This window comes from Diabrotica undecimpunctata, chromosome 7 (assembly GCF_040954645.1).
Source record: "Diabrotica undecimpunctata isolate CICGRU chromosome 7, icDiaUnde3, whole genome shotgun sequence".
NCBI lineage: Eukaryota > Metazoa > Arthropoda > Insecta > Coleoptera > Chrysomelidae > Diabrotica > Diabrotica undecimpunctata.
In genome coordinates this window covers 27,559,133-27,620,080 of record NC_092809.1, presented here as the reverse complement: position 1 = coordinate 27,620,080, position 60,948 = coordinate 27,559,133, and the positions used below count along the sequence as shown (strand labels likewise).

The 60,948-nt window shown below is 33.2% G+C and overlaps 3 protein-coding genes across 4 annotated transcripts; 1 reads left to right on the top strand and 2 right to left on the bottom strand.

The window, feature by feature from the left end:
* Window positions 1-421: 421 nt before the first annotated feature.
* Window positions 422-22,166, bottom strand: Cdc45 (cell division cycle protein 45). The gene is made up of 9 exons (XM_072536942.1): window positions 22,018-22,166; window positions 21,537-21,896; window positions 20,091-20,252; window positions 16,938-17,293; window positions 14,959-15,163; window positions 13,060-13,254; window positions 8,240-8,439; window positions 1,285-1,361; window positions 422-644 (listed from the first exon to the last, which is right to left on the bottom strand). Exons 1-9 carry the CDS (start codon window positions 22,066-22,068, stop codon window positions 580-582), a joined length of 1,671 nt encoding a protein of 556 aa, XP_072393043.1. The 5' UTR covers window positions 22,069-22,166; the 3' UTR covers window positions 422-579.
* Window positions 22,167-23,028: 862 nt separating this feature from the next.
* On the top strand, window positions 23,029-28,001 carry ND-23 (NADH dehydrogenase (ubiquinone) 23 kDa subunit). Of its 2 annotated transcripts, none has more exons than XM_072538756.1 (4): window positions 23,029-23,159; window positions 23,293-23,415; window positions 27,027-27,241; window positions 27,691-28,001. In XM_072538756.1, the coding sequence occupies exons 1-4, from the start codon at window positions 23,126-23,128 to the stop codon at window positions 27,949-27,951; spliced, it is 633 nt and encodes a 210-aa protein (XP_072394857.1). In that variant the 5' UTR covers window positions 23,029-23,125; the 3' UTR covers window positions 27,952-28,001. The 2 variants fall into 2 exon arrangements, with proteins under 2 accessions (XP_072394857.1, XP_072394856.1); XM_072538755.1 differs by having other exon boundaries at window positions 23,059-23,168.
* Window positions 28,002-35,432: 7,431 nt separating this feature from the next.
* CHOp24 (transmembrane p24 trafficking protein CHOp24) lies at window positions 35,433-41,009 on the bottom strand. Its single transcript, XM_072536938.1, has 3 exons — window positions 40,794-41,009; window positions 39,390-39,671; window positions 35,433-36,268 (listed from the first exon to the last, which is right to left on the bottom strand). Exons 1-3 carry the CDS (start codon window positions 40,921-40,923, stop codon window positions 36,078-36,080), a joined length of 603 nt encoding a protein of 200 aa, XP_072393039.1. The 5' UTR covers window positions 40,924-41,009; the 3' UTR covers window positions 35,433-36,077.
* Between the last annotated feature and the right edge of the window lie 19,939 nt (window positions 41,010-60,948).

Below are 60,948 nucleotides of genomic sequence, written 5' to 3'. Positions count from 1 at the left end.
CGAAATTAATGTTTTCAAATGCATTTTAAAATAAATTTTTATACTATTATGGATTAACCCAGGACGTTTATAGTCGGTACTAATTGAAGTCAACCCTTTACTGCTAAACAAACTTTAACCAAACTACAAAATAAACATTATTTTTTCAAATGGGTATGCTTTTCAATATTCTCCCTCACACTTATATTTCTGTCACTATCATGAGTATGTCATAAGTTTGATTTGATGGTACAAAATTGATCCATTTGGTAGATTTTGGGAACAGATAATAAAATAAAAGGGCCTCGCTCATGCGACTTCGCCCAACTTTAGATTAGTCCATGCTACGCCACTATATTTACTTGATGTCATCTACGGAAAAGTTTAAAAAATAAAACATTTAATATTCAACTAGTAAATTTATATATAGTTGGGCTTATAAGGGAGTTACAAAAAATAAATGCATACGAAAATTATATTTTTTCGACACTCAAATATACACAATTCGATAGTATAAAAAATATTTACAAGTAAAAATAAATAATATTTACAGCAATTCTTACAGTTTACTTTGTACTTAATAATTATATTTAAAAAGTATCAGCTTAACAGCGCTGTTAATGCGTCAAAAAATCTCGTCCTATCTTTGGCGTGTATTTCAAAATCTAAAATAAAAAAAATAGATTATTAAAATAAAATAGTTGTTATATTTTGATAAAATGGTAGACAATTTGCAAATCGTTAGATATAATATAATTTTTGTACAAAAAAATCAAAATAAAGTAAAAATTGAAAAATTAAAATCTAAAAATTAGGACCATAGCCAAACAAAGCTATTCTACTTTTTCCAATCTGTTGCTATGATTGTCTAGTTTCGAATTCCTTTTTCTATCAGATCTTTAGTCACATCATCATACCATCTATTCCTTGGGTTTCCTTTTTTCTTTTTATTTTCATTTCTGTTTTCATCGTTTCTTTAGGTGCTTTTTTTCTCTCATTCTTTCCAAATGTCCTAGCTAGCTTATTCCCGTAGCTTACTTATACAGAACTCTCCCTCATTTCCTATCAATATTTTTCTCTACGAGATTTTGGGTCGTTTCTCTGCTATACTCTGACAAGAAATTGGGGAGGGTGACTCAAATAATATCACTAAAAATCAAAATAATATCGGTTCAAAAATGCACGTTTTGATAGCTCTCGGTACATTTTACCGGGTATTATGCGGTCCTTTATAGTGAGGCAGCTGTAATAACAACGTATTCACGATATGTTTTAGCAAATTAAAATTTGATCAGTGATACTTACAGGATGTGTCAATGAAGTCACAGGATGCGTCGCATTTCACTCGTTCAGCGGCTTGTTCAAAAGCTTTTCCAAAAAAGCTTAAAAAGAAACAAAACAGTAAGTATAAAAAATATAATTATAGGTATAACGATATAATCATCTAAACTAAACTTAATTTGTTTAATACATATTTAATGGCCCATTTTATTTATACAATTTATTGCAAGGAGTTTAAAATCTTTCAGGAAAAAGCCATGCTGTAAAAATTTTATATTTTTTATTAGAATAAAAGAATCCGTCTAATTCTACTATTGACGAACATTTTGTATTTAACCTAATCTACCAATTCTGTTACAGGTATTCCTAATGGTCCACCTTAAAAGTTGATAATTGAATTTGTGCGCTTTACTGTTGTGATGGATACGACCGTTAATTGATGGAAGTTCATTTTATCTAACAACTAGCTGTACCTTGTGCGCATTGCTACGCCACAAACTAAAATAAAATTGAAGGAAAGACATTACACAAAGATTCAATTCATTTTCAGTCATTTTATCGATTTTGTTCATTTCAAAAAAATTGTGACATTGCAGCGTTTCGTTTCAATTCGATATTTATTGAAGTGCTGTGGTATACACAATATTTTTTGTTTTTTTTTGGTACGTAACAGTTCCCAGGCTCTATATAGCCTACTTACATACAGCTGCAGATGTGAGAAACATGGATTCTTTAAATTGAATAAATGCACTTGCAATCATTGTCCTTGTGCTTAAACGTGGCAACAATTCATCTTCACCTTTGAATTTTCTATTTAAAATTGTTGCCTCGATAACATTGTTCTTCATTTTCTTGACTGAGAGAGAGTCTGGTTCCGTTGCAAAGTCGTGGTGGATTTATGTTTCGAAGAAAAATGACGGGTATGCCAATTTTCAATGTAAAAACGTGCGGTGGCGTGCTTGGCAAATAAAGCGAATTCAAGAATTCAGTTGGATAGTTGGCAACTTTGTCTTGATTCACCACAGTATCGATGGACTTATACTGTTGACATTTCACCAGGTATTAAATTCTGAATGTTGATGGTATTGACATCGATGTTTTGGCTGCTAATACAGTTCTGTGCAATGTATGAGAAAACTTTTCATACCAATTCGTCTATGCTTTTTGTGATCTTACAGAAGTTTACTGGCAAGTTGATACATTGCGTAGATTCATCAATTTTCATTCGCCCGGTTTCATTCGGTTTCCAAAGACAATTTCTGTAAATAACGCCATAAAACTAATGATTTGAGACATGCATTAAGTTCATCATCGCGCGTTGAAAGTGATATAACGGCAGTGTTTGTAGAAAATCACCAGACAATAAAATGAGCGCGCCACCGAAGATCCGTGCGTTTCCCCCATGGATGTATAAACATAGATGGACCCAGCAATAAGATACCTTAAACACACACTGTTTTGAAGCTTCGGCTTCGATATTCCTGGACAAGAGGGTAAAGGGGAGTAAAACGGGTATCGATAGACTGTGATACTTCCTCAATGAGCATAAGCGTGCTTGAATTTTTACTCGCGGGGATAATTATTCAGACTTTAATAATTGGAAGTAGTAATAATGTATATAAAAACACGTTTTTATAGAAAAAATAAAATACAATTTTATTTGCTTTAAAATTAATACAATAAAATATAGTTGAGCTCAAGTTAATTTTTTATTAGGTATCAAATAATCCTACGATAAAAAAACAATTAAAAAATATACATTTGTCAAATTTAAGTACATACCTATATTTATTGATAATGTGTTAAAACATATTTTTTCAAATTTTGACAAATTTGTTTTAATTTAATATGAATAGATTCCTCGTAGTAAGGGTTTCTGCTACAAAATTATTTATTGATCATTCCAAAGCTCTTGCTGGCATTTGACATAAAATTATTTGCAAATATACCTACTTATTAAAAAGTAGGCGTGAAAATGTATAAATTATTGGAAAGCTATTTACCGAACAGAAATATTAAACTAAAAACGCTTCTTATGCGCACGGTGTTAGCATCTAAAGTAGTCCTCGTTTCATGATGAATTCCAATTTTAAAATATTTCTCAAGAACCAATTTTAAAAGTTGCATAGAGTGACCATCTATTGCATCTTCATCATACATATGGTCACCAAAATGCTCATAGATTGATTTTGGGACATTTTGTATTTTTTTATTAATCAAAATATTCATAAGGTTTTTAACTAGTCTGTTGTACCTAGATATTTATAGTTTTATTAAAAAATCTGAAATATTTTTCAGCTTCCTTACAAGTTTAAATAACCAAAAAGGATGCTTTTGAAAGGTTTTTATACTGTTTTCTCTGTTGAAGTTTAGAGTAAGTTTCATCATTAATCAATATTATTTGGAAACCTATATAGAAAAATAAATGAGTTTTATTCATTTCACTAACTTATTGTTAATTCATGAGAAATATTAAATTAAAAAGCTACTAAACAGATCTTTTTAATCAGATGATGTCTACTTACAATTTAAAAATGTCTATACTAATTTCATGAACTAATATCTTGTTCAATACATTAATGAATATGAATAAACCCAATGGTACGCCTATGAAAGACATATTTTAAAATGTAAACACACAGGCTTCCTCAGTTCCTCATCTTAAATAATGTAAACAAACAGTACTTACAAATTAAATGAGACATTGGGATGTAAATATTTCGTTTTTTTTTGCAAATGCAAAACTGTAGCACCATTATTATAATTTGTTTATTTCACTATTTACAAATATCACTTAAAATACAGCCAAAATATCGAAAAACAACTTTTCCTCATCTTGGGTAAAAAGTAAACAAACATGGACATGACATGGAACAGCATTTGAAATTTGACGTAGAGCTATAAGACAGAGAAATGTAAACATCGTTGCCATTAATAAATAGGTTTCAGTGCTTCTACATATAAAATAATTGGATGATATCTGTTATACGCTATTATTAAATGATATGCACACTATGTGCACACTTGATGTTTTAATTACAATTAAATATATTAATATAAGTAATAAATTATTATTTTGGTTTGATAGCACCTGTAGAGTATAAAATAAATATAGTAATATTTTCAGCGATACGTGAATAAGATATTTTAATAAAAAAATGTGACAACATTTGAAGGTGCTGAGAATGTGACCTAGTCAAATAATTTTGGCTTCACATTTTTATGTAAATAACTGAGTCCATCTGTGTTTATACGTCCATGGTTTCCCCTCAAATCTAGCAGTGTACGATCAAGCGTTTCCAATACTTTCTTGTGAGACATTGTACATTCGTCCCATATAATAATTTGACACGTTTGGAGTACTTTCCCCATTCGAAGTTTTTACTGATGTTGCATGTTGGTGCCTTGATAGACCCATTGGTCAGAGAAGAACACGTGCTTGGCGGAGAAAGGCGATGGATAGGGACGACTGGAGAGAAATTCTGGATGAGGCTAGGACCCCCGCAGGGTTATAAAGCCAGAATGATAATGATGATGAGGGCCATTTTCAATGGACTTACCTCCCATTTGGTTTGAAGACGACTCCGGCAATTTTTCAAAGGATTTTAAGTAGCATTATAAGAAATTATAATTTTTTTTCCAATTTTTACAGTCAATTATACAGATGACATAATTTTTTCAAAAAGCTTTGATGAATATATAAAGCATTTATCGAAGTTATTAGAAGCAATAGAAAATGAATGATTCAAACTAAAATTTTTATTCAAGATATTAGACCCACTACACAACTTATTAAAAAAGATGTGGACTTCATCTGGTCGAACGAATGTCAAGAATCTTTCTATAAAATTTAGTAATTACTTTGTTCAGAACCAATTTTGAGAATTTTTAACCCCGATTTACTGGTTGATTTATAACAGATACCAACATCAAAGGAGGTCATTTTGTTCAAATCGTTACAACTAAAAAAAGTTGTAAAAAATGCCGTTCTTTTAACTCTGATATGTACATATTAATCTTTTAAATATTTTTGGGCTTAAATGGTTTATTATAAGTAGACTTCGGCAAATATGCAAATAAAAATGTAGAAAATATGCGCATAAATATGCACGTGTTTACCCGAAAATATGCAAATATTTTACAAAATATGCATACAAATAAATAAAAAAATCGTAAAATAGTAACAATTTTATTTAAAAAAAAAGTGTACATAACTAAATATTTCCTACTATTCATTAAGATTTACATTTATTTTAAGTAACTACATCATTTTTAAGTATGAATAAACTTATTTAGAATTATGGTAACAATAAATTTCCAAGTGGTGTTCAAAATTTTCTAACAAAAACTTGTGGCTTCTGTCTGAGTACATATATTTATATATGGAAAAACTTCGTTCAACATCAACTGATGTAACGGGAGCATTTTTCAAACTAACCAAAACATTTGGTTCTAAATTAATTGTTTCCGAAATATTTCCAACTAGAACACTGACTACTTCAGAAAGAATATGGTAACCTTTATTTTTTTCCATAGTAGCTTCAATTTTTTTTAAAATATCTTTTCCAATATTACCTCTAACGTTCCGACAACATGACGCAAATTCTTTTATTAATGCTGTACTTTCGAACAATGACAGTTTTGGTGATTCTAACTGAGTAATTGTTTTTTGAACAAAACTAAAATTTGATTTTATAAATGAAAGTTCTTGTTGAAGCAAGTTACTCTAAAAAGTTTGTTTAGAATCCAAAAAAGATTGGGAACTTTCATCTGTTAACGTATCAATTATGTTCTTTATTTTAACAAAATGATCTGCATAAAAATTAGCTGCTTCTAACCATGTTCCCCATCGCGTTAAAATAGGTTGTGGTGGAAGAGGAATGTTAGGCAGCATTTCTTTATAAAGTTGAATTCTTATAGGAGATTTAAGAAATACTTTTTTGACACTGGATATCATGGTATTTACAAGAGGAAACTTTTTTCGTATTTCCTCTGTAACTCTGTTTAATCCATGCGCTACACAAGTAACATGTATTAAATCTGGGAAAAATATTTTTAAATTTTGTCCTGCTTTCACCATATAAGGAGCAGCATCCGATAAAATAAGCAGTAATTTATTAGAAGGAATAGTTGTCGGAAGAAAAAAAGTTGCTAATGTTTCTTGTATAAAACGCGAAATTGTTAAAGCATTTGTTTTCTCAAGTTGCTGGCATGAAATAAGATGAGATTTTGGTAAGGTATCTTCTTTAAGAACACCAATCAATAAATGAGCAATATACTTTTTTGAGGAATCAGTGGTTTCGTCTACAGATATGTAAAAATAATTATCTGCAATTTCTTCCTTAATAATAATTAACACCGACGAGTATAGCCCGTTCACATTATTTCTTCTTAGAGACCGATCATTTGGAACATTAAGTTTGCAATATTTTTTTAGAAACGAACTAAAATTTACATTTGCTAATTTTGAAAGCGGTATGTTTGCAGACACTAATGCGCGACACAAGTCTTCATTAAAAGTTTCTTGCTCATCTAATTTTTTTGAAGTAGATTGGAAACATTTAGCCATTGAAGTTTGATGTTTTCCTCCTATTTTTCCTTTTTTTGCAATGTGTGAAGCAGTTCTCACATGTTGGTCTATCTGAAATTTCTTCTCACATGCTATCTATAAATAAAAATAAAAACCTTTATTTTAACCCAACCTTTAAATCATAAAAATATACAAGGTGTTTTTGGTTAATCAAATAACTGGTTTGGAAAAAAAAACACTCGCTAAGTGTTTTAAATGCAGTATTAATCCACAAATTAGTTTTTGTTACTAACCATTAGTACATCATATAACTTATTTTAAAATTCAACAAAAGTTTTTTTTTGTTAATTCAATTACAATAAAAATAATTGTGTTTTAGAATAGCTGACTTCATAAAAAAAGTAAAGGTGAAAAATTTTTCTAAATACACACCATTGTATTGTACCATGGACAATTTTTTCTCACTAAAGGAAGCTATTTTTCATTTAAAAACAACCTACGAGTACTAAATTTCAAATAAATACGTTTATTGGTTTTAAAGTTATTGTTGTTATTAACTAAAAGAATTTAATTTTTTTTAATTTTAACACCCTGTATCTCGAAAAGTAAATAAGTTTGACCCCTCATTAACTATATCGTTTTGTTCAATTTTTCGAGAAGTATCTACAGTCAAACGTTGTAAGTGTCATTTGGAAACACCCTGTATGTATGAAATATTAGATATTTAATAGAAAATATTAGATACTTACAATTTTGCCACAGACTGAACAGTAGATTTTTCCCATATCCATAGACAGCTTTTTATAAGGTTTAATCCAAGTTGAAGCACTGGTTGTTTTAGGCATTATAAAATCACAATCTTCCTTTTTGTTACGCACAACGAGCGTTTACGCTTTGAATATCAAAACAAAAATTATTTACAAATCTGAGCATCAAATTAGAAATGTTTAGGTACCTAATTCAATAAACTGGGAGATTTTGGAAAATCCCTAAATTAGGAACAAAACTATTAGCCGTTTACCTGCTGTTAAGATACAATAAATTGTAGATAGATTTGGGGATTAGATCATAAAATGCAAATGAGCGAACCCTTAGCGATTATCCAATAACTGAATGCCTCAGTGACCGAGACTTTCTAAGAATGTTGAGGGCTACTTAAATTGATCTTATTTGAAATTGTAAATGTTTTGTACCTGTAGAGATTACGTACTTAGATCATTTCTTGATTAAAATGACTACAAAATTTTATACAAGAATTGAAATAAATTGGTATGTTTAAAAATTTTCAAATACAGTATAAAAATCTGAACTTTTATGCACTTTATGCAAACTTTTATACAAATATGCCAAAATATGAAATATTTGCATAAAATATGCACAATATGCAAAATATGCAATATGCATATTTGCCGAAGTCTAATTATAAGCAAAGCATTAACGGATACTTACTTCTTTGGAGAATTCTCACATAATGGCGGTATCCCTAGTAATATACAAGTTCCTGATTCTAGATTTTTAGGAGCTGACACTATAAGTGGTAGGGTACTGGCTTTCCTATTTCTGGACATGGCGACGTATGCCCTCAAAAGAAAATGCGCTAACATCAATAACACATGCTGGTGAGAAAACATGTGCCAGTTGGGGCTGCCCTACAACAGAAAATAGTATATTAAACAAAAAAAAGTTTAATAACAGAGTTAAATAAATTCGAAGCCATGATGTTCTTCTTCGACCGGGACCCTTCTTTCCACATATTTTCCCTGAATAATAAGATGGGTGACTCCATAACGTTCTGGGTGCCGCATGATATGGGCAAAATACTCCAATTTACGTATTTTTACGGTTTTCACTACTTCTGGTTGTTTTTTTTAGTAATACCTCTTCATTTGTCACTATGTCAACCCAGCTTATTCCTAGCAACCTTCGATACACCCACATTTCGAACGCTTGACGTTTATTTAATAGCGATTTAGTTAGCGTCCAGTTTTCAACTCTTATCACGGGTGCCACCAGGATTATTTTCAGGGGGGTTTCATTGCATCTGCTTTTCAGAATGTATTTGCATCTACATATACCATTAACCAATACAAAATATAGCACTATACGTGTATAGCAATTTACTATCTTTCCGGATAGGAGGGTGCAATTACACCCCCACGCACCCCGGTGCTGGCGACCATGCTCCATATAATAATGTTGAAAATATGTAACATTTTACGTGTCTTATTTTCAGGTCATTGTTAACATTCTGTTCACATAATACTTTTTTCATTCTGAAGAACACTGCTCTGGACTTTTCAATGTGGATTTTTATCTCTTTGCTCACATCCCAATCGTCATTTATATTTGAACCGATATAGTAATGTTCTCAGTTTTTTCTATTTCAGTACCATATAAATTTAGTTTTTGAAGTATTAAGTTTTAAGTCATATTCTCGCATTCTTCAGGACTATCAATTAATAATTGTAGTTCTTCTGCAGAACTCGCAAGCAACACATTATCATCCGAATACGTGAGGTCATTGATCTTAATTCTGTTCACCCTGATACTGACATCAACTCTGACAAGGGCCTCTTTAAGAATATGCTCAACATACAGATTAAAAGGCAGTAGTGACAAGATGCACCCCTGTCTAACCTCACGGAGAATTTCAATTGATTAAGAAGTACCTAGGCCAATTCTGACATTTGCTTGCTGGTAATAGTAGATTTTGTGCAATTCTTAAATCTTTTTCGTCTATTCCTAATCGTCCAAGAATTTCCATCAGTTTTCCATGGCTAACTTTATCAATTGCTTTTTCAAAGTCTATAAAACACATGTACATAGGATGATTGACATCTCTACACTTCTGAACCAGCACTTGCACGCTGAATAGTATCTTTCTTGTTCCAAGAATATTACGCAAACCAAATTGTGTATCACTGATTTTTCCTTTAAGTCTGACATAAATTCTGGAGTGAATTATCCAAAGAGAGATTTTTAAAAAGTAACTCATAAGACCGATTTTCCGTTATTCGAAACACTTTTTAGCATTTCCTTTTTTTTGGAAGCATCACAAATATAGAGTTAAGCAAATCTGTTGGTACAAAGTTTCCAACGTTATGGCGACAAGCAACTACAATTCCTATCAAAAAGAATGACTCATCTCCAAATCTTCTAAAATCATATAGACCAATTTCTCTCACTTGTTCAGTATGTAAACAATTAAAAAAGATGCTCAATAAACGTTTCTTATGGTATCTAGAAAGAAATAATATTCTTGACCCATTCCAAACAGGCTTCAGATCAAATCGAAGTACAATGGATAACTTGAACACACTATACACTGACATTGTTAATGCATTTTCGAATAAAAACTAAGTCATAGCAGTAACTTTAGATATCCAAAGTGCCTTCGACACTGTACAAAGACCTCTAATTCTCAGAAAATTAACAGAATATAATTTAACTGGTAACATTTATTTATTTTAAAATTTTTTTTTAACAAATCAATCTTTTATCCTTATTATTCTTATATTTTTATTTTATCTGATGGGAACTTTATCTTTATATTATTGGAACATTCATAGAAATAATTAAAACTTATGAATATGTTTATAATCTTGCACATAAAGATTATAAAAATGCATAGAAGAAAGATGCAGAGTGGGAGGTAATTGCGGAAACGGTGAATGCTAGAGGTAAGTAAAAATACAAATGTATTTATAAAATATCAATTTTTATTTTGTTTATAATAAATGAGTGCCAGAAGCATTGGAAAAGCCTTGCGGACCGTTTTGTCAAAGAGAAAAATAAGATACTCAAATTATTATTAACTAATAATTGTTTTATAAAGAACATTTACCGTAACAAAAGCAATTGGAAAAAATTCAGAGTTACTGAATAAGAAGCGACCTTCTTCTGCTGGCTCTTATTCGCCAATAGAAATAATTTTTGAGGTTGAACCAGGAATCTCACAGGATGTGGGTTCAGCCAGCCACACTGGAAATTTGACCCCGGCCACTTCAAAAGGTTTATTTGCCCCATAAGGTATGTTAGTAACTTTCTATTTATGTTCAGTACTTTAACAAGTGGTTTTATTTTCTGACAGGATCAACCAGGGCATCAAAACGGCATGATGGTGAAATTTCCAAGTTGATCATGGCCGCCGAGAAGATCGTAAGTGATCTAACTTCAGACAGAAGTGAGAAAACTGTGCACCCCTAGATGCAATGAATGCTGAAGATGCTGCTGAAGCAAGAAAGCGGATTTGCGCATATTTAGAGTAGTTTTATGTTGTTATTAGTATAGTTTATTGTGTAAGGTATTATAGGTTATTTTATTTCTTAACGTAAAATAAAATAGCACTATCTTTTTATTTTTTTTTATTTATTCATAAAACCACAACCAAAACATTAATAATATATTTAAAAAATAATGGAAAACAACATTCTGAGGAAAATAAAGAAGAATATACATAGAAAAAAAGAGAAATGGAAGAAAACTCTTAATAACAGATCAGACACAATAAAATTCTATCAAAAACCAAACAGTCCCCTGTCACTTCAGGGGATGTCCCGGTTGTATAATCGGCTCGAGTAAAAGATGAAAGCATTTTTGACCTGGGACGACGCTTAGTATATTACTTCATGAACCATCAAAAACAAATCATATACATTATAGTAATGTAAAAAGTAACAAACTAAAATTTATTTTAAAAATAATATTTGTATGGCATAATTTTGCCATGGTATCTGTCCACTGTCAGATGAAAAATAGTTACATAAATTGTCTCTAATAGAATATAACACTTCTTTTGCAACATTTGCCGATATTCTTCCAACTGACTCTCGTGAAGTCTGGTCGTCCCTTCATAAACCATTTGGTTGATATAATTGATCAACAAAACCAGATGAACAGTAAATATTTTCATTATCACTAACAATTTCGTACATACAAAAATCATGTAAAACTACAACTGCCTTTATTATGTTGTCTACATTTTCGGCTTTTGCATTTATTTGTGTTGTTAATATTCTCCATCTGGATCACTTCGGGATCCAAGCTCCAATATCTACCATTGTAAATCTATATTGGCTACCACAGGCTGCTAAAAGAACAACACTAAATTGCTTCTTATAATTAAAGAACAATGATCCATTTTTAGCAGGTACTTGAACGGTGATATGTATTCCATCCAAGGGTCCTAAACAATGAGGAAAGTTTCATCTTGTTTGGAAATCATTTGCAATGTGAAGCCAGTCCTGCTTGGTAGATGGAGATTTCAAATATAAACGATGGAGGGTATCCCAAATTACCTTGCACATTTCGTGGACTATTTCATGGACTGTAGTATGTCCAATATAAAAAGTCGATGCTAGTACTGGCATTGACATGCCTTGAGAAAGAAACCTAAAACAGATTATTAACAATTAGGATATTAAATTGTACAATATATACAATTGTAGAATATGTACTCACTGTAAAGTTATAGCAAGTCTCTCTTCAACAGAAATCCAATCAGAACAATATTTTACATTTATCTTTGGTTTTACCATTTGCAGTGATTTTTCAAATACTGGAACATTTATTCTTGTATATTTAAAAAACTGATGGGCATTCCAGTTTTTCATATCTATATAATTAAAATGACCTCGTGTCCTTCTGTTTTGGTAAATGGGCCTCCGTTTGTATCGACGTTGTCTTTTATTTCGAAGGCTCAGTGATGCTCGAATACAAAGTATCAGTGCAACTGCTCGTTACAAAGGCCGAGCATTTTCATTTTCCATTGTATTAATTTTCAAGCAAAGTTAATTGTCAATAATACCAAATCAAAAATGTAAGGTTAGAAATTTAGACGTGATCTTAACGCCAACCGAAAGTTTATAAACGCAGTCCATGATCGCCAACGCCAAGGTCAACGGCGAACGCCAGCGCTCAACAGCGAACGCCAGCGCCAAAGCAATGTTTATAAATGGACCTTTACTGTCCTGTCCAAAGTAGTACCTCTGATCTAGATGACTTATGGCTTAACAAGCAGAACGTAGCATTGGACGTAGGTAGCCCAATCCTGAGCCGAAAAACTTAAAACTTCGGAAACAAAAAGGTATAATGCATCGATTTAAAATTTACAAACCAAAAACAGCAATATTTAATTTATTGGGTTTTTAATATTTAGTATCACGAAGATCTAATTTATTTTAGACCTACCTGGTCTAAAACTATTTTTCACACAATTTTTGAAAAAGCAACTGTTAATTTTTTCAAAAATAAAATTAAAAGAATCCTACCTCTTGTATGATAAAATATACGAAAGGTCCAGCTGTTATAATCTGTTTCATATCTAAAGCACTTTGAACTGTTTTAAATAACGTTTTAGAAATGTCTTTAGCTCTATCTATTGCACTGCTAAGAATCTCCCTTTTCGTTCTGGATAGACAATCCAAGGTTAAGTTGAACAATTCTTCGGGTTTCTTATCTCTAGGCTAAAAACAAACTAAAATTAGTAAATGCAAAGCTATTTTTGTGTGCTTTCATTTATTTCTTTATATATTTATTTTAGTGAAGAAGAGACGGTCCTGCAAGTGACAACAGTAGTTCCCTTGATTTTTCGCTTCGTAATAAACTTCAATAATTGGGGAATTACAAGTTAGAAAAGTCAACAGAGTTTCAAAAATAAGTGTTAAAAGTTAGTGCATACAGGTGATAGTAGTAAATAAAGGAAATACCATCAGACAAGTAAGATATAACTATTTTAATAATTTTAAGTTTTAAGCGAATAAATAATTGTGTGAAAGATTAAAAAACTGGTTTTGGTGAATGTTTTAAGACTGAGGGTCCACCCGCTTAGGCATTCCTACGAGTTTTTTGACATAAGAAAGTAATTACTATTTAAATGGGAATAAGCCACAATTAAAGGTTAAAGTACGTTTATTGACGTTTCAATTTCCACTTCGGAAATCGTTCTCAAAATACAAACATTAGTTAATTGGTTAAACACTAATGTTTGGATCATTGTTCAAATTTGTAAGCATGTCTTGAAAGAACTGTAAACGCTTTCTCTTATGAACATCGGTAAGTTCTTGTACCGGTAATATTTTGTACGGTTTATAGTTGTGCTTTTTTAAAACTCTATGTATCGTCGCACGGCTTTTCTCTAATGCATTAGTAGCATTGTTTACACTAGTTTCGGAATTTTCTAAAATAAAAATGTTATTATGGATTTAATCTATTATTTAAGTAAAATCCACAAGGAAAATAATTCCTGCAGCTGGCTGTATACCACGTATCACAAAAAAGAGGTTAAATCTTTGTAAATGGGTATATTTAAAAAACTCTAAGGGCTACATCAAATAACACGAACGTTTTCGGAACAACAGTTCCATCATCAGGTTAAAAATACAGGTTAACATGCTTGAGCCACCAAAATATTAGGGTAAAAACCCTTTAAAATATATAAGGTTAACAAAGATTGTACATAATGTTATTATTAATATTTGATGTTTAATATTTAATTAAATTTTACTTCAGGTAACATACACTCATGCCTTAAGTGTGTTCCAGCGTCCGGAGAGTAAACCTCTTCAAACGGACTTCAGCTGGTAACTACAGTCAGTTACCAGCTGAAGAAATTCAGAAATTCAGCGGTCAGTTACCAGTCATCTACCAAGAAGTTAAGAAATCCAGAGAAACTACAAATAATAATCCACAGTATTGCAGAAACAAAGAAGGCTTACTTCTAGGTGAAACAGCAGAAAAATTAAACAGATGGGCGGAATATTTCGAATATCTATTAAATACAAACAAGAGGAACTTGAGGGAAATGGGAACTTTCTTGGCCTAGTTAAGTGTATAATATGCTTACAACTGATCACATATCTGTACCGTTATCTGTTAAGTAACGTTAGCGGGGACCTGACAATGAGCAGCCAATTTGAATGCTCGAAACCGGTCGTCCAAGTTACTGTTAAACATTGTAAGTCTTAACTAATATCGGCTGATGACTCGTCCCCTACCATGGTTAACGAACGAAGCAGTACCGGCAGTTTTTCGATTATATCCTAGACCGTGCTTGATCAACACGTAATCAATCATATGTTTCAATATTTGTAAAATATGTTTATAATAAATATTACTCGCCTCTGGAAATTTGACGGTTCAAATGATCTATGTATTTATTAAACACTTACTGATGATTCTAGTATAGCTAATAAGGCAAACACTATATCAGCCGCGCAGTATCTATTTCTGTATCCGTACTGAAGTACAAATGATGCATAAACTATATCCTGCAAGCCATACTTTTCTGAAAGTTTTTCTAGTGATTCATGAAACTCTTTTCTTAGTTGTAAGTCCATACTTTTGAATGCTTGCTGACTTTGAATAAGAGGAAACCTGAAAAAAATTATTTTTTACAACATTTAAAAAAGAACACTAACAAATTTAAAGGAATGGAGTTTTTTTTTTAATTAATTAGATGGCTTTGGTAAAGACCAATTAGCCAGACGATTTTTTTTCTAAGGAATGGAGTTAAATTTTATGAAATAAAAGGAATATATTTTATTTTCTGCTTGTGTTGAATAGTGAAGTTCTCACTATTATTTTTTATCTGTATATCTTAATCAAATTAGGTAATGTCAAAGTCGAAATCAATGTATAAACACACGGTTATGTTAGTTTTGGAATGGCTTCTTCTATTCGTTAAAGTTGGTAGTTTTTAACTCCTAGTTTTAATTCGGTTTGAATAAGTTTATCACCTTGATCGTAAAAGATGCAATAATGGGTGATTTAGCATCAACTGATACCGCGAAAATTGAAAGAGTTAAGAAATTTAAGTATCTTGGATCCATAGGCATATAATACAAATAGACTGATTGCTGCAATACAGTACAATACAAAAGAGTCCCTGCATCTCTTTCTAATTTGCCAGGTTTATCGGCCACGTGACCTAGGTGACCAATAAGGTCTCGTGGTCCATAAATCCGACCCATTAGAAAAAGATGAAGTTGCTTTGCGTCAGTTTTCTCTGTCGCACCTGGGGAACGGACTGGTATTGCAACGATCAGTCTATCTTGTATTATACGTCTACGCTTGGAGCCAATCTATCAAGTAAGTGGGATTGAGACGAGGAAATTAAAATAATAATAAAAGAAATACCTACCTCATTTGTTCAGAAGTTTCTTTAAATCTTGTGGTTAAGTTTTATGGGTGACCATGCACAAACATGGTCAATAAAAGTAAAATCAATAAATCGAATTGAAGCCTGCGAAATGTGGATTTTGCGAGGAGGTGTTGCGACGGGCTGGAGTAGGCCGAGAACTGTTGAGTGTGGTGAAACAGCAAAGGTTTCTTATTTGGAACGGGTCTTGCGTGAATCAAGGTAATTCCTCTTAAAACTTATACTCACGGGTAAGATTAAGAGTATATGTCCGGGTAGGAAATTGCATCCCTGCCTTAGAAACATACGAAAATGGTATGATGTACAAGATTTTGGGTCCATTTTCCGGGTGGCCAAGGAGGGAAACGTTACAATAGTTGATAAAACAGCAACTGAAACTCCTACAGGCTTGAAAGCGTATGGCACAACAAGAAGAGAAGATAACGCTAAAGACAATTACAGAATTTTTAATACAAAACGATCAAACTTTCAGCCGATATCTCAACAATGATGATTACACTAAACACTGATCGACGACAAGCTGTATAATGTTAAATAAAGAAGTATGAACACAAAAATTATTGCAGATTCGTAATGGGTGTCATTTAGTTTACTAGAAAATGCACTTAAAAAAATTATTTTAAAGATAAATATTTGAAAAAAATGTCATTTGTTTCATCAACTTTAATCGCCGATATCTGTTTTTTTTTGCTAAAAGCAGTAACTATTTCCAAGTTTTATTTTTTCTTTCTAAATCCTTTATATAAATTCCTTTCTTTATGTGGTTTGTAGTCTATCCACTCTTCTTTTTCTTGGCATATTAAAATATAGGAATTGTCTCGTAATATTGCTAGTAAACTTTCTGAGTGTGATCTTATTCATTTCCAATTGCTTATTTTAAATATTTTTGAATCTACTCCGATCGTTTAGGCCTATGGATCCACGTTACTGATTCTGAATATCATATACATACACTATAAACATTAAAATAATATACTCCTGATAACTCACCCCATGTCTGCCAACAATTCATGCAATTTTTTATCTCCCTTCAGTGACCATAGCTTCATTTTAACCGCTGGAAACATGGAATACTTCAAACTGCTTTTTACTGACCAATGTCTGTAGAGGGTTAATTTCAAATCATTCTCAAATGTAATTTTAAGTGATGTCATAACGTCTGTGTCATTAGTTTTGTTCTGTAAGCGTACCGCATGTGCCTGCAAAGGACCGATTTCTAGTGTATATTGGGTGCTTTCTATTTTGCCTAAAAGCATTTGTTCTGTTAATGCTACTATGGCCAGCCAGAGTAGGTCTTTGTCATCTTTATTCAGTTTCCAGGCAAGTTCAAAAATTCTTATTGCACTCTAAAAAAAAAAAAGAAAAGAATACGATAATATTGATTGATAATTAAGTGCAATATAAATATTTATGAATTTTAAAACATACATTGCCAGTTAACAATACAATTCAATAAATTTATTATTGGAGGTACAATTCTATTCTTAGGTTAATATTCTTAGCTAAAAGATGTAGTTAGTACACACTTTTTAAAATATTTGGGTATGCATTACTTCCTTGTCACGTTATGAATGTCATTTCTACGTCCTCGCAGTACAACCAACTGCTTAGAAATCCCCTAACGATAAGTACACAATCAAAGGACAGAAGTCAGACGAAAATTTAATTTCGGCAAAAGATCAGGTGAGTGGGAAGATTATAGCAAAGTTCTGACTGAATGTAATAAGGAAATGGGAAGGGCAAGGGAATCGTTGATAAGGCATTGCATACATAGAACAGGCTGCAGAAATGTCAAGGCTTCGTAAAATTCTCTCAAATGACCCAAATGTAAATATTCCCCCACTCCAAAAGAAGTCAGGTGAATACATTTGCAATGGTGAAGAGACTATAAGAGAACTTTTCAGAGTGCGCGTCAGTCACTCGATACATGACAGCCGACTAGAGTGTGGAAAAAGAAGTGTTAAACCAGGACAAAATCAAATGATCAATGTTATTTGTACTGAAGCACAAATAACATCACAACTTCATTCCTATGGAATCAGCACTGCAACTAATCATACAGAGGATGGGGTAAACCTGAGCAACATAACGGTTAGATCAGGACATAGCAACATCATAAATAAAATCAGTGACACCCAATAAAGTACCTTTACAAGTGGACATTTGCCCACAAGAGAGATGAGACAGAAGGAACACTCGAACCACAATGCAGGGTTATACCTGGTACACATATGGGAACCGGGAACCGAAGCCAACCAAGATAGTCTACTGAGGATGATTGTAATGGGAATGCTACCATCAATGAAATTACTGGCGAACTGGAAATGATTATGTATTACAATCAGACAAAAGGCGGAGTCGACTCACTAGACCAAATGTGTTCTCTGATGTCCTGTAAAAGAAAGACTAGCATATGGCCTATGGCTTCATTGTGTGGAATGATAAACATTGCCTGCATAAACGCATATATATTATCTACAGCCACAATGTTACCCGAAAAGGTAAAAGGCTATAGATCGCAAAAATTTCATGAAAAGCCTTAGCAAGGCACTGTCATCGTCATTTATGCGTAAGCATTTAGAAGCTCCTCCTTTAAAGAGATATTTGCGCGATAATATATATATACCTGGGACAGAAGAACACGACACCCAAGAGCCAGTAACAAAGAAATGTACTTATTGCCCTTCAAAAATAAGGTGAAAGGCAAACGCATCCTGCAAAAAATTCAACAATAATACCACAATTTTCAAATCCAAAAGAATACGAAATAATAAACACAATAAAAATAAGAAAGTTACAATATCTGGGACACGTAATGAGGGGATAGCGATATGAATTGCTAAGGCTGATAATACAGGGAAAGATAAGAGGAGGGAGTATAGGAAGAAGGAGAGTGTCATGGTTGAAGAATTTAAGGGACAGTTTTAAATGTAGTTCTGTAGAACTCTTCAGGGCAGCAGTAGATAGAGTAAAGATAGTGATGATGATATCCAACCTCCGATCCGGAGACAGCACTTAAAGAAGAAGATGTGTTTATTACTTCTTTTATAACAAAAAATATCTTATTATTATACTAAAAAATAAGTTCTATAGTGAAAGAAAAAATGTTTCCAAATTTTGTTTTTATAAGTAATAGAAGTTTAGTTTTTGTTTTTTTTTTTTATAAATAAATATAATATAAATAAATTCCCTGTATTATTTATTATTTGTATATGTGTGTATTAAATATTTAATAATGTCCAGTTCATTTAAATTAATATATAAACCTCGACATATTGGCATGCATAAATTTTATGCATGATTATCTTTTATGTACATCACAATATGATAATATTTCTAGGGTTAAGTCTTTATTTTGAAAGACATAATTTCTTACTATGACTAATATTTATATACTTAAGTAGGTACTTCCCACAGTTGATTGATGGTACCATATGTTTTTTGTAGATCAATAAAACTGGATGTGTTGTTCTATGTCTAATTGCTACTATAAATATTTATTTACATATATCAAGAATATGGATTTGTCACCTTATAATGATGACTTTGCCAATTTGTAATCATTATCATTATAATAATTGTGCTCAAAAGCAAACAGAAGACTATATTGAATGGTGATATGATAAATGTGCCAAAATAAAAATCTAGACCTGTGGGATTTTAAAATCAAAATCTTCTCTACTGATATATAAAATCTAAAAATTTCTTGTAGAAATGATGAACTGTTAATTTGATATAAGTTTCAGAGAAACTGTTTTCTTGTGTCAGTATATTATGTGCTATATTTGATAGTAATAAACATCAATTTTAACTAAAATTACATTATATTTCCACCTACATAATATTAAATAGAATGTATTTTCAATTAAAAATGTGGTTTATTCCCATTAAGTACAGTAGATAATATAGAAATGCCACAAGAAAATAGCTTGGGAGCAACTAAATAGACTATGTATAAAGTACTGAATGCTTTCTTATGGCCACATAGTTATTGTAGTAGCAGATAACCTACAAAATTGTTCAGCAAACCTGAGTTAGACACAATGTTAATTTACCCTGTATGATTTTTTTTGAAAATATTGAAAAAACTAACTCATGTGTGTAGAAAAAATTGGTTACAAAGAAAAAATCACATTAACTTACTGCCCTGGCATAGTATGTAAATTGAGAATATTCAAAAATTAATTTATCACGGTTTTCTTCCCACAACCTTTTTTCTCTTCTCTTTATTAACTGTTCTTCATCCAACCTTCTTCTTTTTGCTGCTTGTGATTCATCATCAGTATCATCTTCTTCATCATCAGACTAAAACCATAGAAAAAACAGAAACACTTTAATGAAGTGGCGACAATTAAATGTTGAAAATTAAATTGTTCCAGTTTTAACAAATAAAAGCTTCTAACTAATAAAAGCTAATTTAATGCTTCTACACTTTTTAACAATATACCATATATACTACTATTGAAGATATAATAAATGATCCTACACATCCTACACATTGCAACTAATATTTTCACAGTGATATTGTTCCAGTGTTTTTACAGTGACTGTTACACACTATAACAAATGACACCAACATCAATGTTGTTGAAACATGAGATAAGTGAAAGAAAACATCATTATAAATATTGTACATCTCAGTAATAATGTAGGATTTAGGATTAGATGTAACCAAATTGTACTTAAATATTATTATTTATTACTGAAAATATTTAAAATATGGGATTATTTGACCAGCAATGTGAAATATTAAAAATTTAAAAAATTGGTATCTGAAAAAACCAATAAAGTAGATACGAAACAGAAATTTAAAAAAAAATTAAATTTCAGAATTAAATATTAAAATTATTATGTACAATAATACAAGAATAATTCAATATCTCTGATGCTACACATTGAAGTAAGAAATGATCAGTTGGACAAAAAACAAATTTATTTTGAAAAATAACTACTATTTATCAATGGTCAGCAACACATTTATTGTTTCTGTCTATTCTCTAACTTTATTGTAATTTAATTTGCAAGAATTTTATCTGTGGAGATGGTTAGAAAATTATAGAATCGAAAATATTCATTTAAGGACATCAGGATGTTCATTACATCTGTTAGTAACATGTACATTAGTAACTGTTAGTAAACTACCAAATTTTGAAAAAATTTAAATTTATTCAATATTACAAAAAAATTTGATGTATTTTTGGGATGTCAAATTTAAGTTTAATTCTGACATTCAACTAAATGTTAAAGAATTGAAAGTTCAAACAACTTTTCATAACTTTTGATGGCTATAGGCAAAAAAAACCATTGGCAATTTAAGATAAATACTTTCCTCCAAATAAAATCACATAATAAAATTATAATTTTTGTTCAAGTAAGGGATTAATAGACAAATTAATAAAAACAGATATGGGACATAAAAATATGGTGCAATGAAACAGCAGAGAACTTGAAAGTTAAATTATAGTATCAGCACAAAGACAAATATTACTTAACTTTTTATTTCAATATTTCCATGTTGTTTCTCAGTTGTATCTACATTACAATTCAAAACGAATTGTGTATATTACATATTATTTAAAAAAAAATTACCTCTTCTCTGAAAACATCATGAAAATCTGGAACAGCAATATCTTCTTCTGGAGTTGAAAGTATTCTGACCTGTCCATTACTGTAGATATTACACAGATCTGTAGGCCTATGACTGTCCAAAATAAAAAATGTAACGTCCTCTTCTGCTTCTAGTTCTTCAACAATATCTATAGTACCCCCACAATTTAATAAAATAAAATATTTAACATCATTGCAGTTTTCCCTATATGCTGTTTTGATATCTTGTTTGCCTTTTATTACAGCCAAAGAGTATAAAATATGCTTGTACCTAAGAAGAGACTGGAGTATTTTACATGCACATATACTATCGATATCATAATGTACCATTAGAAATATTCGCTGTAAATAAAAAAAAACAAGCCATATTAGTATCTTCATAATGTCAAGGATTTAAGCCTAAATAAAAGCATTATAAGTTGGAAAATATAACAGAATTAATTAAAAGTTAAAAACAAGATACCTTTCCAGATAAATATTCATAAAAATCGTTTTTTATATCATCCACATACATCGTAAATAAATCTAAAAAAGACAGAAAGCTAACATTCTAACATTATAACCTCTTTCAAGTAACCGCCAAAGCAGATGTTTCATTTCATTAAACTTCAAACTTCGGGACGGCACATATCAAGTGTAGAAAGTCAAATAATTATTGTACTGTGATGATAGTACACGATAATCATTTTTATATGTTTTGTGATAAATAATTAAGAATTTAAACTGTGATATTATAATTAAGATTAAAATAGGTCTTTATCTTTTTGAAAATAATATTAGTAATTTCCAAAATTACCTTTATAATAAAAACACAACATTGGGTAATTATACGGGATTGGACTTTACATAATATAATTATATTAATTACATAACATAAGGAAATGCGATGTTTCTTTCTTATTCAACCACTAAATAAGAACATTTCTTACTCACTGCTTTAACGTTAATTTCTAACCTTTTCCCAATTATTTAAATACATCGAGTGAGATTTTTCGAAGTCAATCTTAACCTGTAATAATAATATCTACCTGTTCCAAAACAAGAAAAGTTTTGCAAAAAATAATACATACCAAAAAAATAGAAAACGGAAAAAATATTTTTCATAGTATTTCAAACTTTTGCGTAAAATAAAATATCACCACCATCCAAACCCAAATGGTCTCAGTCTCATTGATTTTTCAAGACAACGAAATCATATCCTGTAAGGGGATATTCTAAATATTAAAATAACATCATTACAATTAAAGTGCTTGTCCAATTGTTACTTAAGAAGACAACTTACCAAATTTACCAAAGAGTTTGGTTCAACTTAAGCATTGAAAATATTTATGTAGAAATTTATTTTGGTCTATTTAAAACAAGAGCACAAGAAACAACATTGTTTCCCTATTATATGGTTAAACGTTTAAACAAAAACTTTTTTATTTTTGGCTTTCAAAAAACTATTTAAAATTTTATATTTCTTGTTTATTCCTTAAAATGTGGCAACCATGTTTGAGAACATTGCTGTGTTGCTGTGTATTTTAAGGGTGACATAACTCATTCAAAATCCATATCTAAAAGTTTTAAAAATGAGTTTAGGAGTTCGTAAAATATTTTCAGTAGGTAAGACAGGTAAAACTCAATAATGTTGATGTTATATTAGTTACATTGTATTTTTGGATATCATGCCTTTGGGCTACTTTGACTGTTCATAACATAACCTAAATATCATACCCAAATTCGAAAACTATTTTAGGCTCGAAATTTGTAAGACCAAGTGTCCAGATTGTTGGTCAAAGATGTTGCTCTAGTGGTTCTAAGGATGGATTTTTCTATGTAAACGACAAAGAACCTAGTATGGAGTTTGGAGCTATCACAGGTAAGTTGTCAAAATTCAAAATATATGGGTAAGTCAGTGAGAGGAAATACTGGCCAGCTAGGAAATGGAATAAGTGTATATGTGACGCTAATAAAAATATAGGTTGATATTTAATACCATAAAAAATATAGGTGCACTTCCAGTTGGCTTCAACCTATCAGTTAAATAAAAGGTTTAGTTTACACAAAAAATCATTGTCAAAAATGTCACTGAAGAATGACACACAAATGAAATGAAATTAATTGTAAGATAACAAGCATAATGAAAATATACAAGACAACAGTAAGACCAATCCTAACATATGCAGCAGAGACAAGGGCAGATACAAGAAAGACGAAACAACAAATCAACAATATCCAAAAAATGAAAGTATTAAGATCAATAGCGGACATATCATTAAGAGACAGACAAATCAACAGAAGTATACACGAACAATGCAAAATTCAAAATATTAACAGATTAATAAAAACAAGAAAAAAAACTGGAACTAACATGTAAACCGAATGGGACCAGATAGATTAGCGAACATCTGTAAAAACAACAAGCCGCATAGCAGAAGGCCGCCAAAAAGGTGGAAAGATAATGTACAGTCAACAATGACTGAAACAGAATAAGTTGCAGACAAACAGGAGTAATCCTAGTCATGCGAAGAAGAAGAAGATAACAAGCATAAATTATTATGCCCAGGTTGAATAGTTCAAAGTCATTTAGTCATTGAGTATTGCAATACCTATGATACAAAAAAAATGGAATTCATATAATAGGGACATTTTTCACATTTGGTCCCAGTGAAGATAGCCTCGAATGGGTTCGACAGAATTAAAAGTTTATAAATATTCAGGGAAAAAATATACAGTGTGGTGGCTCTTAAATGGAGACAGAGTTAGGAAAACCACCACTAAAGTCCTAATAATTGAAAAGCTGAAATGTTCCCAAGTTTATGTTTTTTTTTGGAATTTGTTTGTTTATGTCTTTTAGTTCTTTTGAATCACTGTTTTGCTCCCTTCGCATTTGTCTTCTCTTTTTAACTAATTTTTCGGTGTTCAAACTTATTGTCATTTCTTCCTGGTTTGCTGCAAAACTTGTGCTGTCAGTATACTTTTGTGATATTTTTCAATGTGTCAATTTCAGATAAGATATTTATTTTAACACTTGCATAAATCACAATATTTCATTATAAAAGTTTCTCAAGTACATATGTTACAGGATGCTTAGGTGACAACCTAAGCAACATTTAGAGTAGGGTAAACAAATTTTTCGAATTGCGGTATTTGATTAATTTTCATACAATTGGGTATCAGACATTTTTGAAATGGAAAATGTAAAACTACCAAGTAGTCGACATAAAAAGGGGTATAATAACTTTTGACAATGAAAACTTGTTCCTCCGTAGATATCCTTTTTACGCGAGAATGTTAAATTTATTAACTAAAAGGAAAAACTCTAAGGAATTAATAATGTCCCTTATTGTATCTGCAGTTTGTTGGGTCTACTGTGGCAGTATTGCCTACATAAAAAATGCTGTATTGTCTTATTTGAAACCAAAGCTTTCAGTATCAGTATCATGTTAAATCCTATATGTTCAGTTCAGTTCTTCGCACTTCTACATGTTATAATTTTATTTCTACGTGTAATATTTTTAATTATTTATATTGTGAACACAAAGCAGAAACAAATAAAAATAAGTATCAGTTGCTATAAGGCAGCACCTCTAATGAATTGATGTAAATAAAAACATTTTAAGTTGTTTTTTTTTTCATTTTTGACATTTTGATGGAGAATATATACCTACAGGCTGTTTCACGACAAACTTACACTATCTGTAAATCAGAAACTATTTACATGATACTTGTGAAAATTGGTATGTGGGGATTAAAAACTATGTCAAACTTAAAGAAAATATTTTGACAGACATGCCACTTTAGGTTATACCAGAAATGAACAGCAACTTTTATATTTTAAATAGAACACCCTATGTATTATTCCATTTTTAGATTTTGCATGAGATTCTAGATAAAATTTGTATAAAGTACCATAGGTCAAAACTTTATTATATTTTTTGAGTTATTCACCTTTTTCCAAAAATTTTGACAGATATTGACAAATTTTTCAAACTTAATATCTCATCCATTTACAATCAAAATGTCTTTGCACACAAAGAGTAGGTAACATTCTCTTAGACACTTACATCAAAATCGAATTTCTAAATACAGGGTGTTCACAAATGATACACCATTTTTTTTTAAACTTCAAACTAGAGTAAGGCAATAATTGTAAATGAAACACCCTCTATTTTATAATTTTAATAAAAAAAAAATCAGTTGTCTTTCAAATGGTATTGAGGTTCCCTATACCTAAAGTTAATACTTTTGGAGATAATTGGGGTTTAATATTAAAGATAAGATATTTATTGTTTTATTCTAGAAGCTGTATATTAATATGTCATTATTTGTTATTGACTCTTTTACAAAATGATAGAAATGGCTCATTTAGAATTAAACAATGAAGATTGCATAAAGGCTATAGCAGGATAAGATGGTCAAAAGTGCCCCCGCACCGATCAGCACCGCGACTTGTGCTTTCAATAAAGCATATAAAAACATGACTTCATACAAATTTTTAGCCTCCCAGGGCCCATAGAACCTCTTAAATCTAAAAAAGAAACTTTTTTCGACTTTATTTTTTTTCTGGACGCAATTTTACTTTTAAAAAATCTAAAAAAATTCACGAAGATGTATCTTTTGAATACAAAATAGCCTGATTTTTTCAAATTTTTATATTGAAAATTGAGCTCAGGAAAAATTGAAATTTTCAATAATTTTTTAGGTTATGTTAATAATTTTTGGCTAACTTTTAAATAGTTTTTTTTTCATTCTTTTAAATGGCGCCAAGGAGAATTTTCAATTTCTGAGCGAAAAAAAAAATTATAGAGCCCGCCTATGGGATATATCATCCCTTTGTCCTAAAATCCGTTGCGAGTTAATATAGAAAATCTCGAGTCGTATTGAAATTCTCGAAGTATGTTGGTGCAATCGAAGTTTAGAGTTTAATATTATAATTGCCATATTATATCCTATAGGCGCGCGTATCGTACTCTATGGGCTAACACAGTCAAAGCGATACGAAAGCAGTGGCGACAACAGCAATGTCTGCTACGCGCATGATCCGTAACCATGACAACGACAATGGGAGTATGCGCGTTGCAGACATTGATTCTGTCGTCACTGCTTTTGCCTTGGTATTGGTGTCGCCTTCGTGCCGCCGTCGCCTTCGTATCGCTTTGACTGTCTTAGCCTTATTATCAAATAATCCTCTTCTTCTAAAATCCGTCGCAATATTATCGAGGATCTTGAAAACTATCAATCAGATGGAGAAGTATCGAAAAAATCGAGTATATTAAAGTTATCACATAGGCGGGCGCATGCGTCCGCTATCAGTTACGATATCCTAGAACTGTCGCAGCAGAGTGTCGCATTTACTATTGTGCATCATAGAAGATGTGAATTTTGAGATATTGTCAGAGGTTGATTTGTGAAAGTTAAATTGTTTTTAATTTTATTTTTTTTTTAATTTCACCTAATTTGATTACAATAAATTTCAACGCATTTTAGATCGTGCTGCCCAAACAATGTTCTTTACTGAATTATTCAGAGGATTTGGTGTTACTTTGGCTCATATTTTCAAGGAACCAGCAACTATAAATTATCCCTTTGAAAAGGGACCACTCAGTCCTAGATTCAGAGGTGAGCATGCCTTGAGAAGATACCCTTCTGGTGAAGAACGTTGCATCGCCTGCAAGTTATGTGAAGCCATTTGCCCTGCCCAAGTAAGATAACATCAGATTATAATTACAGTGAAATTTAAAATATCACCTTTTTGGTTGTTCTTCATTCATACTGATGTTAAAACATTCATACTGATAAAATAAGTGTAAATACTTATACATATTCCATTATTTTTTATCAAGGAATGTAGGCTTTTACAGCCGGTATTTTATAAAGGTACATTATTATCGGAGTTTATATACTGTGTCCCGGAATTGCTGATTCCTGACGTTTCGTCTATAACTGCGTGTATTTGTTGGAGAGGAGTAAGTGTCTCCTCGGACACAGCAAATGTTTCAGTACCGATTCGAGCCAATCGACAGATCTCAGCATGCACAAGAACGCTAGATCGATAGGCAGTTGCAGAAAAGCAGGAATATACAGTTCAGCAACACAGCACATAAAACCCAATAATAATGTATATATTTTAACGACTTATTTTTTGTTTAAGGCAATTACAATTGAAGCAGAAGAACGTGCAGATGGCTCTAGAAGAACCACTAGGTATGATATTGACATGACAAAATGTATTTACTGTGGTTTTTGCCAAGAGGCTTGTCCAGTTGATGCTATAGTTGAAGGTCCCAACTTTGAGTTCTCTACTGAGACTCATGAAGAACTACTATACAATAAAGAAAAGTTGTTAAATAATGGTGATAAATGGGAGTCGGAAATAGCTAGTAATATTCATGCTGACCACTTATATCGGTAAAATGTATAGAAAATTGTAAAAAGTTATAGAATATATCTTATTAAGTAGAATGTTTCATTTATTAGAAGTAAATATATTAGATATATTGTTGAATGTAATATAGATGTTGAAAAAATAGATTTTTTATATTCACAACCATAAAGAAAGAAACATGAGGATTAAATCAAATAAATAGGAACTTAGGTTAGGTTAGTTTCAATATGATATATGACGGGGTCATGAACTGTGAATATGGAGAAGGTATAAACCCCTTCGCTTTTGCAGATGATCTCGCTGTGCTGATAGTAGCGCTGGACGAGCCGGATCTCCGATTTCGGGTAAGACATACGGGCAACGTCGTGTAAGACTGGTTGACAGATCACGGACTAGAACCCGCAGCAGAGAAGACCGAAGTCATTATTCTAAAGGGTAAACGGAAAAGAAGGGATGAAACTCCAATGTGCAGGGGTACAACTAACATCAAAGAAAGGCGTCAAATATCTGGGAGTGACACTACACCTATACGGCGCAAGGGGGAGCATATACGGGTGGTAGCCCAGAAAGCAGCGAAGAGTGCGGCTGAGATGGGGTGGCTGATGCCTAACATTGGAGGACCCAAATCAGAAAGGAGGGGGGTCTTACACGGTGTTGTGCAATCATCTTTTACGCGGCACCAGTCTGGAGTGAGGGGATAGGGATACCGACCTGCAAGGGGCTCATGATACGAGTAGACAGAACAAGTCTCTTGCAAGTAGCATGCGTCTACAGGACTATCTGCTGCGGCCTATCACGGGTTGTGTTCCTCTGCATGTGTGAGTAGTAGAAATGAGACATCTCTATAAGAGAAGAGAATATTTAACAGCAGTCATAAAAAAAGAAGAAAGAGAAAGATCAATAGAAAGATGGCAAAGTCAACTATGACTGTGAAATTTAGCTAAAAAAACTTAATTCAGATACATCTTTAACCTTTAAGTATATTCATGAATTAATAATAATCTATTCATTCACAATATTCAAAACTTTGGACAAAAAAAATAAGTTTCAACATACTGAATCTTGTTTTACTTGCCAAAAATTCTAAACATTTTTTTATTGAATTTTATGCTTGTCCAAAATAGTTTCTAAACTGCTCAATATCAGTGTTAGTGTTCGTTCGAGACGTCGAAATATTCAAAACATCGAACTCGTATTAAAAAATACGATTGACATCGGCCATAAACGCTTGTATAGTTCGTCCCAAACCCTTCTTTCAGTGCGTCATAGTTGATCGAATTCTTTCTAACACATTAAGCTAGAAGTGACAAAAAAAACGTGAGTCTGTGATTATTATACATAGAACTTAGAAAATTATTTATCGTAAAGCTAATTCTACTTACGGATGTATAATTGGTTGGAGTTTAGAATACGCTAAATAGATATCCAATCAACGATGCGCATAAATATAATTTGACGCAGATTGTCTCGATCGTGACAGTACTTTCACAATGTCAATTGATAAAATGATAATAATTGTCATTCCAGGTTAGTATTATCAGACATTTTACAGTGAAAATTTAATTTTGTATTTCTTATCATAAAAATATTTTAAATATGCCGAGATATATCGAGAAAGAACAAAGACTAATATTAAAATTATTAAATTATTTTTAATTAGAAAAAGAGAGATTACGATCCTGCAACTGTCAAATTTAATTAAAATGTCATGCAATAATTCTCGACATTCTTAAAATCCTATATGACGTCAAAATTAGTGACGCACTGAAAGAAGGGTTTGGGACAGACTGTAGCTGTGGCTGGCTCCGCATTGGCTGTCCCGAGATGCAAGTCCTTTTGAAATTGTCCATTCCTATTCCTCTAGTAATAAAACCTGTTTCTTTGAATCATTTTGGGCGTACTTGCTATTATAATAATAAAAGGTTTTTGGTAAACAATTAACAACCCTAATATACAAACAAAATGAAAACGGACGGGCTTTCCGAAATCCAAAAGGGCGGAATTGTAGGTGAAGCTTTTAGAAATAAGTAGCTCTATGAATCTCCGAAATTTACATTATTTCCATTGATGGTTTCAAACAGTGTAAACGTGTGTATTGATTCAAATTTTAAAAGTGCATTTATAGTGTAATTTTATTATGTAACTCGTGACTTCGTTAATTTGTTTATATGTCCAAAACTAAGTACCTACACCCATACACACACATTTTGGTCCATTCATACCCTCATATTTATTTTGACATATCACAAATCCTACTCGAATTGAATCAGTCGTTTTGAAAAGAGATGAACTCCATTTTTTTTTATTTTAAAGGAGAGGTAAAAAACTTCTTATCTTTATTACTATTAACAAGTTAAGTGTTTTTATGTATTTTTTTATTTTATGATTCTTCGGCACTGGTAGTAGACTATTCACAGATAATGTTGTAGAATGGCTTATGATTATCTGGAATGTATTGTAGAAGCTTCCTAATGTTTTCAATTTTTTTATGTTTATTGGAATTTTCCCCTGATAGGCAGGAAGATTTTGAGGATCAGGTACAAACATGGGTGGACTACCCTTTTGTTAAGGTTTTAAAAGTTGAAAACGTTCTTCAGTAATGCCATCAATGTATGGTTTAGCTAATACCATACCCAAATTATCTGAGCAAAAACTAATTTTATAATAATAGTTAATACTGAAACTACTTTTCGTTTTTTGGAACTTCCTTACCAAAGCTCCGTGTAACCGAAACTTTGTTTAAAAAAAAACTGGCCACCATTTTTTAAAAGCAGCTACATCTACGTGAGTAATATGTCTAATATTAAATTTATTATAACTAGATGAGGAGACGATTAAATCTTCATATTCCTCTATAGAGAAAATCCTGTCGTGTCGACGAATTTTTCCTTTAACGGTACCGAAATCTCTGTCATAATCATTAAATGAGGGGTCTCACCGTGGAAAGTAAATAGTATAAATATTTTTTTGAACTTCTTGGTCATTACTAGGGCCAGAAGATATTGAATGAAAGTATTATTTCGATTCTGACCTGGACATTTGTCACAAAATAGACGCACCTCTTTAAAGACTTCTGGAATTTTGTTGTTTATATAGTCATTTAAAAAAGAGCAAACCTCGTCGGTGCATTTGTGTCTTTCGCCTTTGTAGTAAGTAAAACACAGTTCGGTTTAAGATGCGGTTTTGGAACTCGAGAGCCGCCCTTTACAATACGAGTCTTGATTCAAAAATGTCTGGATCAACAGAAAGATGTTTACGCCTGTTTTATCGACTGAAAGCATTCGATACTATCAAACATGACAAACTCATAGAACTATTACATCTTACAGGACTTGACACTAAGGACATCCAGATTATAAAAAACCTATATTGGAATCAAACAGCCCACATGAAGAATGGACATATGGTGAGTAAAAACGTAACCATTTCGAGAGGGGTTATACAGGGCTGTATTCTTTCGCCACTGCTTTTCAACCTGTACACGGAACAAATATTTCTAGAGGCACTGGAAGAGTACAACGAGGGCATCAAGATTAATGGCGTACCAATAAGTAATTTTCGATATGTAGATGATACTGTTATACTGGCCGATAACATCGAAGATTTACAGATGATGCTAAATAGAGTAAATACAACTGGCAACCAATTTGGACTGAAGATCAATAGAAAGAAAACTTAATTTATGGTGATCAGTAAAAAGAACATTCAACATATCGACCTGAATATTGAAGCCGAACGTATTGAAAGAGTACACCGATTTAAATATCTTTGATATACAGTAAATGATAAGTGGGACCCAGACGTAGAGATTAAGATCCGAATTGAAATATCAAGATCCAAATTAATCAAAATGAGAAAGCTCTTAAGCAACCGCCACCTAAGCGTTAACCTCCGACGGCGCGCCACGAAATGCTACGTACTCTCTACGCTACTTTACGGAGTTGAAGGGTGGACGTTAACAGCAGCAACTATAAAGAAGTTAGCGGCTCTGGAAATGTGGCTGTATCGACAGACAGAGTGACCAACACAAGTATTAAGACGAATGGGTAAAGAGTTGGAATTGTTAATAACTGTTAAAAAGAGGAAAGCGTCATACCTGGGCCATGTGTTCCGTAATGATAAGTACAGTCTGCTACAGCTTATCGTGGAAGGCAAGATTGAAGGTAGAAGAGGTTTGGGCAGAAAGAAGAAATCCTGGCTGAGAAACTTGAAAGAATGGTTTCAAATACCAGAAGCTGCGAACATAATACATGCGGCACAAAACAGAGAAACCTATCGTTTGATGTTCGCCAACCTTCGGTAGAAGACGGCACATAAAGAAGTAAGAGTAAAAGGTTGCTTTGTTAGTTTTAAGATTGTGAATGCAAAATTCATTTACCCACAACTGACGATAATAGCAGATTTCTTGTACCTACTGGTAAAAATGGAAGGGTTAGGCTTTGCATGTAATCAAAACATAGAGCTGTGATCTTTACATTTTCTTTACATAACTGTCTCACTTGATCAATTTTTGTAAAATACTTTTTGCTCTCCTCTTGTGAACCATAAACTCTGCAGCAACAACTCGCCTTGGCGTTATCATTTAAATGAGAGGCTCTTAGGTTTACTCTCAACTCTTCACACATAGAACATACATCTATCCGATCCATTCTTAGATCAAGATGTAACTTTCAGAAGGCAGACTGGCTAAAATTATGTACTTATAAATTTATAAGATCCTCAGCTACCTGAAAGCTACGATATATTTGTAGGTGCGGTAATATCAACTGCAAAAAAGTGTATACCAAGAGGATACTGCAAAGAGGATATTCCGGGCTGGAATAATGAATATGAAGAACTTTACAACGACTAATATATAGAATGGCGACCCAGACGTAGCTAATGACTTATTACATACCGTAAATGAAGCTCGGAAAGATAAATGGATAAAAACAACGGAAAAAAATGGACTTTAAAAGGTGGCACAGACAATCTTGGAGCCTACTTAGAAAACTAGGGGAAGTGCTCCGTCCGTTCGAAAACCCTACTTTTTATTCCGCAGCAAAATAGCTAACAGAAAAGTGACCCTATCTAGGGCTTCACGTGATAAAAAAGAAACTCAATAATTTACCACCCACTCAAAATGATCGGCTGTGTTCTACTCATGGATCCTAATAATCGGAAATATACCAAAAGCTTTTAAAAAGAGCAAAATAATTGCTGTATTAATACTCAATAGCACTTCTCAGCTGCTGCTACACATTGTTGGAACGACTTATCTTAAACAGAATAGACCTATAAATTCTTGAAAATATCTCACTCGAACAAGCTGGTTTTATACTTAATCGAAGCTGCGCAGACCAGGTCCTAAGTCTAACTACACATATAGAAGCGGGTTTCCAAAGGCAACAAAAGATGGCTGTAGTTTTTGTGGATCTGACAGCTGCTTACGATACGTATGGAGGGAGTAACTCCTATATAACACGACCAAACTAATTCCATGCCAAATAGCATTGAAACTAATAAACAGCTCTTTGATTGATAGTTTAAAGTAGTTCATGGTAAAGGTATAAGCAGAGGAAATTAAATAATGGACTACCCCAGTAAGAAGGATCAGTCCTTAATCCGATGCCTTTTAACTTTGAAATTACTCAAAACGTGCTGACAAACGCCCTCAAAAAATTATATGGATATTTTAGTAAATGGCGCCTGATACCCAACTTAATAAAACTAAGGTAAGCTGTTTTCATCTCAATAACCAAAAGACAAACCAAGAATATTAGGTCAAAATAAAGAACGTAGCACTATCCTACCAACCTTACCCAACATATCTGGGGGTTATCTTAGACAGGGATCTGTAGTTTAAAAAACATCTACAAATAACTGCACAAAAAATAAATACTATAGAACGAACCTTATCTCTGTGGTACTAACTGTGCTAAGTTTGGTCTACTCTGTGCCAGAGTACTGTGCACCGTTCTGGCTAAGTAGTCTCCATGTGAAGATAGTGGATACGCAACTTAATATAGCAATGAGAATAATTAGCGGCTGCATCAAGACTACTCCACTATATTGGCTTCCCATCCTCAAGGCCTATTCGAAAATAAATGGTAACTTACAACTACCAATTCATGAAGATATCCCGAGTTTAGCAGCAAACAGACTTCCATCTAGAAAACCACCAATAGCAACAGCTAACAGCATATTATTCCAATGTTACCTCCAGATGGCACACACTGTGGATTGAAGAAGCTGTACCTGAAGTCTCCAACCTCATGGACTCAGCCAAAAAGCCTGATGGTTTCAACCAGCGACGAAACATAGCTAAGAGCCTTAACCGAATTGGAACGGGACATGCAGTATACGCATACAACCTACATAAATGGGGAAAACGGTATGACTCCAGTTGCGACTGAGGTGCTCCAGATCAAACCATCCAACACATAGTGGAGATATATGAATTGAGGGCATACCGAGGGGACCCAAAAGACTTCTTCACAACTACACCTTCAAGCCTTAAATGGATAACTCAATTTTTTCTAAAGATATGCCCTTTCATTTGTTTGTATTATTTTGTATTTTATTTGTTCGTTTTTATATAAGCTTATGTTTGTTTTTAAATTCTGTATTTACATTTTACAACTGTAGTTGTATTTGTTCTATGTAAGTCATACGCTCAATAAAGATGCAAATAATTGCAGCTGATGTTTAGAAAAGCACTTTGTGACTGAAGGGGCTAATTGGGATAGTCGCGTAAAAGGAGCGGGGGAGGAAAACACCACCAAAAAAGTGTTTCTGGGTGCCCCAGCGGGAAGGAGTAAAGGAATACCTCGACTCAGATGATAAGACGGCATGCAGGATGACCCAAGGAGATTGGAAATCCGAAAGTTTTCTCCATTCGTCATCGATCTTTTGCATCGTTTGCAGGTCTTGAGGATTACAAATTCGGGGTATTTTTGATATTAGTGGTAAAAGACTTTGGCAACTGTTAATTGCTGCAAAATTATTTCTTTTTTACTTCCAGACAAGCTGTAATCAAGAAACGCCTGTATCTTTCGTCAAAATCTTGCTGCAATCCATCGTCTAAATCATTAATATTTTATGTCAGCCAGATTCCTATATACATGCTGTTAATGTTGAATCAATTGTTTCGACATTAGTTTGTCTCATATATTGTGGGTCCATGTAAGTAAGCAATAGATCTTTATACACTGTGATCATTTCCCTGTAAAACTTACTTTTATTTGGCATCAGGGCCAAATAAAAGGTCCATTGGGTGTTCATAGAGCTTTTGTATATAGCAGGTCTGCCAAAGTCCCGGGGACTTTTATTGGCGACACTACTACGGGTGTCAAATACAGCTTCCAAGAAAAAATAAGTACCTGATAAGAAAATAATAAGAATTTCAGTAAATCATTAAAAATAAAAAATTAGCATTTCAAAACTTGTATGAGATTTCTATTTTGTTATTTAAATAATTTCACATCGCAGGGTCTAGAATTAAAAAAAAAGGTAAAAAATAAACAAAATTATTTATAAGCATTTATATAAAAATTTACTTATTAATACAAATATTTTACAACAAAAGAAACAACAAAAATTTTTAATGGTACAGTAAGAAATATTCGCCCCAAAACATATCGATTTCAAGTATGTACAAGTTAAAATATTATTGAAAACAAATACTTATATTTGTACTTTTTCGTAAGTTTATTATTTTAAATATGAAGACCTCTAGTTTTTTCTATTCAAACTACAAAGGTTTTAAATTCAATTGAGATAAATCAGTTCTAAAGAAATGATTGTAAATATTGTGCAGTAAATTTAACAAAACAAATTAATATTAATATATCACCCGCCAGTTGCAATCTTCATGCAGACAATAAGATATCAATCTTTATAAACTTATCCTCTAATTATAGTTCACTATATTTTCTTTATTTTCAGTTAATTTAAATTTGTTTTAATTGTGTCAAGAATTAGATAATTCTGTAACTTTCAATTAATAAATATATTTAAATAACACATAAACACAAAGTCAATTCTGTACCATCAAATTTTTTATTTAAAACTAGAGATCTTTTTTTTTTTAATTTATAATGTCCCAAAATTCAAATTATATAATTTATTTTCAATTTTGCAAAATTTCTAGAAATAACGATCAGACTTAAGGTTTACACGACTCTTCTTACTTCGAAGAACCTCTTGAGATAGTATACCTGCCCTACAGTCATAGCTACTAAAATTACTGCTTCAAAGAAGGACCACATAACTACCCTAGAATTTGTGCTTTCATTGATGCTCCTATGAATTCTGTCTCTAACCTGCATATATTCCTGTTCTTGTTTTACACCAGACAACGAATCTGAAAAGTAAATATTGGCGTTAAAATTAATTATATATAAAACCAAATATATAGTATTCTCTAAAAAAAAGTCAGTACACCAATATCATTACATCTATACAAGCAAGCAATACAACAAGATTCGCCGAAATTGCTGGGAATCACTTTTGACAGAAAGTTGAATTGGAAAGAACATATCAATAATCTAACTTGTAAATATTATAGATTAGATGTACTAAAAATTTTAGCACAAAAAAATTGAGGTTCAGAAAGGAATACATTGTTATTGATATATAGCACTATTATAAGATCACAGCTAGACTACGCCGCTACAGCCTATCACTCAGCATCGAAATCAGTAGTTAAAAACTCGACACTACTCACAACACAGAACTCACAATATGTTTGGGAGCCTTTTGTGCAGCACTGATTGAAAGTTTACTTTGCGAAGCTAACAAATTCTCGTTAAATAATAGAGCTTACCTTAGTATAACTTATGCAACAAAAATTAAGGATAATCCAAGAAATTCTGTCTATAGAAATACTTTTACTGATAAATTACCAAATCTCAAAGCAAATCCCTGTTCTGCTACATCTTTCTATAAAAATCATACCCAGATATACATTGATTCAAAAACAACTGAAGGTGTGGAAACATCTGTAGTAACTCCAAAGAAGGTCTTCTTTTTATGTAGATATGACACTGTTTTTTGTGATGTGCCTCCAGTAAGTTGTCATTCCATCAGATGCATCATATTTATATCAGGTGCATGGAAAAATAAATGGAGCGTGTCAAATTCAAAGTTAAAACCCAGCATAGTGACATGAAATGTGTTATCGACCTCGAGGAGCCAAGAAATAATAAAAACGTGTCTCAGACTCTATGATACTAGGTTAACGGATGACTACTTAATTAAAAAGTGTGAATCGCTGTGGTGTGAAACTTATAATACTACACCAACAATAAACACATACTATGTGAATGTCCCCTCTATAATAATCAACAAAGTAACAACAAGATACCAGCAACACTTCTAGAAGCTCTAGGTGTAGACCTAGTGTAGAAATTTATTGAAAGACATTAATAAGTACCACAAAAATTAACAAACTTACGTAATCTACTAATTTGTCGCTAATTTACTTTTTTTTACAAATTCAATGAGCAATGTCCGAAAAAAAGTAATTACTTTTTAAAACTTTTTAAATTCTAAAAAAGGAGTTTACTTTATCAAAGTTTGAACTAACTATGTGTTACATAACATTGTTTTTTTACTTAATTAAAAAAAAACTACATAAAAATCTGACTTTTGTCAAATTCTTTTCATTTATGTTTAAGAGGAATCCCTAGATTGTATTCTACAATATTGTTATTTTGTTCCTTTTATTTATATTGTACTGGGAATCATTCAGCAGTATTGTACATCCTTGTTATTTTGTTTTTGTGTATAATAAAAAATAATAATAAAAGAAGCATGACATGTTCAATTTGCAAAACACTAATACTCTAGTAGATAATGCAGAAAAAGTTATCATGGATGAACATGAAATATTTGAAACATAAAGTAACTATAACTGAATTGTTCCAAGATGACAGGCCAAACATACAAGCAATGTAAATCAAGAAGGACCTGATATTCTAAAATCAGTCAAAACCAAGAAAGCAACTGGACCAGACAACATCCCAGCTGAACTCTTCAAAATGATACAAGAGGATCACATCAGTGCTCTAGTTAAGTTTTTTAATGATGCATATTAAACTACTGGTGAAATACCTAAGGAATGGCTGAAGTCTGTTTCACAGCAATGACGAAGAAACAGCAGGTAAAAAGATGCGACGAATACAGATTAATTAGTCTGATGAACAACACATTTTTTTTTCTTCGCATTATTCATTTTGAAAGGGACCTAGATTAAACCCAGTTTGGATTTAGGAATGCGCTGAGTCGTGATTGAATGAAGAAATTGAAAAAAAAAAATGAAGTTTAAGGTTTGAAAAAAGTTTGAATGAATTTTCGTCTCATATTTTTTAGCATTTTTCTGATCTCATCGTTTTTTAAAACAGTTTTTTCATATAAAATAAGAAAGAGTCGATCAATTGAAAATCCCTTCATTTAATAACGAAACAATACTATAAAAATGAAGTGTGCAAAGTTTCAGCAAAATTGGTGGATTCATTCATTCATTCATTCTCGAGAAATCATGCTTACTGCATGGAAAAACGAAGTTTCTAGAAAAACGCATTTAAAGTTTTTAAAGTGAGAGTGCCTATACCGACTGTGTGCTAATAAAATTTTTATAACTTTGGTAATATTGCTCAGAATATACTTTGAATTTGGTGTGAATACTCCTGATGTACAATACTTTCATATAAAATAAAAGAAATAAATTAATTTTTTGAAAATATAAGACCTATGTAACCACTCAGTTCGAATCTTTACAACTCTGGTAATATTGCTCAAATTTACTCCAAATTTGGTGTGAAAACTCTTGATGTACTATACCTTAATATGGAATAAAAAAATAAATCGATTTTTTGAAAATACAAGACTCTCAAAACATTACACACATCTGCCATTTTTAATGATTCATCACTAGAATAAGCAAATAGAGCTAAGTTCTTGCTCAAAAATTTATTAATTTAGTTTTACTGGTTGTGTGTGGGGGAGAGGACTGCATTTTCCAACTTTTGTTTTACAAAAATTAAAATATATGAATAATTGAAAATAAATTTTTTTTTATTTATTTTAAAAATAAAAATTTAAAAATAAATAAAAAAAAAAGAAAATAAATTAAGGGGCCTGCGTAGCGCAAGCGGTAGGATGCTTGCCTCGCATGCCGGTGGTCCGGAGTTCGAATCCTACCGCCGGTAAGAACAACTAGACATTTTAAAAAATGTCTATAGGCCCCAGGTCGACTCAGCCTGAATAAAATGAGTACCTTGGGTAAAACCAGGGGTAATAATAGACGGTTGAAGCGTAGCACTGGCCATTTTACCTTTCTTGTATACCGCAGGCCCTAGATATAGCAGACTACCCTGCTATACTCCCAAAGCCGCGAGCGGTATAAAACGGGAGACTATTATTATATGAAAATAAATTAATTCTACTAAGATTGTAACTGAACTGTGTATACATTCACTTACTTGTAAGTTCTCTTATCATTTCCTCCAACTTATTAGCATTTTCACCTTCTTGTTGCTCAGCCTTTGGAGATTCACCAACAGCCATATTAAACATAACAACTTTAGGTGTCATGGTTGACATCTTGTTTGAGAAACAATAAGTATATATACCAGATGTGTGGGCTGCAAAGGTGTACTTTCCAGCAGTTTCCCTTTCACCCTGGTATAAATTCTGGCCATTGGGATCTATAATACGCACATCTATATCAAGGAATCCTCCCTCTGCTATTTCAAAAGTGAGACCTAAAATAAACAATAATTTTTAGCATGTTCAGTTAAGTTGATAGGAGTGAAAAAACTTAAAGACTTACAAAATATAAATACAGTAGAACCTTTGTTATTCTAAATAAAGAAGGCAAAAGACATTTTCAATTAAAATTTCATTTGAACATTTTTAATTACAAAGTAAAAAAATTTTACTAATTAAGTAAAATAAATAAAAATAATAAAAATTAGAATCACCCTAATGATATCCAATCTCCGATAGGAAGGGCACTCAAAGAAGAAGAAAATAAATTGTTTTAAGCTAGAAATCATCCAGTTAATAAGGCTATTAATATTTCTAATAAGTAAGTACTATAAAATTTCAATTATTATGCAGAATTTTTTAATTTCGTGTTTCTGTAGTTTTTTTTTAAGGATTTTTCCAACATTATCTATTTAGGAGTTATGAGTGGTTTTAGTTTAGCTGGAGCATAGCTAAACAATAATTAAACAAATTGGAAATATATACCTAAACACATCTTAAAGTATTCAAGCCGTAATACCATAGTTCCATTAATAGTAACATCTTGAGTATCTTTCTTGCATATATTGAATAGTATTGGTATATAGTATGTATATAGTCTTAATCTCTTGCAGAGGGTATTTGCTAGTATTTTAACTTTATATTTACAAGGAATGGACCTTTACAATTCTCAGAGTTCACTGTTTGCCTTTTTAACTGAGCAAATTTGGTCTAGACCTATTTTTTTAGTATTATGTCCTGGAGACTTGTTCGTCTTTACATATATTAATTCTGGATTATATTTCTTTACCATATTACTATGAGATGAAGTATCCAGCTGCCACAATATATGAATGAAAAGTAACAAAGGCAATACAATACCTGTCATGCCACACATGATAGCAATGAAAGTGGTCTAAGGACACCGAAAAACACAACAAATATTCAATAATTCAAAACTCCTAAAATGTATTTATATTTTATTATATACAGATTATGGTTTCCTTTAGGACAAACCATATTCTGATTATTTATGGCACAAGCTATTTCTGTTAGTAAGCAATATGTAAAACTTTATTAAAACTGTAAAACTCAATTATAAAAATAAGAATATGTTTAAAAATCATAAATATGTATACCCATTTTTGTGCCAGCTTCCACTTTGTCAAAGAAACATTCTTCTGCATGTGCATCTACTGTGATAAAATAGGCCAAACTCTGATTTATGCCCAAACAAACCAGTGAAATAAGGAAGCCGAAAAGATACATGTTTACTTAAAATTAAAATTAGAAAACTGTCGGCCACGTAACCTCACCTACAGTAGTTGACGTTCAGGGTTTGAAGAAAGTTGACAAACACATGGCATGTGACGTGACATTGTATTGACAGCTGAAGGGTCACGGGAAAGAACGATCAGAGCAGAGAACTACGAACACATCGTAGTTCTCTAATCAGAGTCCATTTTTAGTCCGAATTTAGATATTGGCGACATATTTAATCTTTTTGTGGAAAGAACCCAAAAATGGTTTCGTCACAGAATAATAAACAATTTAACCCGGTTTAATTTATTTACGGCAACTATAGACAAAATATGCACTATTTTATTCGCACTTTTAGTTGAAGAATAGATTAAATTATTTCAAATGTACTTTGAGTCTATGTTTCCGTTTAAAATATGGCGATCACGTGCTGACAAACTCCAAGGCGGCATCTGATAGTGGGCATTCTGATTGATATGTATTCTGTTGTTTCGTTTCTACAATAAACGATCGCCGTACAAAAGATAATAAAGGGGAAGGATATAAGCTAACGGAGAATAATGGTAAGGTTCCACGCGCTGACGGCTAATAACGATCAAGTTTCGACGACCTTCTAACTAAACGTAGATTATCGTTGGCGGCTGTCTATACCATCAGTTCTATTCCTAACCTTCTTACGCGTAATATATATATATATATATATATATATATATATATATATATATATATATATATATATATATATATATATATATATATATATACAGTAAAACCTCCCTTAACCGAAACCTTTTTAACCGAAACATCGTTTAACCGAAACGGCTGTCTGTTTCAATAATTTCGTCAATAAAAGTGAATGTTTGTCGCAAAACGTAAACAATTCCGTTAATTTCACTCACCAATTGATGTCTATGTGTGTTGGGAAATCACAAAAACCAAGAGCTCTAAAAGATATTTCCGAAAAGGCATTTTAAGTTATAGAAGCCAAAAAAGTTCATAGATGTCGACCACTTTATTTTTAGAATGGTTTGAAAATGAATTCGTCTCAAGTGTAAAATCCTTTTTAAAATTAAAAAACCTTCCCATCAAAGCATTGTTGCTTGTTGACAATGCGCCCTCACTCTCAAAATCTACAAAATGGTGACAATTTTCAAATTTTTGCCACCGAATGTCACAAGCTTAATCCAGCCGTTAGACCAGGGAGTCATAGAGACATTCAAGAGACAATATAGAGAAGCATTCTTAAGACATCTGTTATTACAGGAGACGAATTAATCCAAAAGTGTTCCCGAAATTCTCAAATCTTTAACAATAAAACATTTTTATTGGTGAGCTGAGTCGTGGGCCAAGATCAAATCTTCAACTTTGGAAAAATGCTGGAACAAACTTTTTGATAAGATTTTGATTGACGATCCTGAAGAAGAAAATGGTAAGAAAACGACAGAAGAAATTAAACCTTTCATTAAAAATTTGCCGGGACATGATGAAATTAACTAAGAAGAGATACGTGACTGATTAGCAGCTGATGACTCAGAACGTGAATTCATCGACCAGGACATCATTGATATGGTTCTTTATCAAGACAACATGAGCATATCAGATGACGAAGATGACGATCCAAGAGGCAACAGGCAGCACAAGACCGTCGACGAGATTTTCAATGCTTTAGAGGAAAGAATTTTATACAGTAGGCCTAATTAGTTAGGGACACGACTAGATTCTTAATTTTTGTTGTCATTACATAAAGTTTTGTCCTTTTCAGATTGCTTTATGTTTCTTCGAACAATCGAATGAGGCAAACTCATGACGTTCTGCAAATTAACGATGGAGGGAGAGAGAAACATTGTTGTCAAACGAAAACGCAACAAAAATAGCAGATTTCTTTAAAAAAGCATGTTAAACTTGTTCATTTTCCTTAATTTTATTACTTTATTTTGGATTTACTTATTAGAAAACATTACGAAATCAACTCATAGTATTTTTTAATACCAATACTTTGATCAAGAATATTATAAAAAACAATGTTATTTTTAACCGAAATTCTTGTTATCCGAAACGGCCTCCCTCCCAATTATTTCGGTTAACGGAGGTTTTACTGTATATATATATATATATATATATATATATATATATATATATATATATATATATATATATATATATATATATTTCATAATTGTATCTGATTCTGTTACGTTCCAAATTTAAAGTAGAAAGTCCCACCTCTATTTTATCAAAATTTAAATAATTCAGGACGTGTAAGAGCGGTTGCCTATAATATATTATAAGCAAGGTGGCGAAAATAAAATTAGTAATTTTCAAATAGGGGTAATGTCTGGCAAATTGTGCTGAAGTTAAGGGAACACGTCCTCTTTTTTGTGAAGAAACTAATTTAGATCGTTCTTTCTAGAGTTATCTTGGAAGAATTGGGATCATAAAATTGAAATTTTTGAATCTCGGTACTATTCGGTGACCTCCGTGTGTCAAGTTGTCAAGTGTTCGGAAAGACGACGGAAAGAAAGTGATTCCAGGTTTGAGAGTGTTACTGAAAGGTTGGGCTAGATTAAAAACGGCATTTTTGTTTTTTTGCTTTTGCTGCTGTTCCATGTGGGATCTGGACTAGTCCGAACCGTGTGGATATTCAAGGGGATTTGCTGCCTTCGTGGAAGGGTTTTTTTTGGAATATCCACAATTTCGCTAAAAAAAGCGGATCTACAGTACACGTGAATACCGGGAGTCGTATTTAGATCAAGAAATTAGCCTTAATCACGAGTCCAAATAGCCGGCTACGCTTCGGTCCAATTTGGGATATTTCAAACCCCTAATCTGGCTAAGAAGGGTGAGTGTTAGAACATTTCGTTTTTAATTAATTAAAAAGTTGTAGTTATTTTTTTATCCCATCTCTAAAAAGCTATTCACATTTTTATCAGTTTTCATACATTCAAGTTCGGAGACAAGTTTTTTTTGTATTGCTCCATTATCGCCAAAAGGCAGATAAACAAAGTGTTAAAATCAATATATTTATTTCCAAATAATTATTTTAGACACAGATGGTAATTAATGTTTTCTTGCTTCAGGGTTGGTTGGTTGGTTTGTTTGTTTTTTTCTGCTTCTTCTTCTTCGTATTTTTCCGTCTGGCTGTAATTTTTAACTTTTCAACATTGTCACACACAGCGACAAGCGTATGGGATTTTGGATTGAAGACACGCTGAACTATAACTGGAATTCCACGCGGTGAAGTATATGAAAATTCGAGGTATGGATCGATAATTAATTTTCAACGGAAGATTTAAGCGCCGTCTAATTTGGTTTGCGGAATACAATAGTTTTTTTAAAGATTATTTGCTGTTAGTTTTTATTTTCATATTTACAAATACTTTACAGATTTTTTTTAAAGATAATTTGCGGTTTATTTTATTAATTCAATATTTACACATACCTATTTTAATTTTGTAAACTGCGTCTAAGGGGGGGTTATATATTTGAGATTTATTTTTTTTATATTATTTTCTGCGCACGCACTTGAGCTCACGTGGTGTCCTATTTGCGTTAATTATTTTTTTTTGGTTGGTATTGAACCGCACACCCCTTAGCGTCCGGTACTTTTGATACGTCTTACCTTTCATTTTGTTCTGTTAAATAGAAATAACTTATGAATTTTTGTTAGGCAAGTAGAAGCCGCATTTTTATATTATTTTTTTATTAAGCCTATGGTAAAGTTAAATAATATTGTAATATGTATTTATTTTTAACTATCTTGGGAATCTATTTATTAAAATTGACTAAATTCTAATCTGACAATTTCATTTATTTTTTTTATTTATTCAGGTTGTATACTGTTACTTAGTATTTTAGTAGTAAACCTATTGGTAAGTTGGTGGTTTATTGAATAATAACGTAGGGAAGGCTGTGGGCCAATTTACCTGGCGCCCCTGATATAACTTCGGATTTTTTTTGTTTTGTGGACCGCACGACCATCTCCACTGTTTTGTCTAGCCGCGAGCCATTCCCAGACTGTCACCGTATAGTACTTTTCTTTCCGGGTGTACGTCTGATTTATATTTGGTACATTTTGTAATTTTTTTATATAGATTCGGTTTTGTACGCCACATATTTTGGCGCCCAACGTGGGGCCCTTAATTAATTAACCTTTTTTCGTCAACCCCTTGTGTAGATTCCTTTTAATTAGTTAACCTAACGTGTTTGGGCTTTAATTGACTAACTTTGATTTATTTACTTTACCACTGGTTTTGCACTTAGTAGTAGTCTTAGAACTTCGTGTTTAGTGGAAGTGTATGCCAAGAAGTGCTTACTAGTTTTTTTTGTGTGACGTGAAGTTGGAAGAAGCCAAAAATGGAACTTAAAAGAAGATACTTTGAAGTGGTGTTGTGGAACTTAGAAGAATTATGGATATATTAGGACTTTGAAATATTTCTATTTCAGTTGGAGTTCAAATTTATTTTTTTGAGAAGTTGGACTTCGAAATTCTACATTGTGGTTTAACTTACTTATGTTAGGGAATGTAAAATCTTTTTTTGAGATTATGTTGTGACTTGTAATTTGTTCTGAAACAATGAAATTTTGAAAATCTTTTGTGAAATTTTATAGATTGAATAAAGCGACTATTACTTTTATTTTGCTTTTGGTTTGCTCCCATTAATAAAGTAAACTGTACCTGTGTGTTAATATTTTTACTTATATCTTGATTTTGTTTGAATATTTGCTCCTTTCGGTTGATACATTTTTTTTTAAATTTTGAACTTTGGCAAGATGGTGCGAAAACTTGTACCCAACTACTTAAGGAAAGAGGAACTGGAATATGAACTCAAAATTCGTGGAGTGTCTACTGGCACTGTTGAGTCTATGAGGTCTAGTCTGTCTGATGCACTTAGTCGTGAGGCAGCAAATGAAAGCTTTAGATATCCTGAGCACCCATTCACCTTTTCACAGGATAAAACTGCAATCGAGACTAAACTTGCGGAGCTGAATACGGCTGTTGGAAAGTTTGCCGGAACTCCTACTTGTGCTGAGTCCTTGAGATTGCGGACACAGATTAACCATGTCTTGGGGAGAATTGATCTTATGGTAATGCCAACAGGTGATGATGCAGACGCAGCCCAGGTTGTTAAGTCAGACTTTCTTGCTGAGATTTTGAAGTTGTCACAGGATTTACATGATAAGCAGCATCCAATCGGATCTGGTTCGGTACCAGTAGCGCTCGATGTGATTTCGGTTTTAAATCAGTCTTTTCAGGCAGGGGTAGGACAAGTTCATGCTTCTTCTCCTGGAGCGATGTCACAAGCTGGTAATAATGTTTTTTCAGGGTCTGTCTCTAGTTTTTCTTCTGGGATGATACTTCCTCATAAATGGGGAATAGAAAAGTTTTCAGGTTCTGCTAGGGGTATGTCTATTTCTGCATTTTTTGAGATGGTGAATGAATTGAGTCTCGCTCGTCATGTACCAGATAGTATACTTTTGGAATCAGGTATAGATTTATTTTCGGATAAAGCCTATCAGTTTTATAAAGATGTTCGTCTACGTGTAGGGAGTTGGGCTGAATTAGTTGAAGAGTTTCGTAGGGAGTACCTGTCAGCTCACCATGGGGAAGCGCTTTTTGAAGAGCTTCGGAGGAGAACTCAGCATTCGTCTGAGACTATTGGAGTTTACTTGGCAATAATGAATAGTTACTTTAATCGCTTGCGTTGTCATGTTCCAGAGGAAGTTAAATTGTCTATAGTTATTAGGAATTTGCATCCGTTCTATCAAGATAGATTACGTGATCCTTTGCCAGCTACCTTGGAGGAACTTCGTGTTCTATGTCGCAGTATGGAGGAAAGACGTGATTGTATTAGGAACTATGTTGAACCGAATAGTAGGAAAATGAATACTTTGGAAAAGGACCTAGCTTATATCAGTGTGGATGCTGAAAGTTGTAGTAGTGTTAGTGAGGGTCCTGTTGTTTCATCCGAATCGGAGTCCGCTAGAGGAAAGTTTAGGACTTTAATCTGTTATCGTTGTAATCAGTCAGGCCATAAGGCAGTAGGGTGTCTAATGAAGAAGGAGGCTGTTCACTGTTTTAAGTGTAAGAAAGAAGGGTTTACAGTCAGAACTTGTCCTTCGTGTAATTCGGGAAACGGAAGGAAGCGCACCTAACTGGTCGAAGAGGTGTTGCCGACGTTGACTCGACCAACCTACGTCCTATTTTAGACTTTATTTTACATCATTCCGAAGGAGATGAACGTCCATATTTGAAAGTTAAAGTCTTAGGAAAGGAAATTTTGGGATTATTGGATTCTGGTGCTTCAAAGACCATTGTAGGAAGAACTGGTTGGAAATTTTTACAAAACTTGGGTTTAGAGTTGGATACTTCGAAGAAGACCGTTTGTAGAGTGGCGAATGGTCAGATGTGTGAATCGTTGGGGGAATGTTTAGTACCTTTCATGGTTAGGGATCGCTTGCGTGTCTTGCCAGTATTAGTTATTTTGGACGTACCGCACATTCTGATTTTAGGATCTGATTTTTGGCGTGTTATGGGTATCGTTCCAGATTTGAGGCATAACGAATGGTATTTTTCGGACGCTCCAGCAATGGTAGGTTCAGTGGATCATCTCCGAGGTCAAACTATTTTGACCGATGCAGAGAAGTCGCAATTGGAGGAAGTTATTAATAGAAGTCGTGAACTAATGGGCACTTCTCTTGGTTGTACTGATGTCACTGAGCATGTGATTGTTTGTAAATCTGCACCCATAAAACAACGTTACTATCCTGTATCCCCAGTAATCCAAAGCCATATTGATAAAGAGCTAGAAGATATGTTGGCGAAAGGAGTAGTGGAGCGATCGAATAGTGCTTGGTCGTCCCCGATTCTCTTGGTGAAAAAAAAGGTTCCAGAAGGTGAAGAACCAAAATGGAGGTTCTGCGTAGACTATCGAAAGCTTAATGCCGTAACAGAGAGGGATGGCTACCCATTACCGTACATCTCTAATATTTTAAATAAATTAAAGAACGCGCATTATCTTTCCACCATAGACATTAAGTCGGCGTATTGGCAGGTACCTGTTGCTAAGGCTTCCAGGCCTTATACTGCTTTTACGGTTCCTGGTCGAGGTCTTTTTCAGTTTTGCAGAATGCCTTTTGGATTACATAATGCCCCGGCTACATGGCAGAGGTTGATAGATCGTGTCCTCGGTCCGGAGTTGGAACCCTATGTTTTTACTTACTTGGATGACGTGGTCATCGTGACAAAGTCTATTGAAGAACATGTAAGGATCTTAGAGGAAGTCTTTAGACGCTTGAGAGAAGCTAAGTTAACCGTTAGCTGGGATAAATGTCAATTTTGTAGACCGGAACTAAAGTATTTGGGTCATGTGGTTGATAGGAATGGACTACATGTTGATGGTGATAAGGTCAAGGCTATGCTACGTATCCCAACACCCACATCCGTCAAGGAAGTTCGTAGCATCATAGGCACATTTTCCTGGTATCGAAGATTTATTCCTTCCTTTGCGACACTACTAGCTCCAATTACAGCGATATTGAAGAAAGGAAGAAAATTCAATTGGACCCCGAGTTGTGAAGAATCTTTTCAGAAAATAAAAGAATGTCTAGTTTCTGCTCCGATACTTAATTGTCCTGACTACAATTTGCCTTTTGTTGTCCAATGTGATGCCTCAGGATATGGAGTGGGCGCCGTGTTATTGCAGCCAGGCCCGGATGGTGACGAAGTAATTAGTTTCCTGAGCAGATCACTAACGCGTCAAGAAAGGAATTTTTCCACGACGGAACGGGAATGTTTAGCTGTGTTATGGGCAGTCGAAAAACTGCGTCCTTATTTGGAGGGTGTTCCGTTTACGGTCGTGACTGATCACGCATCCCTCGTATGGCTTCAAAATTTGAAGGATCCTACTGGAAGATTAGCTCGATGGGCGGTAAGATTGCAACAATATGACTTTAAGATTGTGCATCGGAAAGGAAAAGAACATGTTGTCCCCGATTTGTTATCTCGGTCAGTTCCCGTGCTTGATATGGTTGAAGAGGTTGTACCGCTTCCTAGTGGTGATAGTTGGTATGATAAACTTTGTAGAAAAATCGAGTCTAATCCCTTGAAGTATCCTCAGTGGAGAATGTCTGGTGGCAAACTTTATAAATACATCCGTCCCAGTTATGGATTTTTGGTCGAGGAAGCGGACAATTGGAAGGAAGTCGTTCCTAAGGGTCAACGATTGGAAGTGCTGAAGTTGTGTCATGATAGTCCTTTAGCAGGTCATATGGGGATCCTGAAAACTTATAAGCGTATTAACGAGAAGTATTTTTGGCCGAAACTGCGGAGTGATGTGTCTCGTTACGTTGGACGTTGCTCACTGTGTGCCATGCATAAGGTGGAACAAGGTAAGCCCAAAGGCTTTATGACTCCTCAACCTAAAGCTACTCAACCATGGGAGATAGTAGCAACCGATCTTATGGGACCTTTCCCAAGATCAACTCAAGGCTATAAGTTTATCTTAGTGGTAATGGATGTGTTTAGTAAATTTTCTTTGGTATTTCCGTTGCGATCCTCAAAAGCCGTGCATGTCGTTAAGAAAATAGAAGAAGAAGTTTTCCTCGTATTTGGAGTTCCACGTCTGTTACTATGTGATAATGGTGTCCAGTATACTTCGGGTATTTTCAAGAAAATGATGGAAACCTATGGTGTCTCAGTTCGTTATAATGCGTTGTATCATCCACAGTGCAATCCATCTGAACGCTATAACCGAACCCTTAAAACAATGATGGCAACTTATATAGCTGACAACCATAGGAAGTGGGATGAAAATTTGGCCAAACTAGCATGTGCTACGCGCACTGCATACCACGAGTCGACTGGTCAAGATCCCTACTTCATAAATTTCGGTCGGAAGATGGTAGTGGATGGACGAGATTTTTCCCGAAAGGACAAACTCGGAGACCCGGAGGACGAAGTAGCTAAAATGGGATATAATCGATCGCGTGGACTCCAGGAATTATTTGTTGATGTTAGAAAACGTTTAGATAAAGCTTCGGCTAAGTGTGAGAAGACCTATAATCTACGGAGACGTCCAGAGGAATTTCAGCCCCATCAGTCAGTATGGCGGAGAAATTTTGTGTTGTCAGATGCCGCTAAATATTTCACGAAAAAGTTAGCTCCTAGATGGATAGGACCCTACTTCGTGAAGAAGAAAGTTTCCCCCTGGACATATAGTTTAGAGGATGAAAATGGCAAGGATCAAGGTATTTGGAATATTAAGGATTTAAGGATTAGTAACCCGACTGGTGATCCCGATAGGATTTAGGTCGGAGTAGAACGGACTAGCAAAGTTTTGTCTAGTCTAAGTAAATTCTTCTGAAATTGGTTGTATTTATTTTTTTTTGTTGTGTCCGTGAAGGATGACTGAGTGTTGGCTATGATCGGTTCTTAGGATGTATTTGGATGGTCAACCGATTCGTTTTTTTTTGTGTTAGGTAGCCAATACGAAGTCGTAGGGTTGCGGTAGCCTTAATTTCTTTTGATTTATGGAATTGAATGTCACTTAGGTTTGGTCAGAAATATGTTGTCTTCGATGATATGGCGTTGGGATTTGTTTTGATGTTAGTAAGCCATTCTATTTAATTGGGATTTTTTCGAAGCCACATAATTATGTTTTGGTGAATCTTGTTGGATAATAGCTTAGTTTTGGATGATTCACTAAATTTCGTTGTATACGGATTTAAATTCTGAAAGACCTATCTCATTTTTATTTTAATGAACAATTGGAATTACACTACTGTTTCGGTAGATGTTCCTCGCAGTATCAGTAAGAGTGGAATGGTGGAGAGTTTCTTATGGACTCATGTTATGCGAGGTATAGTGAAGTACTAGCGATGCCCCAGAGCTGGGAGGTCGCGAATAAGGGCAACATCCAGTAACCGACCTAATCAGTGTTGTCAGATTGACGTTGGAATTTGAAACTATTCTACTTGATCTCATACGATGAGAGATGACTGTTGTGTGGAAGTGGAGTAAGTGTTGTAAGTAAGTTGTTGCTTTGTGCGTGTGGTTTGAGATTGGTATGTCTTTCGTTGTCCAAGTACTTGCGCACGGTGAAGACGGTGTGGATGATGATTGTGTTGTGGACTTCGCTCGGAGTTTAGGTAGTGCGTCGCTAGCGCGAGGGAAAATTTTCTTCGTCTAGTTTTTCCTCGTAAATTTTCCTCTGGGAAAGGGAGGTGTTGTTACGTTCCAAATTTAAAGTAGAAAGTCCCACCTCTATTTTATCAAAATTTAAATAATTCAGGACGTGTAAGAGCGGTTGCCTATAATATATTATAAGCAAGGTGGCGAAAATAAAATTAGTAATTTTCAAATAGGGGTAATGTCTGGCAAATTGTGCTGAAGTTAAGGGAACACGTCCTCTTTTTTGTGAAGAAACTAATTTAGATCGTTCTTTCTAGAGTTATCTTGGAAGAATTGGGATCATAAAATTGAAATTTTTGAATCTCGGTACTATTCGGTGACCTCCGTGTGTCAAGTTGTCAAGTGTTCGGAAAGACGACGGAAAGAAAGTGATTCCAGGTTTGAGAGTGTTACTGAAAGGTTGGGCTAGATTAAAAACGGCATTTTTGTTTTTTTGCTTTTGCTGCTGTTCCATGTGGGATCTGGACTAGTCCGAACCGTGTGGATATTCAAGGGGATTTGCTGCCTTCGTGGAAGGGTTTTTTTTGGAATATCCACAATTTCGCTAAAAAAAGCGGATCTACAGTACACGTGAATACCGGGAGTCGTATTTAGATCAAGAAATTAGCCTTAATCACGAGTCCAAATAGCCGGCTACGCTTCGGTCCAATTTGGGATATTTCAAACCCCTAATCTGGCTAAGAAGGGTGAGTGTTAGAACATTTCGTTTTTAATTAATTAAAAAGTTGTAGTTATTTTTTTATCCCATCTCTAAAAAGCTATTCACATTTTTATCAGTTTTCATACATTCAAGTTCGGAGACAAGTTTTTTTTGTATTGCTCCATTATCGCCAAAAGGCAGATAAACAAAGTGTTAAAATCAATATATTTATTTCCAAATAATTATTTTAGACACAGATGGTAATTAATGTTTTCTTGCTTCAGGGTTGGTTGGTTGGTTTGTTTGTTTTTTTCTGCTTCTTCTTCTTCGTATTTTTCCGTCTGGCTGTAATTTTTAACTTTTCAACATTGTCACACACAGCGACAAGCGTATGGGATTTTGGATTGAAGACACGCTGAACTATAACTGGAATTCCACGCGGTGAAGTATATGAAAATTCGAGGTATGGATCGATAATTAATTTTCAACGGAAGATTTAAGCGCCGTCTAATTTGGTTTGCGGAATACAATAGTTTTTTTAAAGATTATTTGCTGTTAGTTTTTATTTTCATATTTACAAATACTTTACAGATTTTTTTTAAAGATAATTTGCGGTTTATTTTATTAATTCAATATTTACACATACCTATTTTAATTTTGTAAACTGCGTCTAAGGGGGGGTTATATATTTGAGATTTATTTTTTTTATATTATTTTCTGCGCACGCACTTGAGCTCACGTGGTGTCCTATTTGCGTTAATTATTTTTTTTTGGTTGGTATTGAACCGCACACCCCTTAGCGTCCGGTACTTTTGATACGTCTTACCTTTCATTTTGTTCTGTTAAATAGAAATAACTTATGAATTTTTGTTAGGCAAGTAGAAGCCGCATTTTTATATTATTTTTTTATTAAGCCTATGGTAAAGTTAAATAATATTGTAATATGTATTTATTTTTAACTATCTTGGGAATCTATTTATTAAAATTGACTAAATTCTAATCTGACAATTTCATTTATTTTTTTTATTTATTCAGGTTGTATACTGTTACTTAGTATTTTAGTAGTAAACCTATTGGTAAGTTGGTGGTTTATTGAATAATAACGTAGGGAAGGCTGTGGGCCAATTTACCTGGCGCCCCTGATATAACTTCGGATTTTTTTTGTTTTGTGGACCGCACGACCATCTCCACTGTTTTGTCTAGCCGCGAGCCATTCCCAGACTGTCACCGTATAGTACTTTTCTTTCCGGGTGTACGTCTGATTTATATTTGGTACATTTTGTAATTTTTTTATATAGATTCGGTTTTGTACGCCACATAAAATTGAAATTTTTGAATCTCGGTACTATTCGGTGACCTCCGTGTGTCAAGTTGTCAAGTGTTCGGAAAGACGACGGAAAGAAAGTGATTCCAGGTTTGAGAGTGTTACTGAAAGGTTGGGCTAGATTAAAAACGGCATTTTTGTTTTTTTGCTTTTGCTGCTGTTCCATGTGGGATCTGGACTAGTCCGAACCGTGTGGATATTCAAGGGGATTTGCTGCCTTCGTGGAAGGGTTTTTTTTGGAATATCCACAATTTCGCTAAAAAAAGCGGATCTACAGTACACGTGAATACCGGGAGTCGTATTTAGATCAAGAAATTAGCCTTAATCACGAGTCCAAATAGCCGGCTACGCTTCGGTCCAATTTGGGATATTTCAAACCCCTAATCTGGCTAAGAAGGGTGAGTGTTAGAACATTTCGTTTTTAATTAATTAAAAAGTTGTAGTTATTTTTTTATCCCATCTCTAAAAAGCTATTCACATTTTTATCAGTTTTCATACATTCAAGTTCGGAGACAAGTTTTTTTTGTATTGCTCCATTATCGCCAAAAGGCAGATAAACAAAGTGTTAAAATCAATATATTTATTTCCAAATAATTATTTTAGACACAGATGGTAATTAATGTTTTCTTGCTTCAGGGTTGGTTGGTTGGTTTGTTTGTTTTTTTCTGCTTCTTCTTCTTCGTATTTTTCCGTCTGGCTGTAATTTTTAACTTTTCAACATTGTCACACACAGCGACAAGCGTATGGGATTTTGGATTGAAGACACGCTGAACTATAACTGGAATTCCACGCGGTGAAGTATATGAAAATTCGAGGTATGGATCGATAATTAATTTTCAACGGAAGATTTAAGCGCCGTCTAATTTGGTTTGCGGAATACAATAGTTTTTTTAAAGATTATTTGCTGTTAGTTTTTATTTTCATATTTACAAATACTTTACAGATTTTTTTTAAAGATAATTTGCGGTTTATTTTATTAATTCAATATTTACACATACCTATTTTAATTTTGTAAACTGCGTCTAAGGGGGGGTTATATATTTGAGATTTATTTTTTTTATATTATTTTCTGCGCACGCACTTGAGCTCACGTGGTGTCCTATTTGCGTTAATTATTTTTTTTTGGTTGGTATTGAACCGCACACCCCTTAGCGTCCGGTACTTTTGATACGTCTTACCTTTCATTTTGTTCTGTTAAATAGAAATAACTTATGAATTTTTGTTAGGCAAGTAGAAGCCGCATTTTTATATTATTTTTTTATTAAGCCTATGGTAAAGTTAAATAATATTGTAATATGTATTTATTTTTAACTATCTTGGGAATCTATTTATTAAAATTGACTAAATTCTAATCTGACAATTTCATTTATTTTTTTTATTTATTCAGGTTGTATACTGTTACTTAGTATTTTAGTAGTAAACCTATTGGTAAGTTGGTGGTTTATTGAATAATAACGTAGGGAAGGCTGTGGGCCAATTTACCTGGCGCCCCTGATATAACTTCGGATTTTTTTTGTTTTGTGGACCGCACGACCATCTCCACTGTTTTGTCTAGCCGCGAGCCATTCCCAGACTGTCACCGTATAGTACTTTTCTTTCCGGGTGTACGTCTGATTTATATTTGGTACATTTTGTAATTTTTTTATATAGATTCGGTTTTGTACGCCACAATTCGCCACCTCTTGTTCTTATTTATAGGGCCTAGTATTTGTCTCAGTACCTTTCTTTCAAATATGTTTACGCCGTTTACAGATTTTAAGTCAACACCCAAGTTTCACTTCCATAGCTCACTATCGGTTGGATTATGGTCTTGTAGATTCGTATCTTAGTTCTTTAATGTACGTCACGTGATTTAAATATCGGGCTCATAGCAAAGTGTGCCGTATTGACTAGGATGATTCTTCTGCTAAGCTCCGCATCGTCAATGTCGTCCTTTGTCCTAAGTAGATAAAGCTATCTACTTTTTCTAAGTTGTCAACTATCAGGTAGGATCGTGTTGCTCTCCCCGATTGACTTTGTAGTAGGATTTTAGTCTTTTTTTCGTTTATAGACAGACCTATTTGTTTAGCATGTGATTTAAGCTCTGTATACGTATTCTCACCTGTTGCTTTTGTTCTGATTTTGATAATTATGCCACCTGCATATGCTTCCAGTTAAACTGATTTATTGATACGTGTGTTGTTTCTACCTTCTGCTGTTTTTCAAACTACGTATTCCAGTGCTAAATTAAACAATCTTGGTGCCAGTCCTTCACCCTATTTTAATCCTTGTGTTATTTGAAATAGTTCTGTCATCTCATGTTGTATCTGTACCTGAGCCACTGTGTCCTATATAGTCATTCGGATGAGCCTAACTAGTTTAGAAAATATTTCAAATTTACTTAATATTTTGTATAAGTATGCCCTAATTATTGAGTCATATGCCTGTTTAAAGTCGACGAAAATATTATAGACATCTGTCATGCTCCCAGGCTTTGCTTTAGACTTGCTTAACCGTAAATAATTGGTCGATGGTTGATCTTTCATTCCTAAATTCTGCCCAACATTCTCCGAGGATCTTATCTGAGAGGGGTTGTAATACCTGGTTAAGTATACTGGTAAATATTTTATATCCACAACAAAGCAAGGAGATTCCCCTATAGTTTTGACAGAGGAGCTTATCGCTCGTTTTATGGATTGGGTAGATGATACTCTTATTCCACTCTTTTGGCACTATCTCTTTTCTTCATATTCTGTGTATGACCTCAAATATCCTTTTCGTTATTTCCCTTCTTCTTAACTTAAACAATTCTGCGGGTATTCCATCACATCCAGGGGCCTTGTTATTTTTCTGCAGTTTGATTACCATTGAAACTTCTTCTATCGTTGGCGGATTTGTTATTTCATTCCATTTCATTCGTTTTTTGCCTGGTCATTCCAAATTTCTTTAATTTCTTTGGTGTTGCTGGTTATTTCGCAGTTTCTATTCCTGCACAGTTTGGTATATAACCTTGTTTTATTTGTTTTGTAAATATATGTGTATTTCGTGTTTTGTCTTCTTTAAAGCTTGTTTTCATGTCTATTAATCGTTTGTTTATGTATTTTCTCTTTTTTTTTTACACAATTTATCAGCTAGTCGTCTTTTGTTTTCAAATACCATTTTTCTTTTTCTAGTTCGTCCAGTTAAATATATTCTATGTGCTTCATTTCATTCTTCAATTGCTGCCTTACACTCATCATCAAACCATTGGTCATCTTTACTTTTTTTGTTCCTAGCAACGATTTTGCTGCAGTTATTGTGGTTGTACTTATTGGGTTCCGCTGGCCTTCTCTCTTCATTGCCTTCATATTCTGTCAGCTTCCTCTTTATTTCTTCTTCAAATTTCTTTTGAGTTGCGGGTTTTTTCAGTTTTCCCAGATCTAGAATTTCCTTTCTTGATTGATTCTCTTTTGCCTGTAGGCTGATCCTACATCTGAAGTGTACGTGAACTAGGATAACCTCCAGGAGATATCCAGGTGCCTTTGTGTATGTTTTTGTGAGGAAATATGGTAGAACTTATGATCATATTTTTACTAGCTGCAAAGTTAATAGGATATTGGCCGTTTTCATCCGTGTCTCTATGTAGGCTATGCCTCCCAATTATTCGTTTGTTGATTAATTCGGGTGAAATTTCTGTTTGGATCGCATTATCACTCAGTGTGAGAAGAATGGAGTACTCTTAATAGAGTATTTCCTTCAAGTAAAAATTAGTTGCCTAGTGGATATTAAGTGGATATACTGGATGAATATTTTGTTGACTTTGTTGGTAATGGGATTTTTGTTACGAGAGTAGTTAGTATTTTAATAAAATCTAGAATTTTTACCACGAAGATAATTATTTTGATCAATAGGTGTATATTTGAAAACTATTTATCATGCTGTCTAATGTCGAATTTAAATATGATGTTCTCTTAATCAAAGTTACAATACATTTAATTCTAAATTTCAGGAAAACTCAAGGATATATGAAGATTTAGTAAATGCTAAATTCTGTTATAAAAATCAAATGGAGCCTTCTTTTTATCGTCTCATCTGTTTAATCTATTTTGGTGTTAAATAAAGTACCTTTTAAGTATGTCTTTTAAATATGTAATTTCTTGTGATTTCGTTCAATAACTTTCCACATATTGCGGCATGGGTTTTCTTGTACATCGTGTAAAATGCTTAGCATTTCAATTATAGTATGTTCCTACATTTCCCTATTAATTTAATATTAATGATGCCTAATTTGTTTTCATATTTTTTATAAACATTCAATAAATTAATATTGAAAATATAATGATGGAGGTCAAAGCTCAAATTCGAATGACTCATTGTAAAAGCGACAAAAATACAAACGTCTATAGTCATCGGTAAAAAAAAACACAGGTCAATCTCAATAACAATAACTAAATACTTAAAGCACAGACAATCCCGTTATTTTACGTAACGATATGATGACAATGATGCTAATCCTTATCTCAATTATTAGCAAATATAATTTTGGAAAATAATAAGGATTTTGAACAAAAAATTGTACACAAACAATCCACAGTATGGTGGATTTACATAGATGTTGTATTCTCTATTTAACCTCACGGTCCAGAAGCATTGAATAAATTTCAATGGACATCAATAATAATGAAGAATCAATTAAATTCACCATGAACAAAGAAAACAACACATCACTTCCTTTTCTGGATGTGTTAATCATAAAAGAGGATATGCAACAAAAGTTTACAGAAAACCGACCTACACCAACAAATATTTAAATTACCGCTCAAACCATAACATAAACATCAAAAAGGGATTTATCAAATAATTATATAATAGAACCCAAAACACCTGCTCTAATCAAAATGCATTTCAAGAAGAACAAAACCTTCTAACACAGGTTTTAACAAAAAATGATTCATCATCATCATCATCATCCAGCCCCGTTTTCACATCCATTGTTGGATATAGGCCTCCTCCAAACGTCTCCAGTTCTCTCTATCTCTAGCTGCTGCAATCCAGTTTGTTTCTATTCTCCTTAGGTCGTCGGTCCATCGGGTGGGTGGTCTGCCTCGACTTCGCTTGTCGGCTCTTGGTCTCCACTCCAATAATCTCTTCGTCCATCTTCCGTCTTCCATTCTAGCAACATGTCCAGCCCACCTCCACTTTTGTTTATTGATTCGCAGTATAATATCGTCAACGCCAGTTCGTCGGCGTATCTCCTCATTTCTCACGCGATCTTTCAAGGTCAGACCCAGCATTGATCTCTCCATTCGCCTTTGTGTTACCCTCAGTTTTTCGGCAGTAGCTTTCGTTAAAGTTAGGGTCTCTGCTCCGTAGGTCAAGACTGGTAGGATGCATTGGTTAAATGCCTTCCTTTTCAGGTGAATTGGAGTATTTGTTTTAAAAATGTCTCTCATCCTTCCATATGCCGCCCATCCCAACGTGATTCGTCTATTTAGCTCGCAGGTTTGGTTGTCTCTGATTGAATGATGAAGAGACAACCAAAAAATGATTACCCAGTGTCATTTATAAACAAGAAATTCCAAAAAATTGAGGAAGGGAAACAATACAACACCATAAGCAATCCAGGAATACTGCAAGAAGGGATTGAAAGATAACAACACCATATTTAAAAGGCTTACCAGTAAAATTAAAAAAGATATAAAATAAGTACAACATCTCAACAAATTCAAAACAACCAATACACTGATATCTATCATGTTCAAAACCAAACCTAACGACACACAAGACATATCAAAGAGCTGCATGTATAAAATATCTCTGAATGCAACAACTTTTATGTTGAAGAAACCGCAAGACCACTACGTATCAGGATAAACGAGCATGGAACATTATTAAAAACAGAGACTTCGACAGACAAGCAAACATATACAGGACAATGAGCACGTAGTACAATAGAAAGAGGCATCAATAATCATAAAAGAAACAGACATGAAAAAAAGAAAAATCAAAGAAGCATCCCTCATCCTACTTAATAATAAAAAACATTAGCAAACTCATCAGCAGAATGTAGTAGCCTCTGGTTGCCAATAGTAAAAGAAGAAGTCAGTACAATTATACATAATGCATATACAACACACACTACATAAACATATAACACATAAAGCGCATATGCACAAACAGAAACACACAAAATAATCATAAACCCATAACCCGCTTAACAACTTTTTGGTTATATTTTTCAAACACTTTTTAAACTTATCTTTTTTGAAAGCAATTTCCGGAGTAAAAATCGAAACCTCAAATAGCAGTTAAAAATATAATTTTCAACAATTTATCCAATGAAAATGATAGTCGCATAAGCCAATTTAGGACATGTCTGAGGAATATACCTAGTGGTTTATTAGAATCGTTTGAAAAAAATCAAATAAAACCATATTGCAATACAAATAACTAAAAAATGTTTACGTTTAAGTGGCCAATCTAATCTAAAAATATAAATTCTACATCTTTCATATAACATTATAAAAAATTGGATTGTATTGACCCAGCCCACTTTCACTCTAAACACCCTCCCGACTTCTTATATATATATATATATATATATATATATATATATATATATATATATATATATACATATTGGGGTATAACATATATACACATAGGTAAAGGAGATATTAAATTTTAGAATATTTTATCAAACAAAAATTACTTTTCTTTATATTTAAAGTATAAATTATTAAAGTGCATTACATGAATGGCATATTCCTTAAACTATTCGGTACAAAAGTCTTATGTTAAAAATATATTTTTTCTGCCATGGACACAACTGCCGTTGATGTATCTAATCTACTTATATTATAGTCGCCAAACGGGTGTTGTTTTAGCACTTTCACACGTTCTAAACACTGTATTATATTAGATATAATATGTCTGCTTTATGTGCTAAAGATTGATCAACATACCCTTCAGCGATCAATGATTATAGCTACTTAGTCATTGTTTACCCCTTTAACTCGAAAAATATCAACCACACGAAAAATTTGCAAAGAAGAAATTGTAGGCAATCGCAATTGCATCAATTTAAGTCCTTACGATTTTGTCAAAAAGTCGAAAATGCCCGGGATATTGAATAAAAACGATTCTTATAAAACCAATCCCTGCAAGGTTTTACGCTCGCGTCTTTACCGAATCTATACGGCCTCAAATATTGATTTCAGCAAAAAAAAATGAATGAGGTCAAAATTGTATAAAATATAATTCTGTCTATTTTTTTTATGTGCATTGGTATCGTAAAGTTAATAATAAACGAGTTAATTCAATAACTATGCTTCCCTCCACCTTCCACTAGTTTCCCTCATAACTCGGAAAATATTGAAAAAATTTGCAAAGAAGAAATTCTAGGAAATCGCAATTACAACAATTGAAGTCCTTACCATTTTGTCGAAAAGTTTAAAATAGCCGAGATACTGAACAAAATTAATTCCTATATCACCAATCTCCGCCAGGTCTTAGGCTCGCGCTTTTATTGCATACTTACGACCTCAAATTTCTCTCCATTTTGGTTTATGTACATTTATGTAGTAAAGTTAATTTTCTCCCTCACCCCCTTCCATCATATTCCCTATTAACTTGGAAAATAAAGACCGCACGAAAAAAATTGTAGGCAATCGTATTTGCAACAATTTCATCTCCTAGCATTTTTTTCGAAAAGTTGAAAATGGCGGAGATATTAAGTAAAAAGTGGTTCTCCCTTTTTATTTTTAAATACAAGATGGCGGCTAACGCAACGCTTGGATTCAATTGCGATTTTAAATTTATACTACTATTGACCCCCCTCAAGGTTAGTATAATAAAATTTGAAGCAGCTCGCCATTCTGGAGGAAACTCAGAGGATGGCCCTGCTGAGGGTCGTCTGCGCAT

Excerpts from the sequence above, each read along its gene's own strand:
- CHOp24 (XM_072536938.1), bottom strand. The coding sequence starts at position 40,923 with ATGTATCTTTTCGGCTTCCTTATTTCACTGGTTTGTTTGGGCATAAAT. Across the intron at positions 39,672-40,793 it reads GGAAGCTGGCACAAAAATGG|GTCTCACTTTTGAAATAGCA; the intron begins GTATACATATTT and ends TGTTTATTTTAG. Across the intron at positions 36,269-39,389 it reads AATGATAAGAGAACTTACAA|ATTCGTTGTCTGGTGTAAAA; the intron begins GTAAGTGAATGT and ends TTTACTTTTCAG.
- ND-23 (XM_072538755.1), top strand. The coding sequence starts at position 23,126 with ATGAGTTTAGGAGTTCGTAAAATATTTTCAGTAGGTAAGACAG. Across the intron at positions 23,416-27,026 it reads GGAGTTTGGAGCTATCACAG|ATCGTGCTGCCCAAACAATG; the intron begins GTAAGTTGTCAA and ends AACGCATTTTAG. Across the intron at positions 27,242-27,690 it reads AAGCCATTTGCCCTGCCCAA|GCAATTACAATTGAAGCAGA; the intron begins GTAAGATAACAT and ends TTTTTGTTTAAG.
- Cdc45 (XM_072536942.1), bottom strand. The coding sequence starts at position 22,068 with ATGTATGTGGATGATATAAAAAACGATTTTTATGAATATTTATCTGGA. Across the intron at positions 8,440-13,059 it reads TATATTTTATCATACAAGAG|GGCAGCCCCAACTGGCACAT; the intron begins GTAGGATTCTTT and ends TTTCTGTTGTAG. Across the intron at positions 1,362-8,239 it reads TGTGAGAATTCTCCAAAGAA|CTTTTTTGGAAAAGCTTTTG; the intron begins GTAAGTATCCGT and ends TTTCTTTTTAAG.